This window comes from Anabas testudineus, chromosome 18 (genome assembly GCF_900324465.2).
Source record: "Anabas testudineus chromosome 18, fAnaTes1.2, whole genome shotgun sequence".
Lineage (NCBI taxonomy): Eukaryota > Metazoa > Chordata > Actinopteri > Anabantiformes > Anabantidae > Anabas > Anabas testudineus.
This window is the reverse complement of record NC_046627.1, coordinates 10,107,584-10,179,672: the sequence shown is the minus strand read 5'-3', so window position 1 is coordinate 10,179,672 and position 72,089 is coordinate 10,107,584. Positions and strand designations below refer to the sequence as shown.

The 72,089-nt window shown below is 35.6% G+C and overlaps 5 protein-coding genes and 1 long non-coding RNA gene across 6 annotated transcripts in view; all 6 read left to right on the top strand.

Annotated features, from left to right (window-relative positions):
• LOC117152993 (low affinity immunoglobulin gamma Fc region receptor II-like) overlaps positions 1–817 on the top strand; it is a gene marked incomplete at its 3' end in the record, with an annotated part of 2,772 nt that extends 1,955 nt beyond the window's left edge. Inside the window, exons 4-5 of the mRNA XM_033326517.1 lie at positions 1–25; positions 696–817. The exon at positions 1–25 is cut by the window's left edge and continues 224 nt beyond it. Of these exons, the coding sequence (XP_033182408.1) occupies positions 1–25; positions 696–817 (147 nt within the window). The remainder of the gene's footprint in view (positions 26–695) is intronic.
• Positions 818–12,062: 11,245 nt separating this feature from the next.
• Positions 12,063–37,448, top strand: LOC113168301 (Fc receptor-like protein 5). Its single transcript, XM_033326516.1, has 10 exons — positions 12,063–12,349; positions 12,425–12,670; positions 16,768–17,016; positions 17,178–17,207; positions 17,295–17,363; positions 23,390–23,443; positions 23,687–23,953; positions 24,033–24,278; positions 35,160–35,408; positions 37,441–37,448. The coding sequence occupies exons 1-10, from the start codon at positions 12,187–12,189 to the stop codon at positions 37,446–37,448; spliced, it is 1,581 nt and encodes a 526-aa protein (XP_033182407.1). The 5' UTR covers positions 12,063–12,186.
• LOC113156991 lies at positions 25,424–27,460 on the top strand. Its single transcript, XR_004463444.1, has 4 exons — positions 25,424–25,496; positions 25,744–25,806; positions 26,074–26,141; positions 26,278–27,460. It is a non-coding gene; the product is annotated as an uncharacterized LOC113156991 (long non-coding RNA).
• Positions 37,449–39,389: 1,941 nt separating the features above from the next.
• LOC113168300 (low affinity immunoglobulin gamma Fc region receptor II-a-like) lies at positions 39,390–43,781 on the top strand. The gene is made up of 7 exons (XM_026369319.2): positions 39,390–39,408; positions 39,950–40,012; positions 40,249–40,500; positions 40,646–40,894; positions 41,475–41,627; positions 42,985–43,050; positions 43,768–43,781. The coding sequence occupies exons 1-7, from the start codon at positions 39,390–39,392 to the stop codon at positions 43,779–43,781; spliced, it is 816 nt and encodes a 271-aa protein (XP_026225104.2).
• A 1,860-nt stretch (positions 43,782–45,641) lies between these two features.
• Positions 45,642–53,660, top strand: LOC113168299 (low affinity immunoglobulin gamma Fc region receptor II-a-like). Its single transcript, XM_033326515.1, has 8 exons — positions 45,642–45,882; positions 47,230–47,292; positions 47,529–47,780; positions 47,926–48,174; positions 49,964–50,008; positions 50,090–50,158; positions 50,442–50,516; positions 53,587–53,660. The coding sequence occupies exons 1-8, from the start codon at positions 45,642–45,644 to the stop codon at positions 53,658–53,660; spliced, it is 1,068 nt and encodes a 355-aa protein (XP_033182406.1).
• A 62-nt stretch (positions 53,661–53,722) lies between these two features.
• On the top strand, positions 53,723–63,961 carry LOC113155601 (Fc receptor-like protein 5). Its single transcript, XM_033326514.1, has 10 exons — positions 53,723–53,831; positions 55,211–55,264; positions 55,471–55,731; positions 56,076–56,324; positions 57,039–57,169; positions 58,735–58,837; positions 62,837–63,088; positions 63,194–63,436; positions 63,630–63,877; positions 63,941–63,961. Exons 1-10 carry the CDS (start codon positions 53,723–53,725, stop codon positions 63,959–63,961), a joined length of 1,671 nt encoding a protein of 556 aa, XP_033182405.1.
• Positions 63,962–72,089: the final 8,128 nt, after the last annotated feature.

The window sequence follows — 72,089 nt, the reverse complement described above, 5'->3', positions numbered from 1 at the left end:
GAGAGCCGGCTGAGTGTCAGAAGAGGTGAGATAATAAAGAGCTCAGTGTTCACATACTACATTTACACTTACATTGTTTTATATTACATAAGCTTTTATCCAAAGCGACTTGTGAGTGAGGTACAAAGCAAATCTAATCCAAGGAGACAAACTTCAGAGTAAAGTGTTCCAGAAAGAGCTATTTCAGTTTCAGAGGGTAAAATTGTAATTGTAAATGTTTTTTTTTATTTTTTATTTTATTTTATTTAAGGTAGAGACAGATTCACTTTCTGTTTTCAGAATTTTTTTGTAAGTTGAGATTGAGGCAGCTAAGCGTCCTGAGGTGGGCAGGTCAATTCACCATTGTGGAATGTCAGAGCTAAAACATTTTGCCTGGGATCTTGTGAGGGGAGATGAGGAGACCACAGGACATAATTCATTAATTTATGTACAGATTAAACAAACAATACATTGTTTGACAGAGCTGAGCTTTTTCCCCTTTATGCAAACGCACCTGATGACTGTTGATTCACTCAACTAAAGAAATAACAACTGTTTTTAACACTGCACAATGATTTTACCACTGAATTTGGTGAATAATGTTGACCTTAGTGTCTTATAGTGTCTTATTGAATCATTCATTTGAAGAATTGTCATCATCATGAACAATCGTCATGTCATTTTGCAGTAACACACACAGTTTCATGTCTTTGCAGCAGTTCACACAGAGACTGATGTCCCCTCAGACCACTCCTGTCATACTTATCTCATCCTGAGGACTGTTTTCACCATAGTGATGGTGGCTCTGCTTCTGCTGCTGGTTGGACTACTTCACTGTGGGAAACTAATATTACACAAAAATAAATGAAAGGAGAGTGTTCAAAGTATAATGTTAACCATGCTTGTTCCTTTTTTTTACTTTGTGGTTTTGAATGAGCTCTGTCTCTTCTACTCACTATTCCCCAAACCACATGCTGCTTCAGTATACGAGAAAGAGCAATAATAGGCAATTATTCACATCCAATACTATACTTATTTTTATTTTGTTTATTCAATTAGAATTTATTTTACTGCATCACACATTTGGCAGGTTTCCCCGGTGGTTACAAAAACTTTCTGTACGTCTGCTGCTTGCTTATTTTTACATTGGCTGTACCTTAAGGTAAAACATTAAACCACATACTCAACAGACGTGTGACCTATTTTAAAAAGGCGTATCTTAGATCTTGTTTTTAGATTAGACTTAACATATGCTGGTGATATTTTGAGCTTCTAAGCATGACTACCTGTGGAAACTATGCTTGTGGTACGTGAACTGCCCTGTTTTTTATTTATTTATTTATATGTGAACTGATACTAAAAAACTGTTTAAAAAACAGTATAATCATTAGAATGTTTCTAGGTGATGATCACAATGTGAAGAAGACCAGTACTTTAAGAAACACTTAATGCTGTGTTTAAAGAGTTGATTGTCAACTTTAAATTGAGTTAAAACCCTTTGTCTGAGTTGTGGAGGAGTTAGAACAATTTTCATTTAGAAACCCCAAATTTTAGAGGCTCAATAGTAATTTAACATTAATATCACCAGAAGAAGCGGGAAGAACAAGTTCTTACCTACTTTAAACTAATGAAATGATCCAGTCTGTGGTACCTACATTACACCTTGATTCCTGAAGAAAACCGTGACAAGAAAATTTAACAGCAGATATTAAAACAGGGCTCCTTTATGTAGACATGGCTTCAGCAGAAGTTCTTGTATCTACATTTACCATCATGCACAGAGGAAAAGGAGGATCCCACCTACATTTTACGCCTGCTGTTTTTCACTCTGATGCTCAGTCAGCAGCAAGACAACATGAAGACTCCAGCTCTCTGCTTCAGACAGTGTGAGTACTGAGACAGTTTGACTCTGAAATTAATGTTTAAAATTCACTTATAGTGAAATAATGTTCAATTGATGACTGATGTTTGTTACAAATAAAATGAACTGCTTCACGTAAAGTTATTATCTTATGAGAAAGAACTTGAGTGGTAAACTGCTCAAGTCAAAATATAGCAAACATTAGAAATAATACTTACATTTTGACACATGATACAAAAATATCTTCTCTTATCTCTCCAGTGTTTGTGTTGTTGCTGTTGGGTACGCAGCTTTACCTCAATTCATCTGAAGACGGTGAGAATTATTTCGTGATCAACCGCTTATAGAAAATAAAAGTAATATCCATGATTTGTGTCACATTCATGCATGTCTGTCATTTAAAGACTTTAGGGACCTATAGTGTGTGTGTGAGATAATGTCTCCGTAGCACAGGTGGAAATCGCCAAACAAACAAACAAACAAACAAACAAAAAACAGTTATTATTTATAACGTAATTATTTGAAAAATGTAAAGTGATTGAACTCATCAGTCACAGACAGTGGATGACTGATGACTTTACTCAGATGACAACCACAGAGGTTTAGAACAATTTTGAAGCTTAAGAATAGTAATAAATAATAATTTCTTGTGGTCTGTGTTCTAGCTGAGGAAGAACAGCGACTGGAAACAGTCACAGGTAAAGTGTTTGAACTCATCAGTGACATTAATATATGATGAGTTTGACTGTTTATTGTTGTTCCACTGTCTTTGCAGCAGTTCACACAGAGACTGACGTCCCCTCAGACCACTCCTGTCATACTTATCTCATCCTGAGGACTGTTTTCCCCATAGTGATAGTGGCTCTGCTTCTATTGCTGGTTGGACTACTTCACTGTGGGAAACTAAGAGTCACGCAAAAATGACTGATAGTAAGGAGAATACTGATCTAGTCAGCAGGCTTATAACCATGCAGCATTGACATAGTTGCTGTTTGGTTATGAATGAAAATCTGCTTCAATAGACTAAAAAGCAACAACATTTTTAAAAAATCACATGATGTTCTCACTGTTTCTTTTGCATCACAGACAGTGTAAACTTTCACTGCCTAAAATAAAGTATCTACAAAAGCTGTTAAACTTGCTGTCCTATTTCGGCATGCCTTTTTTTCCCCCTCAGCTGTTACAGATTAAACCACAGCGTTGACAGACATATTTATTCTTAAAACACATACATCATATATTTTTTAACTTCAACTTTAACTTAGGTGATAATGATAATTTGAGCTTCTTAAAATGGCTGACTGCTTCTAGAAAAATTCAGGCTGTTATACTGAATAAATATATTTTATTTAATAGATACTTTGACCTGGTTCATTACGTGTTTCTGATTGAGTATTTTGTTGAATTAAATACAAATAATAGTGATTTAATTATATGAAACTGACACTGTAACCATACAGCTATCCTGAGTCCAACTGCCCTGGCTGAGGATAGGGCAGTTGGAAAGTAAATTTAGCTAGATAAGCTAGATATGATTTTCCTTCTGAGATGGTTTACATATTATAGTACAGTATCTCACAGAAAGTTTCTGCACTACTGACGTTTGTAGTGTTTATTTGGGTTTGTGAGCTTTTTGGACCCTGCTTGTGGTTTACATAATGAAGTTAAACAAATTATTAGTTTTTTTTTTTTTCAAATCTTAATAGCGCTATGAGCTACACTATATTTGCACAGTATAATTTGAATAGTACTGTATTTCAGGCTAGCGAACCGGTTCTTGTTAACAAAGTTACAAAGTTTAGGTAATAGGAAAAAAAAGACTGTCATCAGCAAAGCAGAAAAAAAAATACTGAAAAATAACTGTTATGGATGTGTTGTTTGTTTAAAATGAACTGCCTCTTAATTATCCACACCTCAGGTTGCTTGGTGCATTTCTCTATTATCTGTATACATTGGTGTTTGGTTTGGTGTTTTTTGTGAAATGTATGTGCCTAAAAATAGTAAAATAGACTGGTAGTGTAAAACTGCAGCCGACATCTAGGTGGTCTACACAGCTAGATTGATTAAAATAGGTATCTGTTGTATCAGTTGCATACCAAAGATGTGGCTGATACATTTCTGGTCTAGTCAAGACATTAGTGTGGAACACTTAAACCACCTTGTTCCATCTGCTCAGTCTGTCCACATGTCTGAAGACATGCAGCAAGCAGAGTTGCTGCAGCCTTTAAATATCACCACTGTGGCCAACTACTAATGTCAAAGAAAGTATATACATATTACTTTTGCCCAACCTGAACCTAATTCCTAATTCTATCTATAACCTAAAACCCAGTCTCAACCCAAAACATACTCTCTGATGTTGTGAGGATCAGCTGAACGTCCCCACAAATCATTGTCCTCATTAAATAAGAAAAATATGTTGTTTTGGTCCTCATTATGTAGCAATAACAAGATCATATTCACAAAGGCACATATAATACTGATAGTGATGTCAGAATGTAACTCTGTACAAAACATTTTAGTAACAGCTGCTGTTCTATGTTTCCAGGCCACAAACAGTGAACTAATGTGACTGATGAAGGAAAGCAGTATTACTAGCAAACATACTTTGCGCCGCTAAATCAGTCAGCATGTACAATTTAGATTATTTTTGAGATTCAGTATTTAATTTTTATTATGTATTACAATAATTTTTATACATTATAAACATTATCATTGACATATCTTTAGCACTATGTCATATGACAAGACACGGTCTTCGTTTTCAGTTGCTTTAAGAGATTATTATCTCTGATTTATATTTTTAAAATGTTAGTGGTTTATTAAAGCATATCAGTTAAACCATCTTGTTCCATCTGCACTTTCTTCTCACACTGTTTACAAGAAAAGAGCTGCTGCAGCATTTTAACTCACTCTCTGTGGTTAGTTTCTAAAATTATGGTTAAATTTATAAATATGACCTGAGCAAACACACAAAGTGAGCCCATTATTTGTTTAATGGTAAATAAACATATTAACATATATTAATGTAATAATGTCCACCCTTGTTGACACAAACAGTACATTTATCATATTAAAACAAATTGCAACCATGCAAGTACACAAATATGACAGACCTACAGATCTGATATTGTGATGTTTTATTAATTACTATATTGAAATAGTGAGTGACTTCTGTTTTGATACATTTTTAAAGCTTATGTTGCTTTATGGACTGTTTTACCATGCATATTGTTTGGAAGAGTTGAAGTATATTTACAAAAGGTAAATAGGCATGAATAGTACTACATAGATATGCAAACTTGTTATATTTATCAAACCCCCCAGCACCATATACATTTTACAAAAATGTCAAACTTACTTTTCTAGTTTATACTTTGAAACACAGCCTTGACACTTCAGTAGCTCAATCGAAGTATGTTGCTTGCTCAGACCAACTGATGAAAAAAAAAAAAAAAACTGATACAGTGCTCTAAACTGCTGGGGCCTCCTCAGAGGAAAAGGAAGTCCTTCACATATATCATATTTTCTACATGTCTTTACTCAGTCTTATGTTCATTTAGTCAGAAGCTGACAACATGAAAGTCACAGCTCTGTGCATCAAATTGTGTGAGTACTGTCTCTACTCTTATTCCGAATTAAAAATATATCTCAAATTTGAAATATTTCTACCTAAAATGTCTATAAAATTCAAATCTGATAAAGGTACTGTAGGTTCTTTTAATCTTTTTGTTTAGTTTGATGTGATAAAATAAGTAAAAAACATAATTTTAATTCACTAACTTAGCACAGTATAAATTAACATGTTACTATGCATAAAAGTACATACAGTAGATGATATAAGATTGTATAATTTTTAATGTGATTGGAAATATTTATTATTAAAAAATGAATGTGTGCCAAACCTTTATTCAATTTAAAATTTAATTATTACAGAAGTTCACTTTTAGTTTTGGCTGAGACAAGTACTCAAGTAAAATAGAATAGATGTAGAATAGAGGATAATGAAAGTATGTTTGCAATAATCTCTGATTTAATTTATTGATTTTGATATTTACATTTGCATTTAATGATCTTCATATCTAACATGCAACTGTCTCTTTAGTGTTTAATGTCTTCTTGCTGCTCATTGTTCAAGTTGAAAACTTTTTCGATGTGCATGAAGGTGGTAAGTTAAGTTTGATTATGGAACCACATAGACAAATCTTTGTCCTCCATCATTATTTGTACACTATACAAATATTTTCTCGCGTTAAACATTGTATATTGTGCTTCTTCAAATGTGCATGTGAGATATACTGGATTTACATTTGATGCTTTCACACACTGAAAATAATTGTGAAACATTGTCTAAGTTGAAGTCTACTTCATGTTCAGTGTGCGCCACAATTTCTTAAAGAACGGAAATCAGATTTGGTGATATACGTCTTACTTTTCCCTGTGACAGGCAGAGCTTCTTTTCACATCAGTCCAAACAGGTGCAGTTCTTTGAAAATGAATTGAGCTCATTACAGTAAGTTGTGTTGGCTCTCATGGCCCAGCTGAATGGAGAGTGATGAAAAAGCTTTATTCAAATTCTGCTCCATGGAAAACCCAGACAGGAGTGATGTATTTTAAACCTGCTTTTATATCACCCAGTGGAGAATACGTGTGTGAAAATGAAGAGAGAGAAGTAACATTGTCATCATCACTGTCACTGATGAGAAAGAGTAGTCATATTAAACAGTAAACTTATTGTGCTTATTAAATTATGAAGTGCATCATTATACAGAAAATATTTAACTTTTTTCTGTTTCATCATTTGTCCATTCATGGCATTACGTTAGAACAATAAGCAGACACTCTCTACTTTATTATCAGCTAAGAACAGGAGCTGGATGTATAGAGACATCAGTACATGGAGCGACATAATCTTGTTTTTAAATCAAGTACACCTGAAATTAAAACCGAAACCAACACAAATTTACCTGTTGATGTGCAAATAAGTAACTTTGTAACTTTTATCTGTCTAAGTGAGAATTGAAAAAAAAAATCACTTGCATTAAATTAAAAAAGAGCAATAAAGAGGTATCCTTATGATTTAAAACATGTGAACCAGGCTTCAAAAATATTTTGATAGCAGAGGAAAACAAATTACTCTTTTTCTGGGTTCCTGGTTTATGGAGTGCAGGTAAACTTGTTCCTGAGTCACCTGAGGAACCAATTTCTCCCAGTAACTTGGTTACTTGAGTCTATGTAAACACGAGTTTTTTTGTTTTTAACTCCCATTGTTAGACAGTGTTAAGCACCTTGGTTGCAATGACATCATTTATATCACTTATTACAGATTACATTATAAATACATTTTCAAAATGCTCCAATTTAAACTTTTTTTTTCTTATAGTGACCAAATTTAATGTACAGACCCTCATTGACATGTTCTCAGGTTCCTGCGAATTACTATCACACAAATGTGTTCTGCTGTGGATTTTTAATATTCACATCATGCTGTTATTAAAGGAATATTTGCCAGCAGATTTCAACATTTGCCACTCAGCTTTAAATTTGTGAATTATTATTATGTTTTACTGCCTACATGCTTTATGTCACCGTTTTGCCCTGGCACCCGGCCAGCCTGGGCTTTCCCTCAGTTGTTCCTCTCCCTCTCCCTCTGGACTCCTCCCACCAGCCACTTCTCTCTCTCTCTCTCTCTCTCTCTCGGCTCCCAGTCATTGATTGCATATTAGCTCCACCTGTGCCCCCCTCAGGCTACAAAACTCTCCTTAGTCCTTTTCCCCCTGTCAGATCGTAGTCATTTCCCAACCTGTTTCTAGCCTGTGTTCCTGCCAGCTACATAACCTGCCTGCTCTCAGGCCTGCTTCAGCTTACCCTGCTCAGCCCTCTCTGCTTCCCCCCCCTGGATTCTCTGGACTTTGCCCCTGATCTGAACTGGACATTTTTACCTGTTTTCCTGTGAGTGTTTTCCTGCCATTGAGCAGTGGTTTTGTTTTGTACGTTGGTTTTTTGGTTGTTACTTTGTGTTTCTGCCTGTTTTTGTATTGTCGGTTGACACCTCCCTTGGTTTCCCTGTTTTTGTAGTTTTCACTAATAAATCCTGTGTTCAATTCATAACGTGATGTTGATGTCAATTGTTTTGTGGAATCTTCACAGAGACTTGTCCCTGCTCCGACCACTTCTTTTATATTCTGCTTATTTTAAGAATGCTTCCACCATAGTGATGGTGTGTGGGGAAACTTGGAGGAGCGCAAAGATAAAAAGCTCAAAACTAAAAAAAATTGTACAAAGGACATGTTTGATGTTGTTTTTTGACAGTAAATAGGATGTATAATGTAAGGAAGGCTGATGAAAATCAGCTTTCAGAGAAATGATTGCAATGTGTTTCATTAAAAAAATAACTTTCTAAAGTAAAAATAAATTAGTTGGTACAAATATTTCTGATTCTCATTATGATGCTGTCTGTCACTTTGGCACAAGGTGAAGTGGTATTAAAACAAACAGTACAGGGGGTTGATGTAGACATACAGTTCAAAAAAATCATATGCATTTCTTGTTCTGCTTGTTCAGAGTAGTAGAATCTATATTAAAATGATCTAATTTGTTGATGCAGCCTTTATTGGATACATTTCCACAAACAGAAGCATAGTCCACTTTTATTTTGACTAACAGTTTCCAAATCTAATGCAGAGATCTGACCAGCAGATGGTGCCATTTTTAACTACTTCAAAAATGCTTAAACAAAACAGTTTTCAGCAGTCAGTGGAGCTTCTCCATCACTTGAAATGGATAATGCTGATCATATGAACTTGGTTGATTAAAGAAGCTAATTTCTTAGTTAAAACAGGAATAGAAAATTCATGATTCTCTACTGTACATGAGTTCTGTTTCTTTTTTTTTCTTTTTCTTTCATGATCTACTAATTTTGCAATTGTAATAACAATAATTAAATTGAAAAAGACCAAAGGTCACAGGTTTACTTCCAGTTGAGCATTGACTTTGTGCCTTTCACCAGTATATTCTGGAAGCTTGTGTTGAATCTGCATCAGTAGGAGTTTTACTTTACCTAAAATAAGACACACACAGGAAACAGTTTCTCTACATCAGTACCTTGTTAATTTGCACACAAATGCCCACACCTGTCTCCACCTTTTTTGTGTCCCTCTCTACTCAGCTCCTCCTAGTTCCTTTAAACAGTTTCCCTCCATTTTCCTCTGGCTCTGCCAACTCACTCTGCTGTACCAGGTCATTAAGGACACTATATAAACTCTCGGTCACTAGTTACAATTATGACTTTCCACCTTTTCTCTTGTGCACTTGTGTGGCTGCTCATCTTGCTTTGTTTCACCATCTGGACTTCGGATCTCAAATAATTTAATTTTTTTTTTTTTTACTTGATTTAATCTTGTTTGTTTGTTTCTGCCTTTAACAGCTTGTTGCTTAAATTTACATTTAGTCATTTAGCAGACACATTTATCAAAAGCGACTTACAAGTGAGTAAGGCAAGCAAACAAAATTTAAGTCGAGTTGAATGATTGAACTGAGGTAAGTTGGAGCTGTGGAGTTAACCACTCTGTAGGCAAGAGACAGAGCTTTGAACTTGATCCTTGCAGCCAGAGGAAGCCAGTGCAAAGATCTAAAGAGCAGTGTGACATGAGACCTTTTTGGTTGATTGAAAATGAGGCGTGCTGCTGCATTTTGGGTCATCTGGAGGGGTTTGGTCATGGATACCAGTAACCCCATCAGCAGAGCGTTGTAGTAGTCAAGACGAGATATGATCAATGCCTGTACAATGAGTTGGGTCGTGTTCTCTGTCAGATAGGGTCTGATCTTTCTGATGTTGTGGAGGGCACATCTACACAACCGCACCAAGGGGCGGCAGTAGCTCAGGTGGTTGAGCAGTTGCCTACAAACCCAAGGGTGTGTGGTTTGATTCCCGGTTCCTCCTGGCTACTTGCTGAGGTGTCCTTGGACAAGACACAGAAACCCCGTAGTAGCACCAACTCAGTCTGGCAGCTGACCAACCGAATTTCCCCAAGGGGATGAACAAAGTATGCATTATTTATTATTTTTATTATTAATACCTTTGACTTTGTCCGTCTAATTGGCTACTGAAGCTTTAACGTTATAAATAGTGAAAAGACTCATTGTTTTAATATTACTCACCCTTTCTGCTGTTGCAGAAAATGCTTTGCTTTGCCTCTATGTCCAGGCCTCGACCTTTTGTCACGACGTGTAAGTTTGTTTATTCAAGTCAACATAACTAGGCCTCAAAGATTTGTCTGTTTGCACTTTGGTTGAACCTAGTTTATGTCTTTTGGTGCCTTGTTGACTTGTTTGCTTGTTTAGTCAGCCTAGCCTGGCTAATTTTTTAGGCCTGCAGCCTATATTTTCCTGTCTGCCAGCTCAAATCACATAACTTTTGCTTCTGTTATGCCTATATACAGTTGAGTTTGTAGTTTACTTCCTATCACTTGGCTCTCTAATTTAGAGATCTACATACATCCTGATGTTCAAGAAAGCATGGAGGTTAAACTTCACCTCAAAAGATTGTGAAGGCATGGTCTGCCTGTATCTCAAATCAATTGGAAAACTGCAATGGAATTAGCTGTTGAATGTGACGCCACAAAATCGTAGCAGTCACATTGAAAGTCTCCAAAGGTAAAAGACTTGATTCATCCTGAATCTCTGCTCTTGAATATGAGAGTGCAGCAGCTCTGCACCAGGTTCCATCCAGATGTCAGAGTGCCTTATCTCTGAAGGTGAGCCCAACTAATCTATGGATGAAACTCATGTTTTTATTATATATTATAATGCTAATTTAATCTCTTTAAGATGGTTGATGTTTACAATAGGTTAATTGGTGATTACAAATACACCAGTATGGATATCGGGTTCTAAAACTACCTTTTTTTATCCCTGTCTGTCAGCAGCTAACAAGTAATCTAACATCAAACTGCTTACAGGTTCCTATTAATATTGTAAGAGTTACATAATGCAGTATGATTGTTCATATTTCAGGTTGCAGAGAAGAAAATGTAGATCTGGTGTATGCTGTTGTCACAATAGACAGAAAGAAGGATGGTTTAATAAAATGTGTTATATTTAAATAATTTCAAGTTGAACAAAATTATTTCAGTTTGATTCCAGTCAGCCACCACCCGTGAAAACTTCATATGATTTGAAACAACTTCATCCGTTTTTCAGACTGGACTAGATAAACTATCCTTTAGTAAAAGGCTGTAGCTTTGACTAAATGTGGTCTACTACTGATGTAAGATTTTTAGTACAGATAAGTGCGACGTGAAAAAAACGACCAAGCAAATTAATTTGTGACAAAATCAATTTTGAAATGATTCTGGACTGGCAACGCAGTAAGACCTTCAGGTGTGTAGAGGGTGTTTGTGCGAAGTTGGTTGCAAGCAAGCAAAGGACAGTTTGTTATAAGAACTGAATTAACAAGTTCAATGGGTCACAAGGACACACAGACCAAAGTTTTGGGAAGTCGCAAAAGAAGCTGATGCATCATGTGACAGAGCAGAATGGGAGCAGGAGCAAAGCGAGGGATGCCAGTAGTCATGGCTTCTGCAGAAGATCTTGCACCTACATTTACCGTCATGCACAGAGGAAGAGGAAGATCCCACCTACATTTTACGTCTGCTGTTTTTCACTCTGATGCTCAGACGGCAGCAAGACAACATGAAGACTCCAGCTCTCTGCTTCAGACAGTGTGAGTACTGAGACAGTTTGACTCTGTAATTAATGTTTAAAATTCACTTATAGTGAAATAATGTTCAATTGATGACTGATGTTTGTAACAAATAAACAGTTTTCATTACCTGATGAGAAGGAACTGTTAAGTTATGAGTGGTAAACTGCTCAACTCAAAATAAAACAAACATTAGAAATAATATTTACATTTTGACAAATTCCCTTCTCTTATCTCTCCAGTGTTTGTGTTGTTGCTGTTGGGTACACAGCTTCACCTCAGTTTATCTGAAGACGGTAAGAAACATTTCGTGACCAACTGCTTATAGAAAATAAAACTAATATCCATAATTTCTGTCATGTTACATTTATGCATGTCTGTCATTTCAGAACTTTAAAGACCTTAATATAGTGGGTGTGTAATAATGTCTCTGTAGCGCACATGGATATAACCATTACCCCTTTAAAGAACAAATTCTTTCTACCATAAATACTTGGTAATGTAATATTATTTATTACATCTCATTCTTTATGTCTCGGATACAGTTTTTCCTCAGGTTGATCCAAACAGACAGCAACACTTTGGATATGAGACCTTCACTGTCACCTGTGAAGAACTGAATGGACTGACTGGATGGAGAGTGATGAGGAAGATCAAGGGAGTTGATACAATATGTGCTTCTACCTGGGAAACATCAACAGGACCTTGTGAGGTTAAAACTGCATATCCAGAAATTGACAGTGGAGAGTACTGGTGTGAAATGAAAGGAGTGAAGAGAAGTAAGACAGTTAACATCACTGTCAGTGGTATGTAAATATCAACACTCACTTTAAAACATCATTAAACAATTCTTAACATGTGTTCATGTTGATCATCATCAGCTGCTTCTGTGATCCTGGAGAGTCCTGTTCTCCCTGTGATGGAGGGTGATAATGTGACTCTGAGCTGTAGAAAGAAACAGACTCCTTCAAACCTCACTGCTGAACTCTATAAAGATGGTTTCTTCATAAGGAGCAGCTCTACAGGAGAGATGATCATCAATGGTGTTTCTATGTCTGATGAAGGACTCTACAAGTGCAGCATCTCTGGAGCTGGAGAATCAGCAGAGAGCTGGTTGAATGTCACAGGTGAGACAGTGGATGATTGATAAGTTTACTCATACAAGCTTTAGACTGAACCTCTCCAGAGAGGTTTAGAAAAATTTTGAAGCTTAGCAAAAGTAATAAACTATATTTTCATGTTGTCTCTGTTCTAACCGATGAAGAACAGGGACTGGAAACAGTCACAGGTAAAGTATTTGAATTAATCAGTGACATTAATATATGAGGAGTTTGACTGTTTCATGTTGTTCCACTGTCTTTACAGCAGTTCACACAGAGACTGATGTCCCCTCAGACCACTCCTGTCATACTTATCTCATCCTGAGGACTGTTTTCACCATAGTGATGGTGGCTCTGCTTCTGCTGCTGGTTGGACTACTTCACTGTGGGAAACTAGGAGTCACGCAAAAATGAATGATAGTAAGGAGAATATTGAACTAGTCAGCATGGTAATAACCATGCAGCTTTGACATAATTGCTTTTGTTAATTTGTTTTTGAATGAAAATCTCATTCAATAGACCAAAAAGCAACAACTACACTATGAGATAATCACATAATGTTCTGACCATTTCTTTTGCATCACACACTGTGTCAACTTTCAGTGGTTGGCCTTTTTTCCCCTCAGCCGTTAACATTAAACTACATACCCAACAGATGTGTTTATTCTTAAAAAACATACATCTTGTATTTTTTTAACATTCTACATATGCAAGTGATAATTTGAGCTTCTTAGAATGACTGACCTGGCAACAGTCCAGAGATTCTACCTACTCCTTCCCACCCCATCTCAATTCAGCTCTCCACCCAGTTATTTGTTGTCTTCACAACTTGCTGATGTTGGGATTTCTTCATTTCCGAGGTACAGGAAATAAAATTAGTTTGTTGAAGGTTTAGATTTTTTGGGATTAAAACAAAAACATACTATAAACACACTTCCTCTTTTCTCTGTATAGATGAAGATCTATATCTAGATTACTATCTTAAAATTATCTAGATATAGATGATTCTATGATTATGATTTACATTCAGTACCTAAAGCACAGAGTACTGTGCCTTATATGTGGTCTGGTGGGCTGGACACATCCAGTTTTCAAGCAGGAGACGTGTTTGTGTCCCATCAAATGCGCTGGCAAAAGCCTTAACCTACCCCTACCCAAATTTTAATGACTGTGACCGTAATATTTTATATGTAGTTATTGTGAAAAAACTGTTATTTATGAAAACTTCTATCAATAAATGCACTTAACTTTGAGTTCAGTTCAGGATTAATATCCTAAAATTCAGCAAGAAATTCTGTAACAATAAATCCAAATGAATATTGTAAGTGAACGTGAGGTCACAAATACAGTATTTTAATTAGTTGGTGAGATATACGGAATTTGAACAGTAGAATTTAAATAAAACTTTATTAGGCTAGAGAACCAGTTCTTGTTTATGAGTCAAAGCAATAGTGAAATAATTATCTTATAATTATAATTGATAATTCTCAATTATCCACTCAGTTTTTAATTAATTCTGTTTAAGTTCAAATTTTTACTCACTGACTATATATATATATTTTTTTTTAATTTATTTTTGCTTTTAAGTTTCAGGTAGTCAAGAGAATATACAAAGGTGATCTATACTGTTATTAAACCAACTTAGTTTTTACAGTAAATGTCACTAGAGCTGAACATACATCAAATTTTTAATGCAGGAATGTATGCAGTATTTGGGTTGACACTTAAGTGAATAGCTACACTGTTTAAGCTGTGTTTACTTGATTCATTTTTCTATTATCTGCAGAAAGACGTTGGTGTTTGGTTTGGTGTTTTCTGAAAAGTGAAATGTACAGTATGTGCCTATAAAAGAAATAATAGACTAGTACTAATACACAGCTAGATGTTAAAATAGGTATCAGTTCTGTGACATGCTCATAAGATGTGCATACCAAAGACGTGACTGATACATTTCTGGTTTAGTCAAGGCGTCAGTGTGGAACACTCAAACCACCTTGTTCCATCTGCTCTGTCTGTTCACATGTGCAGCCTTTAAATATCACCACTGTGACCAACTACTAATGTTAAAGAAAGTACAGGTTAGTTTTGACTTGATGAATGTCACGTTTCATCTATGAAATGCTGGACAGACAGAATCCACACATACACACACACAGTCACAAACAAAGTTGTTCTTCTATATGTGGGGTGAAAGTTCATTGGCTAATTCCTCTAAATAACAAGACAACCAAATGCCTAACCTGAACCTAATTCCTAATTCTATCTAAAACCCTAAAACCTAGTCTGAACACCAAAAATACTCGTTGTTTTTGTGAGGATCGGCTGAATGTCCCCACAAATCATTGTCCTCCTTCTGTAAGAAAAATATGTTTTTTAGTTCCTCATTATGTAGCAATAACAGGATCATATGCACACATACACACATAGAACTGATATAAAAAAGAGAAGTATAAGCATGTAACTCTGTACAAAATATCTTTGTAACAGCTGCTGTTTTTTGCAGCGAACACGACTGAAGGATGGAGGAAAGCATGTACAAGGTGCAACCATACTTTGCACTGCTAATTCGATCAAACAAAAGCTAAACTTGTATTTTTAGTCTTGTAAGAATGAAAGGTTGAAATAAATTTGCATACATACATCTCTGTGGTCTCTTTAGCAGTATGTCATATGACAAGACAAGATTAGTTTTTGTGTTCAGCTGCTATCAGAGACTATTTTTAAAATATTAGTGGTTTATTAAAGCGTAACAGTTAAACCACTTTGTTCCATCTGCATTTTCTTCTCACACTGTTTACAGAAACAGCTGCTGCAGCATTTTAACTGACTCTCTGTGGTTAGTTTCTAAGGGTATGGTTAAATACATAAATTTGACTTGAGGCAGACACACAAAGTGAGACCATTATTTGTCATGTTCCCATGTTCACAGAAACAGTAAATGTAAATTAATCACATTAAAACAAAAATTGTAATATGCAAGCACACAAATATGACAGGTACTGTATAGGAATTGGTCAAACCCCCCAACAAAAATCTTTTTGTTTTTTCTTTTCCACAAATTTATCTGTCAAACTAACTCTTCACCTTTTGACAATTTACTAGTTCAATCGAAATATCTTGCTCAGATGAACTAATGAAAAAAAAAAAACTGTTACAGTGCTCTAAATTGCTGTGGTCTCCTCACCGGAAAAGGAAGTCCTTCCAGATGTCATACTTTCTACATGTCTTTACTCAGTTTAATGTTCAGTCAGTCAGAAGTTGACAACATGAAGGTCACAGCTCTGTGCATCATATTGTGTGAGTACTGCCCCCACTCTTATTCTGAAATCAAAATGTGTCTAAAATCTGAAATATTTGTGATATGTGTAAAGTGTCCTTAAAATTTGAAACTGCTTAATTTTAGGCACTTTTAATCAATTTGTTTTTTTTGTTTTTTTTAATTTGATGTGATACAGGTAATATAATTCAGCATATATTGATCTTTATATGTAACATGCAACTGTCTTCTCTTGTCTCTTTAGTGTTTAATGCCTTCTTGCTGCTCATTGTTCCAGTTGAAAACAGTTACAATGTGTAGGAAGGTGGTAAGTTAAGATTGAGTATGCAACTGCATACACAAATCAGTTTTGGTGATGTACGTTTTACTTTTCTCTGTCACAGGTAGGGCTCTTCTTCATATCAATCCAAACAGGCTGCAGTTCTTTGAAAATGAATCCCTCTCATTAAGTTGTGTGGTATTTCATTGCCCGACTGAATGGAGAGTTTTGAAAAAACTTCATTCAAATTTGACTCAGTGGGAAACATTGACAGGAGAGATATTAAACCTACCCTTGTATCACACAGTGAAGAATATTTTTGGTGAAAATGAAGAAGAAGAAACTATCAACATCACTGTCACTGGTATGATCACCAACTTAACTTAAGAAATGTTATAATCTACAGAAACGGCAAAATGCTGCTGGAAACTTCAGTGAAATATTTAAAGTGTGCTTTGGATTACGAATCTGTTCTAACAAAATATGATATAGTGCGACTATGGTATTTGCATGTAAAAAATACTAAACATTAAATTCATGTTCACTCATCAGTATTTTAGTGTATGATTGTATTTTTTTCTTGTTCAGCTGGTGATGTGATCTTGGAGAGTCCTGCTCTGCCTGTGATCGAGGGAGAAACTGTGACTCTAACGTGTAGGAAAATGAAAACATCCCTCAATGCCCCAGCTGATTTCTATAAAAATGGCAACTTGATTAAGACTGAATATACAGGCGAAATCACTAGTCAGAATATTTCTATGTCTGATGAAGGATTCTACAAATGCAGCATCTCACAATCACAAGGTGAATCACCAGAAAGCTGGCTGGTTGTCACAGGTGAGACAATTTATTAAACAGAGACCGAGTATTAAACAGTAAATAACTTTGTTTGCCTATTAAATTATAAATTTTCATGTTGCTCAGTTTTATAAAATCCTGACAAAGATGCCACATAGACAATTCTTTACATGCTTAGTTTGTTGTTTGCAAATTTTCAGAAAGAGATGTAAATTCAAAACCAGACCCAAGTGAGTCGAAACTTTCTGTATGTACAACATGACTTTCTTAATAATACAAATGTTGAAGTGTGAATTAATTGCTTATCTGCATTTTAGTCCAAAACACTGTAGTAGCTGATCCACAGGAAGAGAAAGACAGTAATGTCAAACATAGGAGCAAAAGAGGTACTTCAAAATAAAATTGCTGTTAACACTGCATGTTTATGTGAGAAATCCCTAGTTTATTGTGATACTATCACTTTCTTTGTAATAATGACCAAATATAGCATATGTCACATTTATGCCATGTTTCCACTTACTTTTGAATTACTTAAAGCAAAAGCAAAATGCAAGGTTTGGTGATCAAACTAGCAGTAAGTACAACTAGTACTACTAGTAATACCGTAAGTTCTCTCCACACAGCTCTCTCTCTCCCTGCTTCCCTATATGTTCAAACTTTGTCCAAATCTTATCTGCTAGCTAATATAACATAGACAGTAAACAACCAATACAAAATGTAACACTCAGCATAAATAACTTGGCTATTTAAAAGTTGAACCTTCAACTGTTGCAGCTCAAGAAAAACTCCACTGAACCATGTATATTGGTACTAATACTCTCTAGTGATCTAGAGTTGACTCACAGCCGTCTCTTAAGAGTAACCTAATTTGTGAAAATTAGATCAGACGAGAATCTAAATATGAGATATTTATTGTGATTTTCTACTGTTTACAAGGGAAATTTGTATTTTCCAAGTAAACAATACCACCATACACAGTCATTTTAAGGTACAATCCTCAACGATTATTATTAGTAGTTGTTAATTACTGGAAAAGTACAGACTTATCAAAAGAAGCTTTACAGCAGGGTCTGTGTAATGCTTGTTGCTTTCTGGGAGCAAAAAGCTTTAATTGTCCAAAATACATAGATACGTCAAGAGTCAACTGCACCATTAACTATATCTTTGTAGGAGATGGTGGTGAATATTGATGTAAAAGTGGAGATGGCGAAAAAAGCAACTGTTTGTCAAATGTGAGACATGTAAACAGTAATTATTAAAACACTGTTTTACACTGTAAAAAGTAAAAAATGTTATGATGCTTTCATTGTGTTGCCACAGCAACTAATTGCAGCTATATAAGGGTTTTTAATTGTTTTGTTTTTGTTCTATTTGGTCGTGTTTGCTGCTTTTATCTCACAAACAGTATATACTTTTAACATGTGTGAGTAAACCAGTGCAAAATCCTAAAAACGCACAACAAAACACTAAATTCATAGAACTTTTCTTATTTTAGTGCAGATCCTGAATCATCATGGCTCAGTGACAAAATCTGAGGACTCAAATACCCCTTACATAAACAGAACAGGTAAGCTAAAGATATCAGCAGGAATGCAAAAGTTCTAGTGCCATGCTATTGTTAAAGGAATATTTGCAGATGTTAACACTGACTTTGCCATTGAGTTTTAAATTTGTCAATTATATTTTTATGTTTTACTACATACATACTTGTTCTTCATAATACACACATTAAAGACAGTAGAGTTAAACATGGTGTTGACCTATGTCAATTATTTTGTATAATTATCTTCTAGCAGATAATCTTCACAGAGAGACTTGTCCCTGCTCCCACCACTTCTTTTATATTCTGCTCATCTATTATCTGCAATAACAATAATAATACATTTATTTATAGAGCACTTTTCTAAACATATGTTACAAAGTTCTTCACAAGAGAGACAAAAAAAAAAAAAAAAAAAAAAAATGTAGCCCAACAAGATCAAGTAGGCTAAGTGGTGATTACAAATTCACAAGTATAGATATCTGGTTATAAATCTGCCTTTTTAATTTCTGTCTTTCAGCAGCTAACAATCAAACTTTTTACTGGTGTCCTATTAAGCTTGTAAGGCTTACATAATACAGTATGTTTGTTCATATGTCAGGTTGCAGAGAAGAAAATGAAGATGTGTTGAATGCTGTTGTCACAATAAAGAGGAATGAGAATGGATTATTAAAATGTTATATTTAAATAATTTCAAGTTAAACAAAATTATTTCAGTTTGATTCGGCTGCAGCTTTGGCAAAAAATGGTCTACTACTGTTGTTAGATTTGTAGTACAGATAAAGTGAGACTTGAAAGACTGACTAAGCAAATCAATTTGTGACCAACTCATTTTTACTTTTACTACTTTTATGAAATGTAACTAAAATTGTAAATGCTTTATAATTTTTAATCTGCATTCATAGATGTCATAATATGAGAATGTATATAGTTTATGTACATATACAGAACAGACCAAAAGTTTGGACACACCTTCTCATTCAAAGAGGTTTCTTTATTTTCATGACTATGAAAATTGTAGATTCACACTGAAGGCATCAAAACTATGAATAAACACATGTGGAATTGTATAAATAACAAAAAAGTGTCAACTGAAAATATGTCATATTCTAGGTTCTTCAAAGTAGCCACCTTTTGCTCTGATTACTGCTTTGCACACTCTTGGCATTCTCTTGATGAGCTTCAAGAGGTAGTCACCTGAAATGGTTTTCACTTCACAGGTGTGCCCTGTCAGGTTTAATAAGTGGGATTTCTTGCCTTATAAATGGGGTTGGAACCATCAGTTGGGTTGTGCAGAAGTAAGGTGGATACACAGCTGATAGTCCTACTGAGTAGACTGTTAGAATTTGTACTATGGCAAGAAAAAAGCAGCTCTTTGAATGAGAAGGTGTGTCCAAACTTTTGGTCTGTACTGTATGTGTTTTTTATCTAAACCTTTTTCCTCTCAGTTTCTAGAGAGGCCGACGTATCAGAGTCAAATGAGGCAATATATACTGTCATTGGTTAGGTAAAGAAAGAAGTAATGTAATTATTAATTTATCACATTTACTCAATCTTCTATCTAGTTTCTAAAATCATCTAAAATCTTGCTTAATCAATTTAGCAATTATTGATTAAGCAAGATTATTATCAATTATTAGCAGTATAAAGTTGGTTATGTACAGTACATACATGATTAAAATTTAGTTTATTGAACTACAAAATATGCTCTCCGTTTAGTTTTCTGAACATGTCTTTGCATTGCATGTGATTTTTTTTTATTTATATTTTGTCATGTTTTTCACTGAGAAAGATTAATAACTGAAGAATGGATTAATAACTCATGTTACATACTGTGTACATACAATTTGTATCTTACGGCAGTTGAGCCTTTTTTTTGTACGCGATTTTGGGTACATAATCTTCTGCATAAGTTATCACTTTTAACTTAACAGCCTAAATGTTTCATCAGTCGGTTTCATCAGTCAGACAGTATTTCGTTGTTGTTAAATCTTAATGTTCAGTCACTGAAAACAATAATCAAATATTGCATTCATGTAAGATTTCTGAAAAAGAATGATTTAGCCCTCAGCTTCACAGTATCACTATATTTTTAAGAGGTAGTAATTTACTTCTGTTAAAACAGCTATGGTATTTGTACCGTCTGTTCCGATATGTGATGGTGCTGTTTAGAAGTACAGAGCTGCTCCTGCCTGTAAACGCATTGTGGTCAACCACTAACATTATTTAACTTCAACTTCAGTGGTAGTACTTATTCTCTAGAGGGCATGTCTTTTGTGCTCCATAGATATCCCCATGGGACTTTATGGGTTTCTGTTTTATTTATGTTTGTCCATGCCTGGTTTGTCTGCCCTCACCTTGCCTTGCCCTTACCAATGGCGACAAATGCCCTGGACTCATTTTCAATGAGAGTTGTGTATTTTAGTTGATCTTTGTTAAGATAATTAGTTGCAGAGTGTGTGCTCTTTCCTCTCTCTGTTCTATAGTACAGCTTTGACGTATTTTCTCCATCGGTAAATTAAACTAGTTTAGTTTCCACAGTAAAACGAACTGGTTCATGTATTTACTGAGTGTGATTTATACGTTTGTGCCTTGGAAAGCATTTGTCTTTGTAAGTATTAACATGTTTATTGTCATTAGAAGTATGTTACTTGTTACCTGTTACATGTGATAAATTATGTGTGCGTGTTATTGTAATTAGCTTCATTCAAGTCAAGCTAGTGTGTGAGAGTGTAACATACGAAATGTGTAACGATGTGTATTATTTGTTAATTTAGTTTCTGTTTCTTTCAGTTACATAAAGAAAAGATAGGATAAAATGTAGTTGAGATCAATGTACTCCTCAGTTCACAACTCCAGTAAAGACAACAAACCGCACCATTGATTCATTAATGTTAAACGTCTATTCACTTGTTCTACTGCTGACTGATCGACTTGAGTTTAAACTCTGCGTAATAACCGTGTCTCTTAATAGGAGCCATTTTGGGGTCTTTGCACAAACACACAAATGGAAATGAAACAGTGTTATGCCGAGTTTTGCATGCCTGCCGACATCTGTATCCCCCACTCTAATCAGGGAGGAGGATGCAGATCTCGGCAACTCTGAGTTGCCAAATATTGCACCCCCTCCCTTATTACCTGTAAGACACGTTACCTTTGCGTTATTAAAAATGCTAAAGCAGATTAGTAGTGTTGTGTGTACAAGATGTGCAAACTTCGGTATGATTTGAACCACTCACACTTTTGCGTTTGTGAATTTTCACTGTCAGCTTAAAATAATCTAAAAGATGGACAAATGACAGCATTTGGCTATAACGTGTGTTACAGTTAATAAGGGAGGGGGTGCAATATTTAGCAACTCGGAGTTGCCGAGATCTGCATCCTCCTCCCTGATTAGAGTGGGGGATGCAGATGTCAGCAGGCATGCAAAACTCGGCATAACACCGGCACCCTACCGGAAGTCATACTGTATATCTCAGCATGCACTGCGTGCTACTTCTTCTACGAGGGTAAATGGAGTCGGCGGCTGTTTACCGTTGTTGCGAGACCTGTTGCGATTCAATATTGATCCATATACAAGGCGCACTGTCGGCTTTTGAGAAAATTGAAGTCTTTTCGGCCTTATATTGCTCAAAAATACGCTATTCCTTTATTTAACAAGTTCAATGAGTCACAAGCAGGTCACAAGGACATGTTGAGTAACGTGTGGGGACATCATCAGAGTTCGGATTGTTAATTATCAGTGAGAGGTCGAAGGATAACAAATGACCATGTTGGACTGTTTGATGATGTTGTTTCACTGTCTTTGCCGCTGTTTACACAGAGGCTGATTTTGAGTCTCACAATAACTGAGAATTTAGACTTACTGTACTTCTGCTACATGCTTATTTTTTACCTCGGCTCTTGATCTAAATGTAAAACATAAACCACATACTCAACAGACGTGTAATCTATTTTAAATAGATGTATCTTCTATCTGGTTTGAGATTAGACTTTATGTATGTAGGTTATAAGTTGAGCTTCTGCATGTGTCTTCCTGTGGAAAATAAGTTGTGTTACATGAAATGCAGTGTTTTTTATTTTTTTTTTATTTCTTTGTATGTGAACTAGTGATAACAGAATTATTAAAAGAACTCCAGCTGATGATTACAATGTGATCAAGACCCGCGCTCTGAGAAAGAATAGCTATAGGTTTTTCACTCTAACAACAAAATGGATTTTTAATTAATCCATTAAGATGCGTTTAAAGTGTTGAATGTAGGAATTTAATGTTCATTTAGAACCTCCAAATTTTAAAGACTCAATAGTAATTTAACTGTATTGTTGCTTCAGTCACAAGAAGAAACAGGAAGTTCATACCTACTTTAAATTGACCCTGTTTAAACATCTCAAATGATCCAGTCTGTGGTACCTACATTACACCTAGATTCCTGAAGAAAACTGTGACAAGAAGATTTAACAGCAGATATTAAAACAGGGCTGCTTTGCGTAGACATGGCTTCTGCAGAAGATCTTGCATCTACATTTACCATCATGCACAGAGGAAGAGGAAGATCCCACCTACATTTTACGTCTGCTGTTTTTCACTCTGATGCTCAGACGGCAGCAAGACAACATGAGGACTCCAGCTCTCTGCTTCAGACAGTGTGAGTACTGAGTTGGTTTGTCTCTGAAATTAATGTTTTAAATTCACTTGTAATTAAATAATGTTCAACCGATGACTGATGTTTGTTACAAATAAAATGTTATGTAAATTATCTGATGAGAAGGAACTGTTAATAAGTTATAGTGAGTGGTAAACCACTCAACTCAAAATATAACAAACATTAGAAATGATATTTACATTTAGACACACTTCTCTTATCTCTCCAGTGATTGTGTTGTTGCTGTTGGGTACACAGCTTCACCTCAGTTTATTTGAAGATGGTAAGAAACAGTTTTTGATCAACTGCTTATAGAAAATAAAACTAATATCCATAAATTCTGTCATGTTACATTTATGCATGTCTGTCATTTCAGAACTTTAAAGACCTTAATATAGTGGGTGTGTAATAATGTCTCTGTAGCGCACATGGATATAACCATTACTCCTTTAAAGAGCAAATTCCTTCAACCATAAATATTTGGTAATTTAATGTTATTTATTACATCTCATTCTTTATGTCTCAGGTGCAGGTTTTCCTCAGGTTGATCCAAACAGACAGCAGCATTTTGCATATGAGACCTTCACTGTCAACTGTGAAGGACTGAATGGACTGACTGGATGGAGAGTGATGAGGAAACTCAAGGGAGTTGATACAATATGTGCTTCTACCTGGGAAACATCAACAGGACCTTGTGAGATTAAAACTGCATATCCAGGAATTGACAGTGGAGAGTACTGGTGTGAAATTAAAGGAGTGAAGATAAGTAACACTGTTAACATCACTGTCAGTGGTATGTAAATAACAACAATCACTTCAAAACTTTATATTTTCAGCTTTAAACAATTCACAAAACACATGTTCATGTTCAGCGGCCTCTGTGATCCTGGAGAGTCCTGTTCTCCCTGTGATGGAGGGTGATGATGTGACTCTGCGCTGTAGAAAGAAACAGACTCCTTCAAACCTCACTGCTGAATTCTATAAAGATGGTGTCTTCATAAGGAGCAGCTCTACAGGAGAGATGATCATCCACAACGTCTCCATGTCTGATGAAGGACTATACAAGTGCAGCATCTCTGGAGCTGGAGAATCAGCAGAGAGCTGGTTGACTGTCACAGGTGAGTTGGTTTAATTCAGATGATGCTTTGTACTAAACCTCTCCATTGGAGCTTGGTTTAGTTTTGAAGCTTTTAAAATTTCAATTAAGAGGATTTTTAAATAAAAATAAAAGCAGTTATATAGTTAGCCTGAAGGCCTGCTTTGCGATAATGTCAATATTAAAAAGTGCTATACAAATAAAATTGAATTGAATTGAAAAATTACCATTGATTTTTTATTTTCTTTTTATATGAATTAGTGTAGAACAAGTGTTAATGGTTTACAAACTCATAACATTGTAACAATGTTAGGGCTCACTCTCAATGTTTTAAAACATTTTTTTTTTTTTTTTGATGAAACACTTTACATTTTGGTAGTTATGTAATAAAATTATTTATTTAATTATTCTTTTAAGAAGGACAGAATACGAGTAAACCGTTACTTTTTTTGTCTGGTCCGCTATCATTTTGTCCACGTTATTAATGCTTGATTGATAAAAGCACGTTACTTTGTATGCTGCAGTTCAGCAGCATGACATGCATCCTCCAAACTGATGGTGCAGTTGAATCAACAACTCTCTGAAGCAGTTTGAGCAAAACAGACTTTATTGTACTTATTTCAGGACTGCTGTTTCACATTGCATTCATTTTAGCTTTTTGGTTCTAATGAACTCAAGTTAAGAGTAGAGAGAGAGAGAGAAAATAGAGTTTAGAATTGACAATAAAGTAGATTTTGACTTTGGTAATAACAATGTTTTGTTATAGAATACTTTACAAGAATAATAATAGCAATAATACAGTATAAAAAAAAACCCAGAAACAAAATAAAGTAAATAAAATGTAGCATATAGCAAAAAAAAAAGCAAAACAAAAGGACATTTTTAGTGTGAAGTATTTTTTAGTGTAATTCTAAGGAAATTAAAATCGAATGAACCAACCTATCCATTCAGTTAAGTTGTTTCTTCTATCGTCATTGTGAATTACTCAGGAATTTCTCATTAACAATTGTTAACTACTCACGTTTGGATAAAATGCTAAACTGTCAAACTCATCTTTTAACAGCATCTATTACTTCAACACCTAAACTGGCAACACCTAAAGCTGGTCAAGGTATTTCTAATGATCGTACCCACCCGAGCTCCACTCAGCTTTTGATCCTGGTGACTATTGTCCCTGTCGTATTGTGTGTGGCTGTAGTGCTGTTACTGGTGGGACTGCGTCGATATCAGAAACAGAAAGGTACAGAAAATACAGCATTTAGAAACAGGGCTTGAAGGGGACACTTATGGGAATGCAATCCTAAATGAAAATGTAATTTTATTTCCTAAATGTATTATCTATAAACTGTGTCATCTTAGAAATTGTCTTCCCGTTATATGTTCACACTCTGTATTCTACTAACAAGTAACCTTACATTAAACAGCTTACTGGTTTTCTATTAATCTTACAAGGGTTACTTAATACAGTATTTTTGCTCACATTTCAGGTTGCAGAGAAGAAAATGTAGATGTGACGTATAGTGTTGTTACAACAGAGAGGAATGAGAATGGTATGTTAACAAAATGTATTCAAATTTAATATTATTTTCAAGTTAAAATAAATGATTGATTATTAATTTAATCCACATAGCTTTTCCAACTTTCATACAAAAAAATTGCTATTTCATTATGAAATATTTGTGTCATCAATAGAGTAATTTATATCAAATGTAACTACAATTTTGTCAATGTTTTGTAAAATTTAACATGTATTCATAGATCTCATCAATATAAAATGTACATGTTATTGGATGTTTATTTTTTTCTTTACTTCTCAGTTTCTAGAGAGGTGAATGTATCAGATCCTAACAAAGCAACATATGCTGTTGTTACTTATAGGAACAAGGTAATGTATTAATTATTTCTTTGTTAGTTAGCATTTTAGATTCAGTGAAGCATACAAAATAATTACAATTATTAAGCTTAGTAGTTGTGCTAATCCAATCAATTTCACTTTATTGTGCTTTGTCCTTTTTGTACAGATATAAACCTGGTTGTTATGCACAGTTTTATTGATGACTCTTGGGCTGATGATGGAACAGCAGAACTATAGGAAAACCAGAAGGGTACAAAAAGAATGAACAGCCCTAAAACTAACCCCAGTATACACGTTTGAGGTTAATTTGGACCAAAATATAGTTCTGTATTGTACTATTAATACAAATGATCCCTGTTTTTAAACGTTATAGCCTCTCTCTAAGTGCCATACAAAGATCTCAGTTATGTAAAAGACCGTCTTAAAGACAACAGAGATATAAACCATTAATTTGAAAATATAAATGATTCTCATTGGCAGCTGTGTTCGAGAGCTTTAAAATACTCAGCATCTGTGTCTATATTAAGTAAGACATTTACTGCGGAGAAACGGTTAAATGACTTTCCTCTGCTCTGTCTGTTCTCATGTCTGAATACTTTGTTAACCAGTATAGAGTTGCTGCAACCTTTAAATATCACCACTGTGGCCAACAGATTAGTTTTGACTTGATGAATGTCACGTTTCATCGTTGAAATACCGGATGAACAGAATCCAAATACTCATACACACACACACACACACACACACACACACACACACACACACACACACAAACTTGTCTCTCTATATGTGGGATGGAAACTTATTTGGCAAAATAAAGTCTCTAAATGCATTACAATATACTAAATTCATACAAACAAATGCCTATTCTATACCTAATTCATAATTTTATCTATAAACCTAAAACCTATCTACCCGAAAAATGCTATTTGATGTTGTTAGGATTGGCTGAAAGTCCTCACAAATCATTGTCCCCATTATGTAAGAAAAATATGTTGTTTTGGTCCTCATTATGTAGCAATAACAAGATAAAATCCACACATATACACATAAAACACATTAAAAGAGAAGTGAGGCAACAATGTAACTCTGTACAAAAAACATTTTTGCAACAGCTGCTGTTCTGTTTCCAGGCCACAAACATTGAACAAATCTGACTCTAGGATGAAGGAAAACACTGTTACAGACTATGTACAAGGTGCAACCATAGTTTGCACTGCTAAATCAGGTAGCATGTACAATTGTCATAATTTTTGGGATTCAGTCTTTCATTTAAATCACTTTTTATTATTGATTAAACAAAGGCTAAGCTTGTATTTCCAGTGCTGCAAGAATAAAATATTAAAATAAATTTGCATCTCTGTATATTTTTGAGTGGTCATTATTAATCTATTAAATCTAAATACTGTAAGTACAGACTAGCAAATATTTAATACCATGCCATGTGACAAGACATGATTGGGTTTCATTTTCAGTTGCTATCAGAGACTATTTTTAAAATGTTAGTGGTTTATAAAAGCGCATCAGTTAAACCACCTTGTTCCATCTGCACTTTCTTCTCACACTGTTTACAAGAAAAGAGCTGCTGCAGCATTTTAACTGACGCTCTGTGGTCAGCTTCTAAGGGTATGGTTAAATATATTCAGTCAAACTAAAGCAGATACACAAAGTGAGAGCGTTATTCTTCTGATGGTATATTAATGTATAAATTATGAATAATCAACAGCAGCCGCAACAGCAAATGTAAATGTATCATATTAAAACAAAAATTGCAACGACTGAAGTACACAAATATGACAATTCTACAGTCTTCAAGATCTGATGTTGTGACTTTTTATTGATTATTATGTCAAAATACTGATTGATCTGTAGTGATTTGTAAAGCTTATAAAGATGTCTTCAATATTGATTATGGACTATTTTACCATGCATATTATTTGGAAAATATAGTCTGGTGAACTGTGAGGGTCTGAAGGTCAAGGCAGCTGAACATGCCTAGTTTTCATGCAGGAGAGAAGTGTTTGTTTCCCATCAAAGCCCCTAAACCAACGCCTATCCAAATTGTTATCACCATTACCTTAATATTTGATATGTAGTTATTGTGGAAAGGAGTATTTAAGATAACTAACACTAAATGCAATTCACTTTGAGTTCAATTTAGAATTACTATTATTCAGCAACAAAAGCGACAACAATAATGTACTGGAGGTCACAAATACCGTATCACCATCACTTAGCCTTTGCTAAGCTAGATATGATTTTCCTTTTGAGATGGTAACACAAGGACAAAACCCCATGACATAATTTACATATTATAGTACAGTACACCCCTGAAAGTTTTTCTGCAGTACTGACATTTGTATGTTTCTTTGAGTTTGTGAACTTTTGGTTTACATAATGAAATAAAACAAATTATTACTGTTTTTTTTTTCCTTCAAATATTATTAGGCAGATGAAAAATACTGTATTGGCACAGTAGAATTTAAATAGTACTGTATTTTAGGCCAAAAAACTGATTCCTGTTAATGAATCAGTTTAGGCCAAATGAAAAAAAAAAAAAAAAAAACTGTCATCAGCAAGGAAATAGTGAAAATACTACTATGGATGTGTTGTTTTTCTATAGTGAACTACCTCTTAATTATCCCCACATCTTCAAATTAATTTAGATTAAGTTCTAATTTTTACCTATTTTTACCTTTCTTTTTTTTATTGTTCAGGTAGTCATACCAAAGACCTGTCTGATACATTTCTGGTTTAGTCAAGGCGTGAGTGTGGAACTCTTAACCACCTTTTTGCATCTGCTCTGTCTGTTCACATGTCTGAAGACATGCAGCAAGCAGAGTTGCTGCAGCCTTTAAATATCACCACTGTGGCCTGCTACTAATGTCAAAGAAAGTACAGATGAGTTGACTTGATGAATGTCATGTTTCATCTATGAAATACGGGACAGACAGAATTCATATATACATACATGCACACACAGACACCCACACAATGTATGAATCTCCCCACAAATCAATGTCCTCATTCAGTAAGAAAATATGTTGTTTTTGTCCTTATTATGGAGCAATAACAAGATCATATGCACACATAGAATATCTATATACTGTACGTAAACATATACATGTATACAGTATATATATATATATATATATATATATATATATATATATATATATATATATATATATATATATATATATTCACCGGCCACTGGTACACCTGTCTAACTGCTCGTTAACGCAAATTTCTAATCAGCCAATCACATAACAGCAGCACAATGCATTCAGGCATGTAGACATGGTCAAGACGATCTGAGCTGCAGTTCAAACAGAGCATCAGAATGGGGAAAAAAGGTGATTTAAGTGACTTTGAACGTGGAATGGTTGTTGGTGCCAGACAGCTGGTCTGAGTATTTCAGAAACTGCTGATCTACTGGGATTTTCACGCACATCCATTTCTAGGGTTTACAGAGTATGGTCCGAAAATGAGAAAATATCCAGTGAGCGGCAGTACTGTGGGCGCAAATGCATTGTTGATGCCAGAGGTCAGAGGAGAATGGCCAGACTGGTTCAAGCTGATAAAAAGGCAACAGTAACTCAAATAACCACTCGTCCCACCCGAGGTATGCAGAAGAGCATCTCTGAACGCACAAAATGTCGGCCTTGAGGCAGATGGGCTACAGCAGCAGAAGACCACCACGGTGGGGAATTTCTTTATATATACATATGTAAGGGAGCAGTCCTATCCAACTACCGCCCAATAACCTGTCTCTGCACAACATGGAAGCTCCTGTCAGGCATCAGCAGCTAAGATGAGCAGGCACATGGATCAATACATGAGCAGTGCCCAGAAAGGAATTGGTAGTAACACCAGGCGAGCAAAGCACCAGCTACTGGTAGACAAAGCAGTCACCAGAGACTGTAAGACCAGACATACCAACCTGTGCACTGACTACAAGAAAGCCTATGACTCAATGCTTCATACATTCAAGATTCAAAGAACTTTATTAATCCCAGGGGGAAATTATTTTGCCTCATTACCATTGTTCTCAAAACAGACAGAAAGAAAAGGAACCACAACCAGGAAAGATCCAACACCAATATAAATACACAATAACATAAATACAGAAAAACTCAATATAAATACAGAATATGTAAAATAGATAAATGAAATTGGGTCCAAATATATATATCCACAGTAAGTTTATGACACTTTTACTTCCCCCACCCCCTACAGAGGGGGGAGGAATTGTACAGATTGATGGCCACAGGTAGAAAGGATCTCCTGTAACGCTCTATGGAGCATTTAATGTTAATAAGTCTTTGGTTTAATGTGCTCCTTTGTCCAACCAACACACTGTGCAGAGGCTGGGAGGGATTGTCCAGGACTGAGAGGAGTTTGGACAGCATCCTCCTCTCAGCTACAACATGTAGAGGGTCCAGCTCCACCCCCAGAACAGAGCCAGTCCTCCTGATCAGTTTGTTTAGTCTGTTAGTTTCTGACACCTTCATGTTGTTGCCCCAGCAGACCACAGCATAGAAAATGACACTGGAACCACAGACTAATAAAACATCCTCAGCATGGTGCTGCAGATGTTGAAGGACCTGAGTCTCCTCAGGAAGTACATCTGGCTCTGAGCCTTTCTGTACAATGCTGATGAGTTTTTGGTCCAGTCCAGTTTGTTGTCCAAGTACACTCCCAGGTATTTGTACTCGGACACGACCTCCACCTCCTCCCCCTGTATAGAGAGAGGGATGACAGGACTCCCAGATTTTCTGAAGTCCATCACCAGCTCCTTTGTTTTATTGATGATCAGTTGCAGATGGTTGAGTCCACAACAGTCAACAAAACTGTCCACCACTCCACGGTACTCTGTGACATCTCCACCCTTATTACATCCTACAACTGCAGAGTCATCAGAGAACTTCTGAAGATGACAGGACTCTGAGTTGTACCTGAAGTCTGAGGTGTACAGGGTGAAGAGGAATGGAGACAGAACTGTCCCCTGTGGAGCACCTTTGCTACAGATCACAGTGTCAGACACACAGTTCCGCAGGCGGAGGTACTGTGGGCGGTTGGTGAGGTAGTCCATGATCCAGGAAATCAGGGGAGTGTTGACCTGCATGTTTTTTAATTTCTCTCCCAGCAGTGCAGGCCGGATGGTGTTGAATGCACTGGAGAAATCAAAAAACATGATCCTCACTAAGCCCCCAGGCTTGTCCAGGTGGGTGTAGGTGCGGTGGAGCGGATGTATGATGGCATCATCCACTCCAAGTTGAGGTTGATAGGGAAACTGGAGGGGATCAAGTGAGGGTTTGACCAGAGGTCGGAGGGACTCCAGGATCAGCCTCTCAAAAGCCTTCATAATGTGTGATGTCAGAGCCACTGGTCTGAAGTCATTGAGGACTCTGGGACGTGGCGTCTTATTCACTGGAACAAGGCACGACTTTTTCCACCTAAGAGGAACTCTCTCCAGTTGCAGGCTGAGGTTGAAGATGTGTTGGAGAACAACACATAGCTGAGGAACACAGGCTTTCAGCACCCTTGGGCTGACTCCATCAGGACCCGCAGCCTTTGTGGGGTGAAGCCTGTTCAGCTCTCTTCTCACCTGCTCAGCTGAGATTGTTAGGGTGGTGGCTGAGTCGTATGGGGGAGAGACTGAGGAGTGGGAAATGGGCTCTGTGGCTCAGCCTGGAATCGATTGAAGAAATTATTCAATTTGTTGGCTCAGTCCACAGTCCCCACAGTCTCCTGGCTGCTGGACTTGTAGCCAGTGATGGTCCTCATACCCCTCCAAACCTCCCTGGTTTTGTTCTGTTGAAGGCTATGTTCCAGTTTTCTCGTGTAAGTCTCCTTCCCCTCCCTGATCTTCACAGAAAACAGTCTCTGAACCCTCTTTGCTGGCTCCCTGTCTCCTGATCTGAATGCCTTCTTTTTGTCATTCAGGATGGCTTTGATGTCCTGAGTGACCCAGGGCTTATTTTTTGGGAAGCAGCGAATAGTTTTTGAGGGTACTTGGATGTCCACCCAGAAATTGATATAGTCAGAGATGCAGTCTGTCAGTCCATCAATGTCCTCACCGTGACGTTCATCAAAATCAGCGAACATGGATCGTGGAATGCTTGGAACTGTATAAGATCAACAGGAAAGTGGAAAACAACTCTAGAGGCCAACTTCAAGCCGATTGCCCAAGTTAACATCAAGTGTGGCATATACCATAAGCCACTGCTGTTCTGCATAGGCTTGAACCCCCCTCAGCCAGATCATCACCAAGACTGGCTACGGAATGCCACAACCATCAGCCACCTCCCTTTACATGGATGACATCAAGCTGTGTGCCAAGAGCAAACAAGACATCGACTCGCTAATGCATACCACCAGGATATACAGCCAAGACATCAGAATGTCATTCGGAGTGGATAAGTGTGGTCGGATGGTAGCAAGGAGAGGAACGGTGGTCAGAACTGAGCGGATAGAACTACCAGAAGGCAAGATAGCAGATGTTGAGGATAGCTACAAATATCTTGGAATCCCACAGGCAAATGGGAACCACGAAGAGGCCGCCAGGGGATGGCCAACAGCTGGCCAAATGAGGAGATGGAAGCCACTGACATCAAGACAAAGGGTTTCGCCCCAAATCCATCCACCTGAGACTGTATGCTGAGCAGAAGGAAGGAGGCCGAGGATTAGTGAGCATCAAAGCCACTATCCAGGAAGACACAACTAAGCTCAATGAATACATCAGGGAAGATTGCCCCAACTGATGGCATGCTTAACGAATACCTGAGACAGCAGGCTCTAGAGAAGCAATGGAAGGAAGTGAAGGAAGCTTGTATGAATAAGACCGCTCCAAGGAAGAGGTAAATGCAGAAATTTATATATATTTAAATATACATAAACACACGTGGAGTTTGCAGGTTCTCCCTGTGTTTGTGTGGGTTCTTTCAGGGTGCTTGGGCTACCTGCCGCAGTTCAAAGACATGCATGTTTGGTAGGTTAGGCAGCTTAGAGTGGTGACTCTAAATCTCTTTAGTCTCTTTATGTGGTCCCTGTGATAGACTGCCAACCTTTCCAGGGTGTACTCCGCCTCTGAACCAATGACAGCTGGAAGAGGTTCCAGCACTCCTGCTACAAGCAGTTAAGAAATTGAATGGATGGTTGACCTGTACCTACTCTCTAAGTGTAATGGTAGGAACAGGGGATGTGCTGGATGGAGTTAGTCCTTCAGAATGCTTTGGGTTACTTCATGGCAACAGGTCCTGAACAGCTCCTCTAAGGAGAGGAGAGCACAGCTGATGATTTTCTGTGCTTTGTTGATGGCCCTTTGAAGCACTGATGCAGTATGTTCGTACACTTTTAACTAAACATCTTTAAAAGGACATCAGCTGTTATTTGTCTGTGGCATTGCCTTTCAGGACCCTGAGGAAGTGGAATCGCTCTTGGGCCTACTTGATCAACTAGGTTAACTATTATTTTGTTCGTTTATGTATATATACGTGTGTGTGTGTGTGTGTGTATATATCACAACTGGACGAAAGGGAAAAAAAAAGCACAGCTACAGGTAAGATACAGTTGTATAAAGGCATACTGCTATAAATTGATGTGGCCTCTACTCTGTACAGAAAAAGGAAGTCCTACACCATATTTTACACATATTTTACTTTCACTCAGACTGATGCTCAGTCAGCAGCAAGACAGTATGGAGGTCACAGTGTTCTACATCAGACTGTGTAAGTACTGATTCACCTATTTCTCCGGATTTAAAGTCAAATCTGAGAAATGTGCGTTTTACTAATTAAGTTTCTTAATATTCATTTTAAATATATGATTAGGTTCTTTCATTTAGCAGCTTAATAGATGTCTTTGTGTTTGCTGTGTCTACTCCTTACAAATCTCTGTGTGTTCATATATGGTACAGAACTGTAAATACACATATTAGACGTTATATAATTTAAAATTAACTGTATTTTAATTTCAAACACAAGCTGTAGTTTGTTGAATGTAATGTGACTATAATATACATTCTAAACTCATCATAATAGAGTAGTGTGTATTATCAATACATATCACTTGCCTGTTTAATACCATCAACAAATAACAGTCAGTTAAACAGACTAAATTGTATTAATGGTGACAATTTAATTAATAACTACTATAAAACACTGTATTAACCTTTTAAAAACTAATAAGGATGTCTGATAGTGACATTTGTGTCATCTATAGTATGTGTGTTTCAACAGTGTAATACTACATACAAAGATATTTATATCTGACATACAGCTATGCTCTGTTTTCTCTCCAGTGTTTAATTTGTTCTTGCTGCTCACTGCTCAAGGTCAGAACAGTTCTGATGTGCAGAAAGCTGGTCAGTTGAGATTCATTCAAAATAAGATATTAAATGCTTTCTACTCATATCTACATTTTAACATTAGATTTTCTTTCACCTTGAAACAAACAACGAGAAGCTGAGGGAACACCCAAAAAATAATTACTTCATGTTCTGCTTGGAATATATTTCCATAGTAATAGTCTAATTTGGAACTGTCATAGGTTTCTTGTTTTTATTTTCTTACTTTTCTCTGTCACAGGTAGAGCTTCTCTTCATATCAATCCAAACAGGCTGCAGTTCTTTGAATATGAATCCATCTCATTAAGTTGTGTTGGCTCTCATGGACCAACTGAATGGAGAGTGATGAAAAAGCTTCCCTCAAATTCTCCTCAGTGGGAAACATCGACAGGATTGATGGATATTAAACCTGCATTTGTATCACACAGTGGAGAATACTTTTGTGAAAATAAAGAAGGAGAGAGAAGCAACACTGTCAACATTATTGTCACTGGTATGTTCAGTTCAGTAACTAAATTATCTAAACTAATCAAGAAATGGCAAAATGCAGCTGATAACTTCAGTAAGATGTTGAGATTGTATTTTAAATTAAAAATCTATACTTAAATATTATGACTAAGTGCAAATATATATATTTTTTTCGCAACAATATTAAACATTGAATCACAGAGGTTATTTTTTTGTTTTGATTTGTTCAGGTGGAGATGTGATCTTGGAGAGTCCTGCTCTGCCTGTGATGGAGGGAGAAACTGCCACTCTAACTTGTAGGAAACAGGGAACATCCTCCAAATTCCCAGCTGATTTCTATAAAAATGGCAACTTAATTAAAACTGAATATACAGGAGAGATGACCATTCACAATATTTCTATGTCTGATGAAGGATTCTACAAATGCAGCATCTCAGGATCTCAAGCCGAATCCCCAGAGAGCTGGCTGGCTGTAACAGGTGAGACATGTGAGAGGAAGAAAATGCTAAATTAAAGTAAATCCTCTTGTTAAGTGTTTTAGGGTGAGACGCTAAACCCCAAGCCATGTCATTTAGTATATGGTTGTGCACCTTCCCTGTAAATCAATTTAAATTAACTAGCTAGATGACTTAATAGAATTGTGGTATCTTCTAATGGTTGCAGTGTAATTATTGCCTTAACTGTGGTAGGAGAAAAACAAACAAATAAATAAAAATAATTAAATAAATAAAATTAATGTATAATAATAATAATAATAATAATAGTTAGAATATTTGTATTGTATTCTTCTACTGATACATTGAGCTCCTCTCTTCCAGCTATTCAAATGTAATGCAATAATTAAATTATATTAATATTAATATTACTTACTCATTATTCTATGACTACTTACTAAACTTACTGTTTGTGTACTGTGTATTTATTCAAAAGCATAAAATAATCCTTCACCTCAAGGGACAACAACTCAAAATGTCCAAGAGACTTCTCCATTTCCTCTCCACCCTGGATCCGTTCAACTCTCCACTGTGTTATCAGTTATCTTCACCGTTTTGTTTATGGTTGTGCTGCTGCTGTTGGCCGTGGGACTACTTCAGCGTTACAAACACAGAGGTACAGAAAATTCTATTAGGACTCTCTAACAATTAAGAAATTTAAACAAATTATTTACTTTAATAAACTTAAATGAATCCTATACAACAATTTATTGTAGTGAAATTATTTATAAATATTTCAATCCAAATACATTTTCGAATCAGTACAAAGGAATAAATAACTTACATAGATTCTAAGCTTCAAGATCTCTTTTATTTCAAAATTATATTCAGAATTTTTTTTTTTACCATCCAGGTGCAATAATGGACACAGCAATAAAGATCTAATCTAATACTCAGAAGAAAAAGTGCAAAACTTTTAGAGAATAATGCTGTTATCATCACTTTCATCTGTTCCATGTTTAATATCGTATTGAAACACTGGTAGCATCATTATCTGCTGGAGTGGCACGAGTGTCAACAAACAGACTTTTAAATTGCAACATTTCTGAAAATATAATGTGTATGTTCACTATTAATGTAAAAAGCATGCCCTGGACTCAGACAGTGCATTTTGTTCAGTAAACTACCCCATCTACAGAACACTTACTTTTTAGTGGAAAAAAGAAACCACATTTTTTTCTCTCTGGTAAAACCATGAACATGCTGTTTCTAAGAACAGAGCAGCACCAGCTTTATAATAAGAGCTACTCTGTGTACTTCATATTTTTACTTTAGTGAGTTTTACTTGACCATCGTACTGACCTGATCTATAAAAGCTACCTCCACAGATAGTGTCAGAGTAGTGTCACTTCACTGTCTATACAGAAGACAAGTAGAGAGGCATTTAAAAAAACGGCAAATTTCTCACCAATACTATGAGGTGTCTTTAATGACACTATAAAACAGTCACTTAATTTAGAAGACATTTGATTATAATGTGCATTTTGTTTGTAAGTTTTTTTTTTTTTTTTTTTTTTTTTATAGTTGAACAAACTTTCATTGAAAGCAAAAAGGTTATTTAAGTATAAGTAAAGGTAAGAGAGCCTCCTTAAGTTGGGGTAATAATGCACTGACACAATCCTACATGAATGCTTTATAATTCTAGAGTTCTGCAACAAAATCTTCAACAAAAAATACAAATTGATATTTTAAGTGGACTGGAGGTGCCAATTAAAGTATCACTATTGCTTTTCTGTTATATACTTATGTAAAATATGTATGTGTTTATATATATATATATATATATATATATATATATATATATGTGTGTGTGTGTGTGTGTTATTAATACTTACAGAAATAGTTGCTCATGGATAACTTCGAGTTAAAAGAAATAAATGCCATCATCAGCAAAATGATAACAAATGCAAACTGTTTTGTTGTTTGTTAAAATGAACATCTAACTCATAATAATACATACAAATTTTTAAACACTTAAACCAAATTCAAATTTTTACCAGTTTTTCTCTATTTTCAGGTAGTTAAGACACAAAAATAGCTGAATATACGGAGGTGATCTATACTGTTGTAACAAAGATGACAGGTACAGATACTACAATTGATAATGTCATTTTCTCTAAATAAAATGTTTAATATAATACCTTAGTGTTTAAATGACAGTGAAGCAGATTGTACATCTTTATTTTTTTCATACTTTTCAAAGACACGGTTGATACACTTTGGGTCTAGTGAAGGCTTGAGTGTGGAACACTTAAACCACCGTTTTATCATCTACTCTGTCTGTTCACATGTCTGAAGACTTTGTTTACCGATATAGAGTTGCTGCAACCTTTAAATATCACCACTGTGGCCAACTACTAATGTCAAAGAAAGTTCAGAATAGTTTTGAGTTGATGAATGTCACGACATACCGGACAGACAGAATCCACATTATTTGTATATTTGCTAGGATATTTGTGACTTAATGCATTCTCTAGCTTATTACCCTAATTGTAACCATTTACATACAACCAAATACCTGAACGTAATTCTGACCCCACCCTCTCAACAAAACAACAGAATTTTTCATTTATTTTTTTAACAGCTACTGTTTTATTTTTTCAGGTCACCAACAGTGAACACATCTGAATGAATGATGAAGGGAATCACTGTTACAGACTATGTACAAGATTCAACCGTACATTGCACCTCAAAATTAGTCAGCATGTTAAATTTTGAAGTTCAGTCTTTTATTTGTATCATGTTTGAATTATGTTCCGTTTTTATTTTATTTTTTTCCCGTTTTTTTAGTAATTGGTCAAACAAAACGTAAGTTTGTACTTCAGGTTCTTTAAGAATAAAAGTATCTGCAAAGGAGTAATTTGTAAATGCTGTATAAAGATTAATAAAAAATGGAAATACATTTGCGTCTTTGTACATTTTTGAGTGGTCATTATTGAGCAACATATCTGAAGAAAGTACAGAGCTCTTTGTCATATGGGAAGACGAAATTGTCTTTTGTCTTCACCTGCAATCAGAGACTATTTTTAAAATGTTAGTGGTTTATTAAAGGGTAACAGTTAAACCACTTTGTTCCATCTGCACTTTCTTCTCACACTGTTAACAGAAACAGCTGCTGCAGCATTTTAACTGACTCTTTGTGGTCAGTTTCTAGGATTGTTGTTAAAAATGAGTTTAACCTGAGGCAGACACACAAAGTGACAGATGTATATGGCAAATTAATATACTAACAGAATTACATATATTCAGTTCAATTCGATTTATTTATTTAGCACCTGATCACAACAGAAGTCATCTCAAGACACATTACAGTGTTTAAGGTTTTAGTTCTTAGAAAACTGTAAGGACTGTAGGACTGACAGTAGGAACTTTAAAGTTAGGGTTAATAACAGGGAAGGCTAAAGAGTCGTTTACATAATGCAGAGAATTAAGGTGGACATACTGTGTGTCCAGATGGAAAGGTAGCAAGGCTAGAAGCTTAGCTTCAGGGTTTAAGTTGTTCAACCATTGGGTGGCTTAATTATTGAAGAAAAAATATATGAAAAGATGAACAAATGAAAGATTTACTGCTCCTATAATTATGTATTTTATATCATCATCGTCCTCTACCAGAGAACCATTTGTAAATCTTAGAAAGACGTCTTTATTTAGTAATAATAGACTATTATCCCATGCATATTGTTTGCACTATATTTTAGTTCCATATATAGAAATGCTCCAATTTCTCTCTGGTACCACTCATGCAGAGAGTCTGAAACATGACAGAATGTACTTGTTGTGCACGTGTTGAGATGTGAGGATGTAGTTTAAGCTAAAAGTAGAATACGTGTACATTTTTGTAAATTTTTGTTATTAGATTTATTTCTCTGTCATTCAAGACACAGGAAAAGGAAGTCCTTCACACACCATATTATACTTTTACCCAGCCTGATGCTCAGTCAGCAGCAAGACAGTATGGAGGTCACAATGTTCTACATCAGACTGTGTAAGTACTGATTCCTGTTTCTCTGTATTTGAAGTCAAAGCTGAATGTGTGCGTTTAATTAATTTAAGTTTCCTAAGATTAATGTTAAATGAACTAAATATATAATTAGGTCCTTTCATTAAGCAGTAAACCTTAAAAGATTTCCTCGTGTCTACTGGGTCTCCTCCTTACACAGTGTGCAAGTGTGTTCGATACAGCACTGAATATACACTGTGATAAATATATAATTAATGTCAAACACACATATTGTGCTTTGCAATTGTAATATGTACTTAGTCGTAGTATTTATTATCAATGCACATCACTTGCCTGTTTAAAACCATAACTAGAAATAAACTTTTCATTCTCAAACATTCAAACTGACTAAATTGTGTTTATAGTGATATTTTTTTTAATAACTACTATAAAACACTGTATTAGCCTTTTAAAAATAAAGCAGAATGTCTAAATGTCTATCTATGGTTTGGGTATATCAGCAGTGTAAATCCACTTACAAATATATTTATATCTGACATAACGTTACGTTCTGTTTTCTCCCCAGTGTTTAATTTGTTCTTGCTGCTTTCTGCTCAAGGTCAGAACCGGTTCCATGTGCAGGAAGCTGGTAGGTTGAGATTCATTTAATGTTATAGTCATTCCAATGTTTTCTACTCAGCTTTAAATTTTTATATTAGACTTTGAAACTAATTGTAAGGAAGCTTAACTTTCAGTCTAAGAGCATAAGTGAACACCAGATAAACCACTAAGTTCAGCAAGGAACACGATTTGAGTAATGAGTAATAATCAAGTTGGGAACTCTAATAGGTCTCCTATGTTTTTCTTTTCTTTTCTCTGTCACAGACAGAGCTTCTCTTCATATCAATCCAAACAGGCTGCAGTTCTTTGAATATGAATCCATCTCATTCAGTTGTGTTGGCTCCCAGGGACCAACTGAATGGAGAGTGATGAAAAAGCTTCCCTCAAATTCTCCTCAATGGAAAACATCATCAGGATTGATGGATATTAAACCTACCCTTGTATCACACAGTGGAGAATACTTTTGTGAAAATGAAGAAGGAGAGAGAAGCAACACTGTCAACATCACTGTCATTGGTATGTTCAGCAACTGTTAACTCAAGTGTAGTTTCAATTAATAATCTATACTTAAATATTAAGACCAAGTGCAAATGTAGTAAATTTATGTAACAATATTAAACATTGAACCACAAAGGTTAATTTTTTGTTTTGGTTTTTACAGCTGGTGATGTGATCTTGGAAAGTCCTGCTCTGCCTGTGACGGAGGGAAAAACTCTGACTCTAACTTGTAGGAAACAGGGAACATCCTTCAAACTCCCAGCTGATTTCTCTAAAAACGGCAACTTAATTAAAACTGAATATACAGGAGAGATGACCATTCACAATATTTCTATGTCTGATGAAGGATTCTACAAATGCAGCATCTCAGGATCTCAAGCTGAATCCCCAGAGAGCTGGCTGGCTGTTACAGGTGAGGCATGTGAGAGGATGAAAATACTAAATTAATGTAAATCCTCTTGTCCTCACATCAAAGTGTTTTAGTGTGAGACCCTAAACTGCAAGCTGTGTCTAAGTTGTATGTTTGTGCACCTCCCCTGTACTGTAAGTCAATTTAAATTAACTAGCTAGATGACTAAATGGAATTGTAGTATCTTCTAATGTTTGCAGTGTTCACTATGTAATTATTGCCTTAACTGTGGTACAAGTATAATATAACAAAGACAGTATTATAATATGTTATAATAATAATAAAGATCTAAATTAAAATAAACTCCAAAGTCTTGCTGTAATATTATGAAATCTCATGAGTTAGAATATTTGTACTACTGTTGTTGTATTGTTTTGTTCCACTGATTCATTAAGCTCCTCTCTTCTATCCATTCAGATGCTACCATTGCAGGTCATTAATTTAAATTATTATAGATTAATTAATTATTAGGTCATTCCTTGTTCGTTCCTCACTTATTATTCTGTAACTACTCACTTAATATACTTACTTTTTGTGTACTGTGTACATTTTTTAACAGCATATAATAATCCTTCAACTCAAGGGACAACAACTCAAAATGGCCAAGAGACTTCTCCAAATCCTCTCCACCCTGGTTCCGTTCAACTCTCCACTGTGTTATCAGTTGTCTTCACTGTTTTGTCTGTGGTTGTGCTGCTGTTGGCCGTGGGACTACTTCAGCGTTACAAACACAGAGGTACAGAAAATACATTTCTATGAGGACTGTCTAGCCATTAAGAAATCAAATTATTTATATTAATAAACTGAGATGACTTCTATACAACAATTTATAGTGAAATTATTTCAACATATTTTAATCCAAATACATTTTTGAATCAATGTGAATGAATAATTTACATAGACTCTAAAGTTGAAGGTTTCTTTTAGTTTCAAAATAACTATCTGAAATAATATTTTTATTTTTCACTTTCAAGATGCAGTTATGGACACAGCAATAAAGATCTGATCTAATACTCTGAAGAAATGTAAAACCTTTAGAGAATAATGCTGTTATCGTCACTTTCATCTGTTCCATGTTTAATATCGTATTGAAACACTGGTAGCATCATTATCTGATGGAGTGGCACGGGTGTCAACAAACAGACTTTTAAATTGCAACATTTCTGAAAATATAATGTGTATGTTCACTATTAATGTAAAAAGCATGCCCTGGACTCGGACAGTGCATTTTGTTCAGTAAACTACCCCATCTTCAGAACACAGTTACTTTTTATGTTTCATATCTAGTCTTGCAGTGAAACATTCAGTTTTATGACTACAGTATTATTAATGTTTTGATTTGATTGGGTTCAGGAACTTACTACACTTGGTCGGCTTAAGATTGCCAGACTTTACACAGAATGTCTATAGTAACTCAAACCTTTTTTCTAACCCTAGACCTAACCTGGCAGGGGACCCACTTGGCTTTGTGCTTTGTCAGCCCTGCACACTGTGCATCTTTTATTCTCAAGAACCCCTGTAAACATGCTAAGCATGCATGGTTTGTTAAGTGGAAAAAAGAAACCACATTTTTTTCTCTCTGGTAAAACCATGAACATGCTGTTTATAAGAACAGAGCAGCACCAGCTTTATAATAAGAGCTACTCTGTGTACTTCATATTTTTACTTTAGTGAGTTTTATTTGACCATCGTACTGACCAGATCTATAAAAGCTGACTCTACAGATAGTGTCAGAGTAGTGTCACTTCACTGTCTATACAAAACACTAGTAGAGATGCAAACTTGTCTTCAACAAAAAATACAAATTGATACTTTAAGTGTACTGGAGGTAACAATTACAGTATCACTATTGCTTTTCTGTTATACACTTCTGTATAATATTTATATATGTTCTTAATACTTGCAGAAATAGTTGCATGGATCATGGATAAATTTGTGTTTACAGAAATAAATTGCCATCATCAGCAGAATTATGACAAAAATGCAACTGTTTTGTTGTTTGTTAAAATGAACACCTAACTCATAATTATACATACAAATTATTAAACACTTAGACCAAATTCAAATTTTTACCAGTTTTTCTCTATTTTCAGGTAGTCAAGACACAAAAATAGCTGAATATACGGAGGTGATCTATACTGTTGTAACAAAGATGACAGGTACAGATACTACAATTGATGATGTCATTTTCTCTAAATAAAATGTTGAATATAATAACTTGGTGTTTAAATGACAGTGGAGCAGAATGTACATCTTTATTTTTTTTCATACTGGAATATTTCTTTTAATTTGGTTTATGCTGAAGTAAAATTATTAAATGTCAAAAGCAATAGCAGAAGCACTGGAAGCTAGACTGTTTGAGCTGTGAAAATATAACCAACATGTGGGTAGTGTACACTGCTAGATTGCTTAAAATAGGTATCATCAACATACTCATATACTCTGCATATCAAAGACACGGTTGATACGCTTTGGGTTTAGTGAAGGAATGAGTGTGGAACACTTAAACCACCGTGTTCCATCTACTCTATCTATTCACATGTCTGAAGACTTTGTTTACCGATATAGAGTTGCTGCAACCTTCAAATATCACCACTGTGGCCAACTACTAATGTCAAAGAAAGTGCAGATTACTTTTGACTTGGTGAATGTCACATTTTATCTATGACATACCGGACAGACAGAATCCATATTATTTGCATATTTGTGAGGAGAACTCATTGACTCAATGCATTCTCTAGCTTATTACCCTAATTGTAACCACTTACATACCTTGAAAAACCAAATACCTGAATGTAATTCTGACCCCACCCTCTCAACAAAACAACTGAATTTTTCATTTATTTTTTTAACAGCTACTGTTTTGTTTTTTTCAGGTCGCCAACAGTGACCACATCTGACTAAATGATGAAGGGAATCACTGTTACAGACTTTGTACAAGATGCAACCATACAGTGCACTTCTAAATCAATCAGCATGTACATTTTTGAAGTTCAGTCTTTTATTTGTATCATGAATTATGTTCCGTTTTTAATACAGTTATTGGAAAAACAAAACCTAAGTCTGTACTTCAGGTTCCTTAAGAATAAAAATATCTACAAAGGAGTAATTATTCATGTTTAAGATTAATAAAAAAATGGAAATACGTTGGCATCTTTGTACATTTTTGAGTGGTCATCATTGAGCATCATATCTGAAGAAAGTACAGACTAGAAACTATTTAGCTCTTTGTCATATGAGAAGACGAAATTGTCTTCGAAAGGGTAACAGTTAAACCACTTTGTTCCATCCGCACTTTCTTCTCACACTGTTTACAGAAACAGCTGCTGCAGCATTTTAACTGACTCTTTGTGGTCAGTTTCTAGGATTGTTGTTTAAAATGAGTTTAACCTGAGGCAGACACACAAAGTGACAGTGTATATGGCAAATTAATATACTAACAGAATTACATATATTCAGTTCAATTCATTTTTATTTATTTAGCACCTGATCACAACAGAAGTCATCTCAAGACACATTACAGTGTTTAAGGTTTAAGACCTTACAAAACTGTAAGGACTGTAGGACTGACACTAGGAACTTTAAAGTTAGGGTTAATAACAGGGAAGGCTAAAGAGTCGTTTACATAATGCAGAAAATTAAGGTGGGCATACTGTGTGTCCAGATGGAAAGGTAGCAAGGCTAGAAGCTTAGCTTCAGGGTTTAAGTTGTTCAACCATGGGATGGCTGGAAAGAGAAATTGAATTACTAAGTATTTGTCAGGAATGTATGAGATAGGGTGTTGACTCTGAAGCTGGACATTGAAGGTGTGATGATCAATGTTGTCAGTCATTATGCCCCACAGGTAGGATGTGAGTTACAAGAAAATAATTAGAATAAATTCTGGAGTGAGGTGATGCGATGCAGAGCGTCCCTAGAGCTGAGAGAGTGGTGAATGGTGAAGATTTCAATGGATATGAGATTATAAATGACAGGTTTTGTCTTCAGGACAGGAACGCAGAAGGACAGATGGTGGTAGACTTCTCAAAAGGGGTGAAATGCAGCAAACTGCAGTAAATACTTTCTTCCAGAAGCAGCAAAAAGGTGACATACAAGAGTGCAGGGAGAAGACTACATCATGTGTCGACTTTGTAATCTGAAAGAGATCAGTGACTGCAAAGTATTGGCAGACAAGAGTGTATCCATACAAAACATGATGGGGTTGTGTAAAACGACTATGGTGGTGTGGAAGATGAAGAGGAATACGGCAGAGCAGAGGATGAAGGGGTGAAAGTTGAAAAGGGAAGAAAGGTGTGTAGTTTAAGGTGGAAGATGAGACTGGCTCTAGGTGGTGAAGAGGTTCTTTCAGGTGACTGGACAACACACTCCCAACAGCAGCCAGGAGTTTATAGGGAAGATCAAGGTCGAGGTGGGTCTGCCTCAAGGATCAGCTCTGAGTCCCTTCTTGTTTGCTCTGGTGATGGACAGGCTGACAGATGAGGTCAGACAGGAATCTCTTTGGACTATGATGTTTGCAGATGACATTGTGACCTGTGGTAAGAGCAGGGAGCAGTAGGGGGTAAAGAGGTGAAGGTGTGCTCTGGCACGCAGAAGAATGAAAGTTGGCTGCAGCAAAATGGAAGAAATGAGTGTAAATCAGAGGAAACCAAGTGGGACAGTGAGGGTACAGTGAGCAGAGGTAAAGAAGGTGCAGCACGTATGGTCAACTGTTCACATGTGGAAAAAAGGTGAAGAGTCGTGTGCAAACAGGATGGAATTGGTGGAGAAGTGTCAGATGAGAATGAAAGAAAGGGTGTTCAAGACGATGGTGAGACCAACGATGCTGTACGACTTAGAGGCGGTGGCAATGAAGAAAAGACAGGAGGTAGAGCTGGAGGTAGCAGAGCTAAAGATGTTGCGGTTCTCTTTGGAAGTGATGAGGATGGTAAGGATAAAGAATGAGTCCATCAGAGGGACAGACGTTGTCAAATGTTTTGGAGATAAAGTCAGAGGTCAGATTGAGAGGGTTGGGCAGGGTTGTGAACATATCAATGAATGCCGAGGTTAGAGATCCCAGGCAGAAGGTCTAGAGGAAGACCAAAGAGATAATCTATGGATAAAGTGAGAGAGGACATGAAGTTAGTTGGTGAAACATATTTTGGCAGCATCATGAAAGATACCCACTGATTTCTGGTTTCTGCAACTGAGTCTAATTTTTAATCAAAATCTCCTTAGTTATTGAGGAAATCTCAAACAAATGAAATATTTATTTTAATGCTATAAATATGTATTATATATCCTCATCGTCCTCTTCCAGAGATTTTAATAGTAGAAATGCAAATTAAAATGTTTTAACCATTTCTGTTTAAATTTGAGTGATTGTAGTTTTGATACATTTTTAAATCTTAGAAAGAAGTCTTTATTTAGTAATAATGGACTAGTATCCCATGCATATTATTTGCACTATATTTTAGTTCCAAATATAGGAATGTACATGTTCCATGTACAAAGGTTGAAGGGTTGAGGGGTGTGGTTGCCTTATCATCTGCTCCAATTTTTCTGTGGTACCACTCATGCAGAGATTCTGAAACATGACAGAATTTACTTGTTGTGCACGTGTGAACCACTGTTGAAATGTGAGGATATAGTTTAAGCTAAAAGTAGAATAAATGTACATTTTTGTACATTTTTTTCTCTTCACTTGTTATTAGATTCCATTCTCTGTCATTCAAGACACAGGAAAAGGAAGTCCTTCACACACCATATTATACTTTTACCCAGCCTGATGCTCAGTCAGCAGCAAGACAGTATGGAGGTCACAATGTTCTACATCAGACTGTGTAAGTACTGATTCCTGTTTTTCTGTATCTGAAGTCAAAACTGAATGTGTGCATTTAATTAATTTAAGTTTCTTAAGATTAATGTTAAATGGACTAAATATATAATTAGGTCCTTTCATTAAGCAGTAAACCTTAAAAGATTTCCTCGTGTCTACTGGGCATCCTCCTTACACAGTGTGCAAATGTGTTCGATACAGCACTGAATATACACTGTGATAAATATATAATTAATTTCAAATACACATATGGTGCTTTGTAATTGTAATTTGTACTTAGTCGCAGTATTTATGTTTACAACCATAACTAGAAAAAAACATTTCATTCTCAAACATTCAAACTGACTAAATTGTGTTAATAGTGATAATTTAATTAATAACTGCTAAAAAACACTGTAGTAACCTTTTAAAAATAAAGCAGAATGTCTAAATGTCTATCTATGGTTTGGGTATATCAGCAGTGTAAATCCACTTACAAATATATTTATATCTGACATAATGTTACGTTCTGTTTTCTCCCCAGTGTTTAATTTGTTCTTGCTGCTTTCTGCTCAAGGTCAGAACCGGTTCCATGTGCAGGAAGCTGGTAGGTTGAGATTAATTTAATGTTATAGTCATTCCAATGTTTTCTACTCAGCTTTAAATTTTTATATTAGACTTTGAAACTAATTGTAAGGAAGCTTAACTTTCAGTCTAAGAGCATAAGTGAACACCAGATAAACCACTAAGTTCAGCAAGGAACACGATTTGAGTAATGAGTAATAATCAAGTTGGGAACTCTAATAGGTCTCCTATGTTTTTCTTTTCTTTTCTCTGTCACAGACAGAGCTTCTCTTCATATCAATCCAAACAGGCTGCAGTTCTTTGAATATGAATCCATCTCATTCAGTTGTGTTGGCTCCCAGGGACCAACTGAATGGAGAGTGATGAAAAAGCTTCCCTCAAATTCTCCTCAATGGAAAACATCATCAGGATTGATGGATATTAAACCTACCCTTGTATCACACAGTGGAGAATACTTTTGTGAAAATGAAGAAGGAGAGAGAAGCAACACTGTCAACATCACTGTCATTGGTATGTTCAGCAACTGTTAACTCAAGTGTAGTTTCAATTAATAATCTATACTTAAATATTAAGACCAAGTGCAAATGTAGTAAATTTATGTAACAATATTAAACATTGAACCACAAAGGTTAATTTTTTGTTTTGGTTTTTACAGCTGGTGATGTGATCTTGGAAAGTCCTGCTCTGCCTGTGACGGAGGGAAAAACTCTAACTCTAACTTGTAGGAAACAGGGAACATCCTTCAAACTCCCAGCTGATTTCTCTAAAAACGGCGACTTAATTAAAACTGAATATACAGGAGAGATGACCATTCACAATATTTCTATGTCTGATGAAGGATTCTACAAATGCAGCATCTCAGGATCTCAAGCTGAATCCCCAGAGAGCTGGCTGCCTGTTACAGGTGAGGCATGTGAGAGGAAGAAAATACTAAATTAATGTAAATCCTCTTGTCCTCACATCAGAGTGTTTTAGGGTGAGACCCTAAACTGCAAGCTGTGTCTAAGTTGTATGTTTGTGCACCTTCCTTGTAAGTCAATTTAAATTAACTAGCTAGATGACTAAATGGAATTGTAATATCTTCTAATGTTTGCAGTGTTCACTATGTAATTATTGCCTTAACTGTGGTACAAGTATAATATAACAAAGACAGTATTATAATATGTTATAATAATAATAAAGATCTAAATTAAAATAAACTCCAAAGTCTTGCTGTAATATTATGAAATCTCATGCCTTAGAATATTTGTGCTACTGTTGTTGTATTGTTTTGTTCCACTGATACATTAAGCTCCTCTCTTCTATCCATTCAGATGCTACCATTGCAGGTCATTAACTTAAATGATTATAGATTAATTAATTATTAGGTAATTCCTTGTTAGTTCCTCACTCATTATTATGTAACTACTCACTTATTATACTTACTTTTTATGTACTGTGTACATTGTTCAAAATCAAATAATAATTCTTCACCTCAAGGGACAACAACTCAAAATGGCCAAGAGACTTCTCCAAATCCTCTCCACCCTGGATCCGTTCAACTCTCCACTGTGTTGTCAGTTGTCTTCACTGTTTTGTCTGTGGTTGTGCTGCTGTTGGCCGTGGGACTACTTCAGCGTTACAAACACAGAGGTACAGAACATACATTGCTATGAGGACTGTCTAGTGATTAAGAAATGTAATCAAATTATTTATATTAATAAACTGAAATTAATTCTATACAAATATTTACAGTTTAAATAAATTTAATTATTTCAACATATTTCAATCCAAATACATTTTTGAATCAATATGAATTAATTAATAATTTACATAGACTCTAAGGTTCAAGATCTTTATTTCAAAATTATTATCTGAAATAATGTACTGTATATATTTTTTTTACCATCCAGTTGCAATAATGGACATAGCAATAAAGATCTAATCTGATACTCTGAAGAAATGCAAAGTCTTTAGAGAATAACGCTGCTATCATCACTTTCACCTGTTCCATGTTTTAATATCGTATTGAAACAATATCATTATCTGACATAGTAGCACGAGTGTCAACAAACACACTTTTAAATTGCAACATTTCTGAAAATATAATGTATGTGTTCACTGTTAATGTAAAAAGTACAGAAAAGTAAAGTACCCCATCTACAGAGCACAGTTACTTTTTATGTTTCAATATCTAATTTTGCAGTAAAACTTTCAGTTTTATGACTACAGCATTATTCATGTTTTAATGGTTGGGTTCAGGAACTTAATACACTTGGTCGGCTTAAGAAAGAAAAAAATTACTTCCCATAAAATGTCTTTAACCTAAACCTTTCTCTTACCCTAACTAAAGTGATTTCCTTCCCTAAACCCAATCTGACAAGGGACCCACTTGGGTCTGTGGTTTGTCAACCCTGCAGTTTGTGCCCCCCTTATTCTCAAGAAAAACTATTTAAGCCATGTCACATTAACTATACCATAACCATTCATGCTCTAGAGTAGATGCCTTAGAGTCATACACATATTATTTCCCATAACCTCAGTCTTCAAATGCAAAGATTTAATTAAAAACAGATAATAATTAAACAAACCAAGGGTTTCTATGTGTGAGTAATGATTTGTAGCATAATAGTGCAGTTCTCAATGTTGTCTCATATCAAAAAGTTGGATGTGTATCCTCAAATTGTCTTTTTTTTTCTTTTTTCTCCACATAGTTTCATGCTTTTCGTATGAGCCACCAACACCGGAGTCAGGTCCAAGTGAGTAATAAAAAGTCGCACATACCATGTAGTGTTTTCAATACTTTATATTTGTTATATTGTTATCTTTATATGTTTCAGCCTATGAACAGGTTGGTGTGGCTGTTCCACAAACAGCTGTATATGCCACAAAGCAAAAGACGAAAACAGGTACTTCAGCAACACAACTTTCATGTCCAGTACTAAATATGCAATACGTGTACAGACTACAAACTGTCTGATATGTTTTACTTTATTTTACATTCCTTCAGTGCTTATTAGAAAGTATTATTGTAGTTTTGAATTTTGGTAATTACAAATACAATTGAAATTGTGACTATGTTATAGAAGTGTCTTATCTTGACACCTGCCTATCTACTGTTTACAAGTCATTTTCGTGTCAATTTCTTAGTATTTATGTCTGAATAATACAGTGTCTTTGTTCATATTTCAGGTTGTGGAGAAGAAAATGTAGATGATCCAAACAACGTGATGTATGCTACTGTCACAACAAAGGGGAAGACAAGAGGTATTTTCACTCAACATTACTGACAAGTTTGATAGTTTATAAAAAGACAAGTAAAAATAAAGAAAGTTCAGTGTGTATGGTTACTTCAGTGGAAGAAGGAAACCACATTTCTATCTGGTACGTGTTCACACAAATGTTGCTGTATATAAAAACAGAACAGCAGCAGTTTTAAAATACAGGCTTGTCTGTATCTTTTTTTTTACTTTAGTGAGTTTTACTTGACCATCACGCTGACATGATCTTAATAGGCCACCTCTACAAATAGTCAGAGGCAGAGTGGTTTCACCTCAGTGTCTGTATATAAGACGAGTGTAAGTGCACAGGTATTTTAAAAAAGGTGCCACTTTCTCATTTTGACACCTATATCCATAGATCCTTATCAACACTTAACTTATGCTTATTTGAAATGTGGAATGTACATAGTTTTGTATAAACAGCAGTTTTTTTTTTTTTTTATGTTAACAGTTTTCCTTCTTCTTCTCAGTTTCTGAGGCTCATGTATCAGATTCAAACAAGTCAACATTTGCTGTTGTCAGACACTGGAACTAAAAGAGGTACTGTTGTTCATTATAGTTGTAATATGTTATATCTGTGCAGACAGTGGACTATGTACCAGAATCTAAAGCTTTTATGTTTAGAATAGTTGAATTCATATTATTTAACTTAGATGTATTTTTCTAATTATGATCTTTTTAAAATAGGGCCATCTGTACGCATAATCAATAAGTTTGGTGTTTTCTGCACAATAATTGGTAAAATATCCTAATTGGCAAGTATAGCAAGTGATTATAAATACACCATGAATGAAATGACAAAAAATGATGTCAATTAAAGTAATGGCTTCATTCATCAACATGTCAGATGTTTGTTTTGCATAGGTTGCTAAGAATGAGACCTCCCTGTTGGAATAATACATTTTTTTGTTCATATTTCAGGTTCTGGAGGAGAAATTGTAGATGGAGGAAAGTCTCCGCATACATACCATGTGCTATGCTGAGATAAATACGGTGATTCTTGAACATTTGTAAACTCTTTTGAATTGTATCTCTTTTTTTCATAAATTTGACTTAAACCATGATCAGATTTTCAAGAAAGGTTTAGATACCTAAAATCTAACTAAATTAGGCAACTCAAATTAAGCTACACAACTTCTTTAACCTTTTTTTTCTCCTTAAATGTGCTTTTGCTTTGCTTTTTTTTTCTTTTTTCTGTTTTGAAATTGAATGATGTAAACTACAGTATAAGAAAACAATAAATGAAAAGTAAGATGTAATAAAGTGCTGACTAGCTCAGTGCAGTAAATGCAATTCACAGTGACTACAAGTAAACATGACTCACATCTGAAGAGTGACAATTTTCCACTATATAACAATTAGTTAGTAGTAATAGTTTAAAGTTTGGGACCTTTAAAGGCATATTAAAATGGAATGACATCAGTTATGATGTGGTTTATAAGGCTTTCAGCTTCACAGCATCACATCATATTTTTAAAAGGTAGCAGGTTATTATAGTGCAACAGATAAACCACTGATCTGCCTGTTCATGTCTGAAGACGGTGTTTAGAAGAGCAGAGCTGCTTCAGCCCAAAAATACACTGTGTGTGGTCAACTATTAATATTAACACTTAGCATCAGCTTGACCTGAAGCAGACACAAATCTACAACACGATTTATAGCTATATATTAATGAAACAGTAAACCTATGACCAAAAGATGAGACTTTACATATCCCAAAGGGGAAATTCAAGTTCCACAGCAGCAGAGTAAAACTGACATCAAACGTTAAAAAGAATAGATGAGAATGAATCTAGAATATAATACAACAAAACAGAATTAAAAAAAAATTAAATGTATATTTTATTTTCAAAAGTCACCAATTTTTATTGAATGTGATTGATTTATAATGTCAATAAAAGAATGAAACATCCAAGGGGATCAATGCTTTCTATAGGCACTGTATATGATGTAGATTAGCTGTGACACTGTGGGGTAGTGGTTGGCACAGTTGCCTCACAGCAAGAAGTAACCTGGTCATTCACAAGTCAGCCGGGTGCCTTTCTATGTAGAGTCTGCATGTTCTCCCCATGTCTGTTCTTTCTGGGTACTCTGGCTTCCCCCCACCTCCTAAGACATGTATGTCAGGTTAATTGGTGACTGTACACTGGCAGCTGGGATAGACTCCAGTACTCCTGTGACACTTTAGTGGTCACAGCAACATCTGTCAATAACATCTGTATATGTCATCTGCATCAACATCTGTTTCTGGTGATCCTTCTGAATTAACTGGAGTTAAGTTTGCCCATAAGCTCACTATGCAAGCAGAGGTGAGAAGAGGCTTTTAGTGACAGGAGACAAAATTGTGCTGTGGTTCTCGGCATAGGTGTCAAGACACAGAGCTGACACAGCACGGCTAGTTCCCATGTGGGAGACTGGGGTTTAAATCCCAGCTGTGGTTTACCTCCAGTAGGGGTCCTTAGGCAAGACCTCCTCACGCTGCCCTGCCTACCATTGTACCTTGTACTGACTTGTTAGTCGCTTTGGATAAAAGCGTCTGCTAACTGACTAAAATGTAAATGACACATGAACAGACCCCTGATTTGAAGCAGCAACCAAGGAGTGAGCAGACCTCGGGGCTTGAATAAAATATGGACCCCTGACGCCTCCTTCTAAACTTCTACTCCAAAAAGCAAGGCATGAACCGGAGCAGGTTGATTACACTGAGTTCCTAGTATCCTCAGGATCACTGGTGGCCTAAGCCTCAGGGTAACTGGGTTAGTTAGACACACAAACCCACAAAACAATTAGAGTAACACTTCAGAAATCACGTCAGGTCTCAGTATAGACATCTAGCATGAAAAAAAAAAAAATCATGCTTGATATGTATGGAAAAATGGTAATATGTTAGAAATGAAGGGATGCCACAGTGTTTGATGGAAATGATCAACACACAGATACCCTGCAAATAAGAGTGAAGAAACTAGATGGAAGGTTCAAAATGGTAGTCAGTAGTTTGTATGACCTCCACTAACAACATCAGGATATGGTCCTGTTAAGATGACTCATGGTGTCAGATCTGACTATTGGCATCACTAAGCTCCTGGACAGTCTGAGGTACAACTTGGTGATGTCCCAGAGGTGCGAGTAAAGGGGTTAGTCAATGGTATCAATTCTTTCATCCTCCAGGAATTGCTTTCACAGTCTCACCACATGAGGCCAGAAATTGTCATGCACCAGGAGAAATCCAGGACCCACTGCACAAGTGTAGGGTCTGACAAATGGTCCAAGGATTCCTTCCCCATAGCCAATGACACTCAGGGTGCAGATGAATAGCCTGTGATGCTGAACAATGTTACAGGCATTCTAGTTTGTTCTATGGCAAATGCCAATCGATCTCCACAGTGCCAGCAGTGAGCACAGGCCCACCAGAGTATGTCTGGCCCTCAGACCAGCCTCATGAAGTCTGTTTCTGATTGTTTGGTCAGAGACATTCACACCAGTGGCCTGCTGGAGGTCATTTTGCACTGACACTGCTTATCCTGTTACGTCTTGCACAAAGGAGCAGTTACTGGTCCTGTTGATGGGTTAGAGACCTTCTACAGTCCTGTCCAGCTCTCCTAGAGTAACTGCCTGTCTGCTGGACTCTTCTCTGTGCTCTTGAGACTATGCTGGGAGACACAGCAAACCTTTTGGCATCAATAGTACATATTGAACAGCTCACATCCTCGCCACAACCTAGTTGTCAAACAGTGGAGCAGTTTTAGTCAGAGACTTCTCCAGCTCCACTGTGACAAGGAAATGTACAGGAAGTCATTTGTGCCAACAGTCATCAGCATGTACAATGATTCACTGACAGGGGGTCAGTGTCCATGCTGACAGTTTAACAATATGTAACTTTCCATTCAAGTTCTACAGTGTGTTTTGTTGTTATTATTGATTATTGAACAATAATAACTATTATTATGTCTATCCTAACTATTATTATGTCTATGTAGGGTCCAGGTATCGCCTCATGTTACTAGTAGAGATACAGTACTGACCCTAGCCTAGCTATTGATACCATATCTTATTAACCTCCCATTGTTTGAGAGTTTATGAAAACCAACATTTCTGAAGTGTTAATTATGGAAAATAACAGCAATCTCTTTTATTAGTCTAGGACTGTGCCATTGGCAGACTTTATTAGAAACACAACATTGCTGCTTTGCTCAATTTCAGATTAAATGGTGTGGTCCTACTGTTAGATCTTTGACCACTGTTTCTTGACGTGAGGATTGATTGGCCTACCTTTAAAGGCTAGAATAGTTTATATCCAACAATAGTGACCAATGCTTGTCTGTGGATGAAGGTGACGTACAAAGTGCAAAATCAGCCATAGGAAGAGGAGGTTTTCATTTACAACTACGTCTGTGCTGTAGTGTTCAGTCAGTCAGCAGCAAGACAACATGGAAGTCACAACTCTCTGCGTCAGATTGTGTAAGTAAAATGTCACATGGTATTTGTCCTTTATTATGTGACTTAAATAAACAAAACTCATCTGTCTTTTTATTAATGCTTTCTGTTTTTACCTAACAATCAGAATTTGTTGTCAAAATCATGACATTTTGATGTTTGTTTGTGTTCAACTGATAGAAATGCTTGTCAGAGTCCAGACATACAAAATATGTTTTATATTCAGATTTTCCTTTGTCTCCCCAGTGTTGAATGTGTTGATGCTGGTTGCAAATGTTCACAATTATGCTGATGATGACGGTAAGTTACGGTTCATTGATTATTTGTTCGAAATGGCACCAAAAGCCTTAACATTTCTACTTAGTTAAGTGTATATAGTTAATAACAAATAAAATTCCCACTTATACCCAGACACATTAATTATAATAACTGAAATAATTAAAGTTCAGCAGCCACTTTTGAAGTCCATAATTTTTAATCTTTATTTTTTACTGTCTCTGATGCAGCTTTTGCTTGGATCGTTCCAACCAGACTGCAGCTCTTTGACTACGGCTCCATCTCTTTTAACTGTGAGAGTTCTAACAGCACGAATGAATGGAAGGTGTTCAGGAGACTCAAGGGAGAAGTCGGCATGTGCGTCAGTAATTGGGAGACAACAGCACCTTATGTCTGTGCCATCAAACCCGTTTATCCATCACACAGTGGAGAATACTGGTGTGAGACGACAGAAGGAGACAAAAGCAACACTGTCAACATCACTGTCACTGGTATGTTCACTGTTCATACACAGTTAAATGTCAGAAATGATGTGCATTCATTTTTATTACTTAGTGATTATAAAATATGTAAACTGTAATAACATATAGATTATTAATGTGAGCAACGCAGGAACCAGTAAGTAAGGAAATCTTAATCTCTAAAACTTGACTCTTGTTGAAAGAGTTGCCGGTTTTAGTTCAAAGTTGAGCGACTATATTTTGTCCTATTTGGAACCAGGTTTCATGATATTGTCAGTATTTTGAGAGAGTTAAATATTATTAACAATCTGGACATTTTCATCACAAATAAATGAACATTTAATGTTTGACAAACTGTAACTCTTCATGATCAGATGGTTCTGTGATCCTGGAGATTCCCGTCCTCCCTGTGCTGGAGGGAGAAGCTGTGACTCTGCGCTGCAGAAGCAAAAAGACATCATCTGCCGACATAGCAAATTTCTATAAAGATGGCCTCTTCATCGGCACTGGCTCCTTTGGAGAGATGACTATAAAAAAAGTTTTTAAATGTAATGAAGGCCTCTATAAGTGCAGCATCTATGACTTTGGAGAATCACCAGAGAGCCGGCTGAGTGTCAGAAGAGGTGAGATAATAAAGAGCTCAATACTCAGATACTACATTTACATTTAGAGTAAAGTGCTCAAGAAATAGCTATTTCAGTTTCATGGGGTTTCTTTAAGTGCAGGGAAAGATTCAGATTCCATTAGCAGCATGTTTTAAAAGTTGAGATTGAAGCAGCAGAGTGTGCTGAGGTTGGTAAGTCAATTCACCATCGTGGAACCTCAGAATTAAAAGGTTTTGTCTGGGATCTTTTGAGGTGAGGTGAGGGGACAACAAGACATTATGCAAAGTGCAGTAAATGCTCGTGTTTTCTTCCAGTACAAAGCAATAGCCAGAATCTTTGAGCACAAGCTGGAAGCAGAGGTTGCATCCAAGGTGACTTATTCATACAAATACTGTGTTTGATTCAGTTAAAAAACACGTAAAAAAACTAAAATGACAGTGTAATAACTAATGTTAATTGATTAATATTGAAAGAGTGGTTTCTGACACTGCTTGACAGAGCTGAGCTTTTTCCCCTTTATGCAAACGCACCTGATGACTGTTGATTCACTCAACTAAAGAAGTAACAACAGTTTTTAACACTGTGCAATGATTTTACCACTTAATTTGGTGAATAATGTTGACCTTAGTGTCTTACAGTGTCTTATTGAATCATTTATTTGAAGAATTGTCATCGTCATGAAGAATCGTCATGTCATTTTTCAGTAACACACACTGTTTCATGTCTTTGCAGCAGTTCACACAGAGACTGATGTTCCCCCAGACCACTCCTGTCATACTTATCTCATCCTGAGGACTGTTTTCACCATAGTGATGGTGGCTCTGCTTCTGCTGCTGGTTGGACTACTTCACTGTGGGAAACTAGTACTGCATAAAAATAAATGAAAGGAGAGTGTTCAAAGTATAATGTTAACCATGCTTGTTCTGTTTTACTTGGTGGTTTTGAGTGAGCTCTGCCAATTTTACTCACTATTCCCCAAACCACTTGGGGAATAGTAAACTTGTTATTATACTTTTTTTATTTTGTTTATTCAATTAGAATTTATTTTACTGCATCACACATTTGGCAGGTTTCCCCAGTGGTTACAAAAACTGTTCGACTTTCTGTACGTCTGCTGCTTGCTTATTTTTACCTTGGCTGTTGACCTTAAGGTAAAACATTAAACCACATACTCAACAGATGTGTGACCTATTTTAAAAAGGCGTATCTTAGATCATGTTTTTAGATTAAACTTTACATATGCTGGTGATAGTCTGAGCTGCTAAGCATGACTGCCTGTGGAAACTATGGTTGTGGTACATGAACTGCAGATTTATTTATATTTGAACTGATGATAAAAAAAAAAAAAACCTAAATAATCAATATATATATATATATATATATATATATATATATATATATATATTGAAGAATACCAATACTTGCTAGAAACACTTGCAAAAGTTTTACTCTCAAAAATGGGTTTGAAATTAAACAATTAAATTATGACTAAAGTGTTGATTGTCATCTTTAAATTGAGTCAAACGTTTTGTCTGAGTTGTGAAGGAGTTAGAACAATGTTCGTTTAGAAACCCCAAAGGCTCAATAGTAATTTAACTGTAATGTTGCCTCAGTTACTAGAAGAGGAAGGAAGAACAAGCTCTTAAGTACTTTAAACTAATGAAATGATCCAGTCTGTGGTACCTACATTAGTGTTTGATACCTGAAGAAAACTTTGACAAGAAAATTCAACAGCAGATATTAAAACAGGACTCCTTTACGTAGACATGGCTTCTGCAGAAGTTTTTGCATCTACATTTACCGTCATGCACAGAGGAAGAGGAGGATCCCACCTACATTTTACGTCTGCTGTTTTTCACTCTGATGCTCAGTCAGCAGCAAGACAACATGAAGACTGCAGCTCTCTGCTTCAGACAGTGTGAGTACTGAGACAGTTTGTCTCTGAAAGAAATGATTTAAATTCACTTAAAGTGAAATAATGTTCAATTGATGACTGATGTTTCTTACAAATAAAATTAGCTGCTTTTTATCATGATCTGAGGACAAAGCTAGATCGGGGGGTAAACCGCTTAACTCAAGATAAAACAAATATTAAAAATATTATTATCATCATTTACATTTTGAAACATGATACAAAACTCTTTTATCTCAACAGTAATTAATTTGTTGTTGCTGCTGTTTGCACAACTTCACATCATTAAATTAAATAAATTAAATAAAAGTTACTAGATCAATTGCCCATGGAAAATAACACTAGTGTCCATATTTTGTGTCATGTTACATACACACACATCCTTTCTTCATGACTTTATGTCTGTATTTCAGCCTTAGCTAATATATAACATTTTCAAGTTTGTCAAATATATTTGGTGTTGTTAGTATTATGGTACATTATCAATGTAGCTGTGGCGACCCCTGATGGGAAAAGCCGAAAGAGAAGAAGAAGATTAATGTAGTGTCTGATGTAGGACTCTACAAGTGCAGCATCTCTGGAGCTCGAAAATCCGCAGAGAGTTGGCTTAATGTCACAGGTGAGACAGAGGATGATTGACGTTTGTTTATTCAATAGTAAAGTGCATCAACAGAAATAAATATGAATGACTTTGTTCTGTGTAGTATTCTAATATATAACATGTATGCAATTCATTGCATATAATTAGAGACTTTCATTATTAAGTTTTACTGATGTTGGGACTTCTTTGGGATTAATACAACTAATTCAATTCAGGATTAATATCCTAAAGTTTATCACCAAAGGTTGCAACAATAAATCCAAATTAATATTGTAAGTCTACATGAGGTAACAAATACAGTATCACTACCACTTAGTCTTTGCTAAGCTAGATATGAATTTCTAGTTACATATTATAGTACAGCATCCCCCAGAAAATATTTATGTAGTACTGACGTCTGTAGTGTTTATTTGAGTTTGTCAGCTTTTTTGGACCCTGCTGCTGGTTTACAAAATGAAATTAAATAAATTATTACCGGGGTTAAATTTTTTATTACAGGGGGTAATTTTTTCTTTTCATATCTTATTAAGCCAGTAAGCTATACTATATTTGCACAGTAGAATTTTAAATAGTACTGTATTTCAGGCTAAAGAACCAGTTCTTGTTTATAAACAACTTATGGTTAAAAGAAAATAAAAATAATTATCTACACATCTTCTAATTGATTCAAATGAAGTTCTAATTTTTACCCATTGATTTTTTTTTTCTTTTAATTTTTAGGTAGTTGAGAGGCAAATATAACAGAATATATGAAGATGATCTATACTGTTACAACTACAAAGAAGAAAGAGTATTGATAGTGTTAACTCAATATTATGTTGTTTATTAGAACAACTTAGTGTTTACAGTAAATGTCACCGGAGCATAACAAACCTGACATTTTTGATGCAGGACTGTATGGATTACTTAGCTTTATGTTTTATGCTTAAGTTAATTTATTAAATGCCAAGTACAAAAGCTACACTGTTTCAGCTTAGTTTTTTTAATGCATTTTTTCTGTAATCTGCAGAAATACGTTGGGTGTTTGGTGTTTTCTGTGAAATGTATTTGCCTAAAAAAAAAAAAAAAAAATAGACCAGTAGTGTAAAACTACAGGCGAGTGTAGTGTACACAGCTAGATTGATTAAAATAGATATCAGGTGTACCAGTTGCATACCAAAGATGTGGCAGATAGATTTCTGGTCTAGTCAAAGCATGAGTGTTGTTCTGAAGTCTGAATACAAAGAAATGCTCTTTGATATTGTGAGGATCGGCTAAATGTCCCCACATATTATTGTGCTCATTTTCTACGTTGTGTATATGTTGATCCTCATTATGTAAGAATAACAAGATCACACGCGCACATAGAACTGATATAAATTGGAGAATTGAGGTAAGAATGTAACTTTGTACAAAACATTTCTGTAACAGCTGCTGTTCCATGGTTCCAGGCCACAAACAGTGAACTCATCTTACTGATGGATGAATAAGAGCACTGTTACAGATTGTGTACAAGGTGCAACCATACTGCTAAATCAGTCTGCATGTACAATTTAGACTCGTATTTCATTTTTATCTTGGATTAATTGTTGCTTTTTACAATAATTTTTACACGTATTTTACATTATCATTGACATATCTTTAGGACGATGTCACATGACAAGACACGGTTTTCGTTTTCACTTCACTTAAGAGATTATTATGTCTGATTTATATTTTTAAAATGTTAGTGGTTTATTAAAGCGTAACAGTTAAACCACCTTGTTCCATCTGCACTTTCTTCTCACACTATTCTCACAAGAAAAGAGCTCAGTATTTCAACTGACTCTCTGTGGTTAGTTTCTAAAATTATGGTTAAATATATAAATTTGACCTGAAGCAGACACACAAAAGCGAGCCCATTATTTGTTTAATGGTTAATAAACATATTAACACATATTCACTTATTTATGTCTGCCCTTGTTCACACAAACAGTAAATGCTAGTACAGATCTGATGTTGGGACTTTGTGTTGACTATTACATTGAAATACACATTGAGTGTGTTCTGTTTTGATACATTTGTAAAGCTTAAAAAGATGTATTTAATTATTGCTTATGGACTATTTTATAATGCTTGTTGTTTTGGCAGAGTTGCAGTATATTTATAAAAGGTTTTTTTTTTTTTATTTGTTATTGGACAAAATCAAATCAAAGTAAAAGAAAAGAGAAGAAAACAAAAAATTATCTCAATTCATCCATTTAGTTAAGGGGTAAATTTCTTGTTTTATCTTATGCTCAAAGTAATTAGAGTATGGGCTAACATAAACTTACGGCAGATTACAGAGTAGATTGTAAAAAGAAGAAAAGTCAAAACATAGATAGCTGAGGGGAAATATTTACTTTTATTTACAGGTATTGGTCAAACCACCCAGCAACAAACTAACTTTTCTAGTTTGCTCTTTGCAACACAGCTTCTTTGCCTTTCGACACTTGAGAAGCTCAGTTGAAACATCTTGTTTGCTAAGACTAACTGGCAAAAAAGAAAAAAAGAACTGTTATTGTGCTCTAAACTGCTGGGAAAGGAAGTCCTTCACATATATTATACTTTCTTCATGTTTTCACTCAGTCTTAGTCAGTCACATGCAAACAACATGGAGGTCACAGCTATGTGCATCATATATCGTGTGAGTACTGCCCCCACTCTTATTAAGGATTTAAAATGTATCTCAAATCTCAAGTATTTCTATAAAAAATCTTCATAAAATTCAAATCTACTTAAAGGTTAAGTTAGGTAAATCAATTTCATTTTTATTTGATGTGATCAATGTAGTAAAATACATTATTTAAATGAACAGTATAAATTATCATATTATTATTCAATAATAGTACATACAGTAGATGATATAATATTTTATAATTTTAAATGTGATTAAAAATATTAATTTACAAAGATTATGTGTAACCAAACTTTTATTAAACTTCAAACTCTATTATTACAGTGTGTTACATTTAGTTGTGGCTGAGAAAAGTACTCAAGTACAATAGAATATATGTAGAATAGAGGACAATAAAATGATTTTTGCAATAATCCCTGGTTTATTTTATTGATTGTGATATTTACTGAACTTGCATTTCAGTAAAACAATATCATTCTACAGAACATATAAAGATATTTATTTATAACATGCAACTGTCTTCTCTTGTCTCTCTAGTGTTTTATTTCTTCTTTCTGCTCATTCTTCAAGTTGAAAACAGCAACAATGTGCAGGAAGGTAGTAAGTTAAAATCGATCATTTAACTGCACTTACATATCTTTGTGCTCCATTATTATTTTTACATTATACAAATATATTCTCTGGTTAATCATTGCATTTTGTTGCTTCTTCTTCTTCTTTTGCATGTTTGACATAATGCATTTACATTTGATGTTTTCACACTAATACTCCTACTAGTACTAGTACTAGTAGTACTAATGTAAGTTCTACTAATAGTACTAGTAGTTCTCTCCACACAGCTCTCTCTCTCCCTGCTCTCCTATATGTTCATACTTTGTCTATCTGTTATTCACTGGAAAATATAACATACACAGTAAATAACAAATACAAAATGTAACACTCAGCATAAATAACTTGTCTGTTTAAAAGTTGAGCCTTCAGCTGTTGGAGTGCAAGAAAAACTCCACTGAACCATGTAAATTGGTACTAATAATATCTAGTGATCTAATCTTTCCTCACAGCTGTCTCTGCAGAGTAACCTACTGTAATTTGTGCAAATCAGATCAGATCAGAATCCAAATTTGAGACATTTATAGTGATTTATAATACTTAGAAGGGGAATTTGTGTTTTCCAAGTAAACAGGACCACCACACAGTCATTTTAAGGTACAATCCTTAACAATCATTATTGGTATTTGCTAATTATTGGAAAAGTACAGAATGATCAAAAGAAGCTTTACAAGAACAGAGTCTGTATAATGTTTATTCCTTTCTGGAAGCAAAAGGCTTTAAGTTCTTCTTTTTCTTTTTACTCTTTTCTATCTCTTTTGTTTCATGTACAGGTTTTCGCATCATTCCAAACAGTCTGCAGCTCTTTGAATATAAAGATTTAACATTTATTTGTGAAGGATTTAATGTCACTACTGGACTCAAAGTGAGGACCATCAAGAACATTGTTCCAAATTGTCCAAATTACATAGATACATCAAGAGCCAACTGCACCATTGACTATATCTTTGTCGGAGACAGTGGTGAATACTGGTGTGAAAGTGGAGATGGAGGAAGAAGCAACACTGTCAACATCACTGTCACTGGTATGTTTAGTGTAATTTCATGTTCTCACTGAATTTACAGTAATTACAGTAGTTATATGTATGTTACCTCAACCTCTATGTTGTCTGTAATTCTTCTTTCATGAGATGGTCCAGTGATCCTGGAGAGTCCTGTACTTCCTGTGATGGAGGGAGATAATGTGACTTTGCGCTGTATAAACAAAGAGACTTCCTCCACCCCCACAGCTGATTTCTATAAAAATGGCATCCTCATTAAGAAAGGTTTCACAGGAAACATGGTCATCCACAATGTTTCCAAGTCTCATGAGGGCCTCTACAAATGTCGTTCTGGTGCTGGAGAATCACCAGCAAGCCCTTTGACTGTCACAGGTAAATACTGCAGAGGAGAAGACATCTTTCATTTTAATTGCCTTCTTAAGTCAAACCTAAAGATACACAGCTCTGCTTAACATGACGAAACGTGTGAAATGTCGTGTCGTAGACCGGAACATTTAATGCATGGGATAGATAACTGTAAACAGATTGAGAACCTTTTTAATTATTTTTTTATACCATTGCTCAGGTGATGTGAAGCTAGAGAGTCCTGCTCTTCCTGTCACTGAGGGAGAAACTGTGACTTTGCGCTGCAGAAATCAAAGAAATCCCTTTTACCTCCAAGCTGATTTCTATAAAGATGGTAACCACATCAACAGCAGCTCTACAGGGGAACTGATCATCCACAGTGTTTCTAAGTCTGATGAAGGACTCTACAAGTGCATCTCTGGAGCTGGAGAATCAGCAGTGAAACAACTGTTAGTCAAAGGTGAGACAGTAAATATAAGAACACTGTTTTACTCTGTAAAAAATCATTTAAATTTCATTGTATTTCCACAGCACCTCTGTGTGGCTGTATAATGGTTTTGTTTTTGTTATTTGGTTGTGTTCACTCCTATACAGTATATACATCCAATATTTGAGAGTAAATCAGTGCAAATTCCTGAAACGCACAAAAACACAAAATTCATAGAACTTAATTTAAAATTTTAGTGCAGATCCGGAAGCATCATGCCTCAGAGACAAAATATGAGGACTCAAAAACAAACTACAATAACAGAACAGGTAAGCTAAAAGATATCAGCAGGAATGCAAAAGTTCTACTGCCATGCTATTGTTAAAAGAATATTTGCAGATGTTAATATTGACTTTGCCATCGAGATTTAAATTTGTCTATTATATTTTATGTATTACTACCTACATTCTTTACATGTTCTTCTAGACAAACACATAAAAGACAGTAGAGTTAAACATGGTGTTGACCTATATCAATTCTATTGTGTAATAATCTTCTAGCAGATAATCTTCACAGAGACACTTGTCCCTGCTCCGACCACTTCTTTTATATCCTGCTCATCGTAAGAACAGCTTCCACCATAGTGATGGTGGCTCTGCTGCTGGTGCTGGTGGGACTGCTTCACTGTGGGAAACTTGGAGGAACGCAAGGATAAAAGCTCAAAACTAAAGCAGAGAAATTTACAAAGGACACGTTTGGTGACGTTTATAAATTTATTTACAGTAGAGTAAATACAATCTATAATGTAATGAAAAGCCTGCAAAGTGTTTCATTAAATAAATGATAACAAGTTGTTTGTCTTCTCTAGAGTTTTATTTACATGCACTCACAAAATGTATGTGAGATTAAAAGACAAATAGACCTTTAATTGCTTTTCAAGGTGCTCTATAGATATGAAATATTTGGGGGTGGCCGTTGAGCATGAGGTAGAGCAGTTGTCTACCAATCATGAGATCACTGGTTGGAATCCATTTTAGACATAAAATATTGTTCTGTGTAGGAATGAGGTTTAGAATAACAGAACATTTATATAATTTAAATAAAAGCTTAGTATTAAAGTAAAGTCTTTTTGTTTCTTTTTTTCTACAGTAAATCTCATAAATATTAAAATAGTTTAGCTAATATGAGTTAGGAGTGTGTTTCTGCAGGAGATAGCTGAAGTTCGAACAGAAAATAAGTTTTCTAGTTCAGTATCCAGTGAGCTACAGTTGTTTCGTTTTCTTAACTTTATAATGAAGGTCCCTTCTTGCACCAGATGTAGCTTCAACACTTCACCACCTCTATCAGCACAATTTGAGGGTTTGTTCTCTGCAATTACTGTTAGTGATGATCAAAACAGACTGCTTAGCACAGTATCAGGTTTTAAAAGCATATGTTCATTGGAAAGATGTTTCAAACCCTTGTTTCACCACAACACACAAGACAAAAAAAAAACAAACAAGCAGATTTTGCAGTGGTTTTGAAATCACATGCATTTCTAATTGTTTGTTCAGAGTAGTAGAAGCAATGTTAAAATGATCTAATTTGATGATGCAGCTTTTTTTGGATACATGTCCACAAACAGCATCACTTTTATTTGGACTAACAGTGTCAACACGGAAATGCAATACAGAGATCTGAACAGCAGATGCCGCCATTTTCAACTACTTCAAAAATACTTTAAAAAAAAAATAAATGTTTCAACATTCAGTGGTGCAGAGCACTTGAGTTCCTCCATCACTAGAAATGAATAATACTGATCATTGGTTTCATGATTAAAGAAACTTATTGCAAGTTAAACCAGGTAGAAAAGAAAAGTCATGATTCTCTACTGTACATGAGTTCTGACATCTTTTTTTTTTCTTTTATGATCTATTTCTTTTGCAATTGTAATAACAGTAACTGATCTAATTAACTTAAACAAGACCAAACGTAACTGGTTTATTTCTAGTTGAGCATTCAGACATCGACTTTATGCCTTTCACCAGAATATCCATGAGGTTTGTGCTGAAACTGCATCAGTAGGAGTTTTACTTCACCTAAAATAAGACCCAGGAAACTGCCTTTATCTCAAATCAATTGGAAAACTACAATGGAATTAACTGTTGAATGTGACACAACAAAATCGTAGCAGTCACATTGAAAATCTCCAATGACAAGAGACTTCATTCATCCTGATCAGATGTCCAAACCACCTCAAATTACCTTTTGAATATGAGGGTGCAGCAGCTCTGCACCATGTTTTGCACATGTTGTAAAGATAAGTGAACTTAAAAGAACTAACTAAGCAAATCAATTTTGATCTGGTTCTGGACTGGAAACACAGTAAGACCTCCAGGTGGGTAGTGGTTGTTTGTGCAAAGTTGGTTGAAAGCAAAGAACAGGTTCCTGACTTGTGTCCTGGGAGCAGAGGCTAAGACGCACAGTAGCACAAGTCTAAGTTGAATATCCTCCGAATATTAGTCAGAGATGCTACATCATCAGAGTCCAAATAATCAGTGAGAGGTCAAAGAATAACCAGAGAGGACCAGAGTAACACACAATTCAACCGTTTGAAGATGTTGTTCCACTGTCTTCGCAGCTGTTTACACAGGGACTGATTTTGTGTCTTGTAGTGACTGAGAATCTTCACCGACCAAATTAGATTATGGCCACAAAAGCTGTTAGAATTACTGTACTTCTGCTGCTTGCTTATTTTTACTTCGGCTCATGAAATGTAAAACAATAAACCACATATTCAACAGACGTGTAGTCCATTTTAAAAAGATGTATCTTCTATCAGGTTTTTAGATAAGACTCCACATTAGAATTTTATAAGTTGAGCTTCTACATGTGTCTTCCTTAGGAAACGAGAGTTGTGGTATATGAACTGCAGTGTCTTTTTTTAAATTATTTCTTTGTATGTGAGCTAGTGATAACAGAATTGTTAGATTGTCTCCAGTTGATGATTACAATGGGTTGAATAACAGCATACTTAGAAAGAATAGTTATAGGTTTTTCACTCTGTACCAACAAAATTAGTTCGAAATGTAACCTTCAAGATACGTTGAAAGTGTTGAATGTAGGAATTTCATGTTCATTTAGAAACCTCAAATTTTAGAGACTCAATGGTCATTTAACTGTAATGTTGTCTCAGTCACAAGAAGATACAGGAAGTTCATACCCACAGTGAACTGAACCTATTTAAACATATACATAAGAGAGGAACTAATATTAAAAACAGGCATGTCTGACAGGGTGATTAAACAGCAGATATCAAAATAGACATGGCTTCAGCAGAATTTCTTCCATCTACATTTACCATCATGCACAGAGGAAGAGGAGGATCCCACCTACATTTTACTTCCGCTGTTTTTCACTCTGATGCTCAGTCAGCAGCAAGACAAGATGAAGACTCCAGCTCTCTGCTTCAGACAGCGTGAGTACTGAGACAGTTTGTTTTAAATTCACATATAGTGAAATAATCTTCAGTTGATGACCGACGTTTGTTACAAATAAAATGAGCTGCATTTTATCATTATCCAATGACAAAGTTATAGCAAGTGGTAAAGTGCTTAACTCAAGATAAAACTAATATAAGATATGATAGATATGTGATACAAAACTCTTTTATCTCTGCAGTTATTCATTTGTTGTTGCTGCTGTTTGCACAACTTCACCTCAGTTATTCTCTGGATGAAGGTAATTACATGATCTTTTTTTTTGTGTCAAGTTGCACAGCCTCAGCTAAACTTGCGCAAATGTACATTTTCAAAATTGTTGTTAGTATTATGGGAACAATGAATAATGTAAGCATTTTCGATAAATAAATTGGATTTCTAACCTTTCTAAGGTTAAAGTCATATGTCACTGCAAGGTGACTTCCTTACAATACACATTTGAACAATAGATATTCAATATATAAATTATATATATATATATATATCTTATTACATCTCATTCCTTATGTCTCGGATACAGTTTTTCCTCAGGTTGATCCAAACAGACAGCAGCACTTTGAATATGAGACCTTCACTGTCAGCTGTGAAGGACTGAATGGACTGACTGGATGGAGAGTGATGAGGAAGATCAAGGGAGTTGTTAAAACATGTGCTTCTACCTGGGAAACATCAACAGGACCTTGTGAGGTTAAAACTGCATATCCAGAAATTGCCAGTGGAGAGTACTGGTGTGAAATGGGAGTGAAGAGAAGTAAGACTGTTAACATCACTGTCAGTGGTATGTAAATATCAACACTCACTTTGATTTGTATTGTATTTTCAGTGTTAAACATTCATGACACATATTCATGTTGATCACCATCAGCTGCCTCTGTGATCCTGGAGAGTCCAGTTCTCCCTGTGATGGAGGGTGATGATGTGACTCTGAGCTGTAGAAAGAAACAGACTCCTTCAAACCTCACTGCTGAATTCTATAAAGATGGTTTCTTCATAAGGAGCAGCTCTACAGGAGAGATGATCATCGATGGTGTTTCCAAGTCTGATGAAGGACTCTACAAGTGCAGCATCTCTGGAGCTGGAGAATCAGCAGAGAGCAGGTTGACTGTCACAGGTGAGACTGTGGATGAGTGATGACTTTACTCATACAAGCTTTAGACTGAACCTCTCCAGAGGGGTTTAGAAAAATGTTTAAGCTTAGCAAAAGTAATAAACAATATTTTCTTGTTGTCTCTGTTCTAACAGATGAACAGCGACTGGAAACAGTCACAGGTAAAGTGTTTGAACTCATCAGTAACATTATTATATGAGGAGTTTGACTGTTTCATGTTGTTTCACTGTCTTTGCAGCAGTTCACACAGAGACTGATGTCCCCTCAGACCACTCCTGTCATACTTATCTCATCCTGAGGACTGTTTTCACCATAGTGATGGTGGCTCTGCTTCTGCTGCTGGTTGGACTACTTCACTGTGGGAAACTTGAATTACACAAAAATAAATGATAGTAAGGAGAATATTGAACTAGTCAGCATGCTAATAACCATGCATTTTGTCTGTTGTTGCTGTTGTTAATTTGGTTATGAATTACATTTTCATCATACCCGCCTTTAGTTGCAATAACCACACCACCCTTTATTGTTGTTGCAGCACAGACTGTGGCAGGTTTCATTGGTAAAGTAGCTACAGAAGCTTATATACTTTCTGCTTTTCTGAAAGCAGCTATTCTAGTAAAACATTAAACTACTTATTTGCGTATTTGAAAAAGTCATATCTTACATGTTGTTTTACTTAGACTCGACATAAACTGTTAATAATAATTTAAGATTCTCAGAACGACTAACTGCTATAGAAATGTGAAACGGGTTGAAGATAGAAATCTGCAGTGGTCACGATAATCTGGGACCAGCAAGTCTTTTCAAAGTGTTACAAGTGTAACAAAATTTTGTTATATTTTATTTGCAGAAATGGACTCACTTACTTACAAAAAGAGCTCATATAGTAGTAGTCAAGGTTCAAGGTGGTCCAACAAAATAATAGTGTTTGGCTTTCTAATAATGTGTTCATGTTAGTATCATGTTGATATAATTGTCAAAGATACAGGTTGATAACTTGAGACTTCATGGGATAGTGAACTTTTTACATGCGTTTTATTTTTCACTTGGACTAAATATTAGAACAGACATAAAGACAGAAGCAAGCTGATGATACTTCTAATTGTAAAACTAGATTGAACCATGAAGAGATTATGTCAAATAATAAACCAACCACAGTGTATAATCAAATGTCTAAGTAAAATCTGAAAACTGATTAAAAACTCAAAACTGAAGTGTTTAGACCACAATAAACCATTTTTGTATTTGTGTCTCTCTGATCTGGTTGATGTTTTTCTGTTGGACTCTACAGATGATGTTGTTGCTGTGTCTCTTCTCCACAGTCACTCTGCTGCTGACAGTATAGAGGTCATCAGGACCTCTGACTGTCTCTGTAGGTCCAGCAGAGAGGATCTTTCCCTCAGCGTCCAGCCACAACAGCTCAGGCACAGGATACCAGCCTTTAGATTTACACACCACCCCACACTGTGTCATACACGTGTTAGACAGTGATATGAGGCTGATTTACAGCAGAGGGCAGTGTGGGACTGTGGAGGTGTCACAGGTTTATGTATCTTATTATCTGTTTGGATGGACATTGTTATGAGTTTCTCATTTCAGAACAGAACACATACTGCAATAGAAATTCTGTGTAATTTGTATATTAGCTTAGTGTTTATTTATAATGTATGATGCAGATTATAGGTATGTACCTGTCTAATGGGTAATCAGTGCATTTAGGGTAGATTCGAATTGGATCATACAAAATGAACCGAACATTCTCCCATTCATCATTTATGTCCTGTTCAAACTTTATTATATAGAGGAGAGTATCTGCTATGTTGCCTTTTAGCTACTTTGCAGTGGTCATTTTAAAAAGACAGGACACATTGTGCCATTGACAGTTTAACCTTAATGCTATGTATTCTTTTAGGTATGTACATACATTTTCATCATAGAAGACACAGATACGTTCAGTTAAGTAAGGTTAGCTCTTTATTTGGGGATTTAGACTTTTAGGGCAAAGGATTAAATGGTGAAGTGAAAACAAGTGGTTTTGAGTACAGTTATTTCCTATTGTGGCCTTTAGAGAATGACTGGCAAAGGCAAGAGAAATGTTATTTACACCACAGTTTTTTATGACAAAAAAAAACTGACATCAAAAATCAAGACATATGATGTTAATTCATTAACTTAGGAGGAGTAATGGTAACATGGCTGCAAAACCTGTTAGATTACATGCTTATTTTTACCTCAGCTGTTAACCACATGGTAGAACAATAAACCACATACTCAACAGACGTGTGGTCTATTTTAAAAAGGCGTTCTTTACATTGTATCAGATAAGACAATACACATGCAGCTTCTAAGTGTGAATGCCTGTGGGAACAATAGTTGTGGTAAATGAACTGCAGTCTTTTAGCTTTACCATCAAACACAGAGGAAGAGGTGGATCCCACCTACATTTTATGTCCTCTGTTTTTCACTCAGTCAACAACACAACATGAAGGCTCCAACTGTCAGGCAATGTGAGTACTGAGACAGTTTGACTCTGAAATCAATGTTTTAATTTCACTTATAGTGAAATATTGTTGTTAAGTGCTGATTGTTGTTTGTTAAGAACTGATGTAATTCCTGTTTTAGTGGTAGTTTTATGGTTTTTGATGGTAAAAACACTGTTAATATGCCACATGGAGTTTTTAAACAGCTTAACTGATGATACATTTCTCTCTTTAGTGATTGTGTCATTGCTACTGGTTCCACAGATTCACTTCAGTTATTCTCTGGAAAATGGTAGGTAACATGATCAGCCGCTTGGAAATAAAGAAACTATTGTAATTTTAAAACTAGCTTCTGAGGACCTAGTGACAATTTACGGAATACAACGAAATTGTAGCAGCTGTATTGCACACAGAAGTTGTCCATTGGGAGTGGAATAGAGTTGTATGTAAGTCAAGTCAGAGTGGGGTGTAGTTAGTGTATGTGTGTGTTCAGTATGGTGATTGTTTGTGGAAAGAAGCTGTTTCTGAGTCTGTTTGTCCTGGTTTTGATGGACCTGTACCTCCTGCCAGAGGGAGTCATTGGTGATACTGTTCACTCTTCTGAGGCAACGTGACAGGTAAATGTCCTTTAAGGAGGGGAGAGGGCAGCTGAGTATCCTCTGCGCTGTCTTTACCACTCTTTGGAGTCTCTGCCGCTCTGCTTCAGTGCAGTTGGAAAACCACCCTGTGATGCAGTAGGACAAGATGCTCTCGATGGTTGAGCGATAAAAAGTTACCATTCAAAAGTCTTGCTTTAAAATGACTGCAAACCATTGACCATAACAAATAACTTGAGTACATGAGTACATACATCCTTTATAAAGCATTAATTTTACATTGTTAGACATAAGGAAGTAGTTTATAAATGTCATTGTTATAGTATCCATTAGTTCCTGTTCAAAAACATATACAAATAAAGTAAACATTTGGTTAATGGGGATTTCAAAATATTTAATTTCTGATAACATAATTTAATAAAATACATATATTTAATACATCTATTTCTATGTGTCTCAGATGCAGGTTTTCCTCAGGTTGATCCAAACAGACAGCAGCACTTTGCCTATGAGACCTTCACTGTCAGCTGTGAAGGACTGAATGGACTGACTGGATGGAGAGTGATGAGGAAGATCAAGGGAGTTGTTAT

Excerpts from the sequence above, each read along its gene's own strand:
- LOC113168301 (XM_033326516.1), top strand. The coding sequence starts at position 12,187 with ATGAGGAAGATCAAGGGAGTTGATACAATATGTGCTTCTACCTGGGAA. Across the intron at positions 17,208-17,294 it reads AAATTCAAAACCAGACCCAA|TCCAAAACACTGTAGTAGCT; the intron begins GTGAGTCGAAAC and ends TCTGCATTTTAG. Across the intron at positions 24,279-35,159 it reads GAGCTGGTTGACTGTCACAG|GTGGAGATGTGATCTTGGAG; the intron begins GTGAGTTGGTTT and ends TGATTTGTTCAG.
- LOC113168300 (XM_026369319.2), top strand. Across the intron at positions 40,013-40,248 it reads GTTCCATGTGCAGGAAGCTG|ACAGAGCTTCTCTTCATATC; the intron begins GTAGGTTGAGAT and ends TCTCTGTCACAG. Across the intron at positions 40,501-40,645 it reads TGTCAACATCACTGTCATTG|CTGGTGATGTGATCTTGGAA; the intron begins GTATGTTCAGCA and ends TGGTTTTTACAG.
- LOC113168299 (XM_033326515.1), top strand. The coding sequence starts at position 45,642 with ATGGAATTGGTGGAGAAGTGTCAGATGAGAATGAAAGAAAGGGTGTTC. Across the intron at positions 47,293-47,528 it reads GTTCCATGTGCAGGAAGCTG|ACAGAGCTTCTCTTCATATC; the intron begins GTAGGTTGAGAT and ends TCTCTGTCACAG. Across the intron at positions 50,517-53,586 it reads AACAAAGGGGAAGACAAGAG|ATCTGACTATTGGCATCACT; the intron begins GTATTTTCACTC and ends TCATGGTGTCAG.
- LOC113155601 (XM_033326514.1), top strand. The coding sequence starts at position 53,723 with ATGAGGCCAGAAATTGTCATGCACCAGGAGAAATCCAGGACCCACTGC. Across the intron at positions 55,732-56,075 it reads TGTCAACATCACTGTCACTG|ATGGTTCTGTGATCCTGGAG; the intron begins GTATGTTCACTG and ends CTTCATGATCAG. Across the intron at positions 58,838-62,836 it reads GAGTTGGCTTAATGTCACAG|GTTTTCGCATCATTCCAAAC; the intron begins GTGAGACAGAGG and ends TTTCATGTACAG.